The sequence below is a fragment of the Bombina bombina genome, chromosome 2, assembly GCF_027579735.1.
Source record: "Bombina bombina isolate aBomBom1 chromosome 2, aBomBom1.pri, whole genome shotgun sequence".
NCBI lineage: Eukaryota > Metazoa > Chordata > Amphibia > Anura > Bombinatoridae > Bombina > Bombina bombina.
The window spans coordinates 467,229,641-467,301,729 of record NC_069500.1 but is presented as its reverse complement, the minus strand read 5'-3'; positions in this window follow the sequence as shown (position 1 = coordinate 467,301,729).

The window sequence follows — 72,089 nt, the reverse complement described above, 5'->3', positions numbered from 1 at the left end:
CAGTGAGTCTGTATCTGATTATTCCTCTTACTGGTGCTGCAGGCACTCAGTGAGTCTGTATGTGATGATTCCTCTTACTGGAACTGCAGGCACTCAGTGAGTCTGTATCTGATGATTCATCTTACTTGTGCTGCAGGCACTCAGTGAGTCTGTATCTGATGATTCCTCTTACTGGAACTGCAGGCACTCAGTGAGTCTGTATCTGATGATTCATCTTACTTGTGCTGCAGGCACTCAGTGAATCTGTATCTGATGATTCCTCTTACTGGTACTGCAGGTTCTCAGTGAGTCTGTATCTGATTATTCCTCTTACTGGTACTGCAGGCACTTTGTGGGTCTGTATCTGATGATTCATCTTACTGGTGCTGCAGGCACTCAGTGAATCTGTATCTGATTATTTATCTTACTGGTACTGCAGGCACTCAGTGAGTCTGTATCTGATGATTCCTATTACTGGTGGTGCAGGCACTCAGTGAGTCTGTATCTGATGATTCCTATTACTGGTGCTGCAGGCCCTCAGTGAATCTGTATCTGATTATTTATTTTACTGGTACTGCAGGCACTTAGTGAGTCTGTATCTGATGATTCCTCTTACTGGTACTGCAGGCACTTAGTGAGTCTGTATCTGATGGTTCCTCTTACTTGTACTGCAGGCACTCAGTGCATCTGTATCTGATGATTCCTCTTACTGGTGCTGCAGGCACTCATTGAGTCTGTATCTGATGATTCCTCTTACTTGTACTGCAGGCACTTAGTGCGTCTGTATCTTATGATTCCTCTTACTTGTACTGCAGGCACTCATTGAGTCTGTATCTGATGATTCCTCTTACTGGTGCTGCAGGCACTCAGTGAGTCTGTATCTAAAGATTACTCTTACTGGTGCTGCAGGCACTCCGTGAGTTTGTATACGATGACTCCTCTTACTTGTACTGCAGGCACTCATTGAGTCTGTATCTGATGATTCCTCCTACTGGTACTGCAGGCACTCAGTGGGTCTGTATATGATAATTCAGCTTACTGGTGTTGCAGGCACTCAGTGAGTTTGTATCTGATAATTCCTTTTACTGGTAGTGCATGCACTCAGTGAGTCTGTATCTGATGATTAATCTTACTGGTGTTGCAGGCACTCAGTGAGTCTGTATCTGATGATTCATCTTACTGGTACTGCAGGCACTCAGTGAGTCTGTATCTGATGATTCCTCTTACTGTTGCTGGAGGCACTCAGTGAATCTGTATTTGATGATTCATCTTACTGGTACTGCAGGCATTCATTGAGTCTGTATCTGATATTTCCTCTTACTGGTGTGGCAGGCACTCATTGTGTCTGTATCTGATAATTCCTCTTACTGGTGCTGCAGGCACTCAATGAGTCTGTATCTGATGATTCCTCTTACTGGTACTGCAGGTACTCAGTGATTCTGTATCTGATGATTCCTCTTACTGGTGCTGCAGGCACTCATTGAGTCTGTATCTGATGATATCTCTCACTAACACTGCAGGCACTCAGTGAGTCTGTATCTGATGATTCCTCTTACTGGCGCTTCAGCCACTCATTAAATCTGTATCTGGTGATTCCTCTTACTGGTGCTTCAGGCACTCAGTGAGTCTGTATCTGATGATGTCTCTCACTAGCACTGCAGGCACTCAGTGAGTCTGTATTTGGTGAACTCTCTCACTAGCATGACAGACATTCAGCTAGTCTGTATCTGATGATGCCACTTACACTGCAGGCACTAAGTTGGTCTGTATATGATGATTCCTCTTACTGGTACTGCAGGCACTCATTGAGTCTGTATCTGATAATTCCTCTTATTGGTGTCACAGGCCCTCATTGAGCCTGTATCTGATGATTCCTCTTACTGGTACTGCAGGCACTCATTGAGTCTGTATCTGATGATTCATCTTACTGGTGCTGCAGGCACTCAGTGAATCTGTATCTGATTATTTATCTTACTGGTACTGCAGGCACTCAGTGAGTCTGTATCTGATGATTCCTATTACTGGTGGTGCAGGCACTCAGTGAGTCTGTATCGGATGATTCCTATTACTGGTGCTGCAGGCCCTCAGTGAATCTGTATCTGATTATTTATTTTACTGGTACTGCAGGCACTTAGTGAGTCTGTATCTGATGATTCCTCTTACTGGTACTGCAGGCACTTAGTGAGTCTGTATCTGATGGTTCCTCTTACTTGTACTGCAGGCACTCAGTGCATCTGTATCTGATGATTCCTCTTACTGGTGCTGCAGGCACTCATTGAGTCTTTATCTGATGATTCCTCTTACTTGTACTGCAGGCACTTAGTGCGTCTGTATCTTATGATTCCTCTTACTTGTACTGCAGACACTCATTGAGTCTGTATCTGATGATTCCTCTTACTGGTGCTGCAGGCACTCAGTGAGTCTGTATCTAAAGATTACTCTTACTGGTGCTGCAGGCACTCCGTGAGTTTGTATACGATGACTCCTCTTACTTGTACTGCAGGCACTCATTGAGTCTGTATCTGATGATTCCTCCTACTGGTACTGCAGGCACTCAGTGGGTCTGTATCTGATAATTCATCTTACTGGTGTTGCAGGCACTCAGTGAGTTTGTATCTGATAATTCCTTTTACTGGTAGTGCATGCACTCAGTGAGTCTGTATCTGATGATTAATCTTACTGGTGTTGCAGGCACTCAGTGAGTCTGTATCTGATGATTCATCTTACTGGTACTGCAGGCACTCAGTGAGTCTGTATCTGATGATTCCTCTTACTGTTGCTGGAGGCACTCAGTGAATCTGTATTTGATGATTCATCTTACTGGTACTGCAGGCATTCATTGAGTCTGTATCTGATATTTCCTCTTACTGGTGTGGCAGGCACTCATTGAGTCTGTATCTGATAATTCCTCTTACTGGTGCTGCAGGCACTCAATGAGTCTGTATCTGATGATTCCTCTTACTGGTACTGCAGGTACTCAGTGATTCTGTATCTGATGATTCCTCTTACTGGTGCTGCAGGCACTCATTGAGTCTGTATCTGATGATATCTCTCACTAACACTGCAGGCACTCAGTGAGTCTGTATCTGATGATTCCTCTTACTGGCGCTTCAGCCACTCATTAAATCTGTATCTGGTGATTCCTCTTACTGGTGCTTCAGGCACTCAGTGAGTCTGTATCTGATGATGTCTCTCACTAACACTGCAGGCACTCAGTGAGTCTGTATTTGGTGAACTCTCTCACTAGCATGACAGACATTCAGCTAGTCTGTATCTGATGATGCCACTTACACTGCAGGCACTAAGTTGGTCTGTATATGATGATTCCTCTTACTGGTACTGCAGGCACTCATTGAGTCTGTATCTGATAATTCCTCTTATTGGTGTCACAGGCCCTCATTGAGCCTGTATCTGATGATTCCTCTTACTGGTACTGCAGGCACTCATTGAGTCTGTATCTGATGATTCCTCTTACTGGTGCTGCAGGCACTCATTGAGTCTGTATCTGATAATTCCTCTTACTGGTACTGTAGGCACTCAGTGAGTCTGTATCTGACGATTCCTATTACTGGTGCTGCAGGCACTCAGTGAGTTTGTTTCTGATGATTCCTCTTACTGGAACTGCAGGCACTCAGTGAGTCTGTATCTGATGATTCCTCTTACTTGTACTGCAGGCACTCCGTGGGTCTGTATCTGATGATTCATCTTACTTGTGCTGCAGGCACTCATTGAGTCTGTATCTGATAATTCATCTTACTGGTGTCACAGACACTCATTGAGTCTTTATCTGATGATTCCTCTTACTGTTACTGCAGGCACTCATTGAATCTGTACCTGATAATTTCTCTTACTGATGCTTCAGGCACTCATTGAGTCTGTATCTGATGATATCTCTCACTAACACTGCAGGCACTCAGTGAGTCTCTATCTGATGATTCCTCTTACTGGTGCTTCAGGCACTCATCAAATCTGTATCTGATGATTCCTCTTACTGGTGCTTCAGGCACTCATTAAATCTGTATCTGGTGATTCCTCTTACTGGTGCTTCAGACACTCAGTGAGTCTGTATCTGATGATGTCTCTCACTAGCATGTAGGCACTCAGTGAGTCTGTATTTGATGAGCTCTTTCACTAGCATGACAGACATTCAGTGAGTCTGTATCTGATGATGTCACTTACACTGCAGGCACTCAGTGAGTCTGTATCTGATAATTCCTCTTACTGGTGTCACAGGCACTCATTGAGTCTGTATCTGATGATTCCTCTTACCTTACTGGTACTGCAGGCACTCATTGAGTCTGCACCTGATAATTTCTCTTACTGGTGTGGCAGGCACTCATTGAGTCTGTATCTGATAATTCCTCTTACTGGTGCTGCAGGCACTCAGTGAGTCTGTATCTGATGATTCCTCTTACTGGTGCTGCAGGCACTCAGTGAGTCTGTATCTGATGATTCCTCTTACTGGTACTGCAGGCACTCATTGAATCTGTACCTGATAATTTCTCTTACTGATGCTTCAGGCACTCATTGAGTCTGTATCTGATGATATATCCAGGGCCGGCGCTTGCCTATAGGCAAGTTAGGCAATGGCCTTAGGGCGCCACAGTATTGGGGCGCAAACAGGCTCAGCCGGTGACAAGCAGCAGCAACATTTTTTATTTTTTTATTTTTTACATTTGCGGTCCGCCCCCAGTCCAGGCAAGGCAACCTTGAATTTTCTTTGGGGGAATTGGGAAATTGGGGTGCCGTGGCGCTTATGCTACTGCCGTGCTAATATATACATATTGTCTTAAATTCAAATCAAATATTTCCCGCGCGCACAGCACAGGCTGCATCTGTTCAGTGCGCGCGGGCTTCTGTAGGGAAAGGAGGAGGGGGTGGAGCTGCTGGAGCAGCTATGCAGGAGTCGCGCTATCCTGGAACAGATTTGTGTTGTAACTTGCAAGTAGCTCAGCAGTTCTGATTTGGCAGCAGTCACAGCAGGTAAAGCAAAGCCTGTACTAAAGCAGTAAAAAAACAAAGCCTGTCCTGTAAAAGGAAGTGTTTATTTAAGCAAACGGCTCAGAAACTTCACCATGCAAAATATATCAGACAGTTAAGTACAAGTTTACTTTTACTTCACTGTCTGAGCTATTTTCCATGCTGCATGTCCTGAACCATTTGCTTAAATAAACACTTGCTTTAAAAGACAAGCTTGCTTTGTTTTTTTAAATATATATATATTTGTTCTGATTTATGCATGCAGTAATGCAGGGCTGTTGAATAAATGTTAATGTTCTAAAATGGACAATTTTGATTGGGGAGCGCTGTGTTTGTCCTTAGTGCCATGATTTGTGGGAGTATCTGCTTAATGCAGTCCAAGCTCCGTGCAGAGAGATGCCGTTCTGTGTTAAACAACAAGATTAATAAGCCAGGGAGCTGTTCCTGCAGAGGGAGGTCAGTGGTCACAATTTAACTGGGAAATCGGACACAAGCCCCTCACAGTAAGCAGAGGGTAGGCAAACAGGAGAGGGGGATGGGTAGGGAGAGAGTTTTGCTCGGCTGTGTCTGTAGTGTTCACTGAACTGAAGTGTTTGCTAGTTCAGCTCAACTTGGGGATATAATATGTGATTTCAATAAGTGATATGACACTTATGCTGCTCTAAACATGTATGTATGTATGTATGTGTAAATATGTGTGTATGTATGTGTAAATGTGTGTGTATGTATGTATGTGTAAATATGTGTGTGTATGTATGTGTAAATATGTGTGTATGTATGTGTAAATGTGTGTGTATGTATGTGTAAATGTGTGTGTGTATGTATGTGTAAATATGTGTGTATGTATGTGTAAATGTGTGTGTATGTATGTATGTGTAAATATGTGTGTGTATGTATGTGTAAATATGTGTGTATGTATGTGTAAATATGTGTGTATGTATGTGTAAATGTGTGTGTGTATGTATGTGTAAATATGTGTGTATGTATGTGTAAATATGTGTGTATGTATGTGTAAATGTGTGTGTATGTATGTATGTGTAAATATGTGTGTGTATGTATGTGTAAATATGTGTGTATGTATGTGTAAATGTGTGTGTGTATGTATGTGTAAATATGTGTGTATGTATGTGTAAATGTGTGTGTGTATGTATGTGTAAATATGTGTGTGTATGTATGTGTAAATATGTGTGTGTATGTATGTGTAAATATGTGTGTATGTATGTGTAAATGTGTGTGTGTATGTATGTGTAAATGTGTGTGTGTATGTATGTGTAAATATGTGTGTGTATGTATGTGTAAATATGTGTGTGTAAATATGTGTGTGTATGTATGTGTAAATATGTGTGTGTAAATATGTGTGTGTGTGTATGTGTAAATATGTGTGTATGTATGTGTAAATGTGTGTGTATGTATGTATGTGTAAATATGTGTGTGTATGTATGTGTAAATATGTGTGTGTATGTATGTGTAAATATGTGTGTATGTATGTGTAAATATGTGTGTGTATGTATGTGTAAATATGTGTGTATGTATGTGTAAATGTGTGTGTGTAAATATGTGTAAATGTGTGTATGTATGTGTAAATATGTGTGTATGTATGTGTAAATATGTGTGTATGTTTGTATGTGTATGTGTGTATGTATGTGTAAATATGTGTGTATGTATGTGTAAATGTGTATGTATATGTATGTGTGTGTAAATGTGTATGTAAATGTGTGTGTGTGTGTAAATGTGTATATATGTGTAAGAGTGTGTGTGTATGTATGTGTAAATGTATGTGTGTGTATGTGTGTGAAAATATGTATGCATGTGTAAAATTGTGTGTGTGTAGGTAAATGTTGTTACCTGCACATTATACCATGCAGAAATAGCTACTACACATTACAAGAACATTTTATTAAGTAGCAGGGTATATCTTTTTTTTTTTTGGGGGGGGGGGGGGGGGGCGGCAAAATGTGTCTTTGCCTGTGTAGCCAAAAATCCTAGCACCGGCCCTGGATATATCTCACTAACACTGCAGGCACTCAGTGAGTCTCTATCTGATGATTCCTCTTACTGGTGCTTCAGGCACTCATCAAATCTGTATATGATGATTCCTCTTACTGGTGCTTCAGGCACTCATTAAATCTGTATCTGGTGATTCCTCTTACTGGTGCTTCAGGTACTCAGTGAGTCTGTATGTGATGATTCCTCTTACTGGAACTGCAGGCACTCAGTGAGTATGTATCTGATGATTCATCTTACTTGTGCTGCAGGCACTCAGTGAGTCAGTATCTGATGATTCCTCTTACTGGAATTGCAGGCACTCAGTGAGTCTGTATCTGATGATTCATCTTACTTGTGCTGCAGGCACTCAGTGAGTCTGTATCTGATGATTCCTCTTACTAGTATTGCAGGTTCTCAGTGAGTCTGTATCTGATTATTCCTCTTACTGGTGCTGCAGGCACTCAGTGAATCTGTATCTGATTATTTATCTTACTGGTACTGCAGGCACTCAGTGAGTCTGTATCTGATGATTCCTATTACTGGTGGTGCAGGCACTCTGTGAGTCTGTATCTGATGATTCCTATTACTGGTGCTGCAGGCCCTCAGTGAATCTGTATCTGATTATTTATTTTACTGGTACTGCAGGCACTCAGTGAGTCTGTATCTGATGATTCCTATTACTGGTGGTGCAGGCACTCATTGAGTCTGTATCTGATGGTTCCTCTTACTGGTGCGGCAGGCACTTAGTGAGTCTGTATCTGATGATTCCTCTTACTGGTACTGCAGGCACTCAGTGAGTCTGTATCTGATGATTCATCTTACTTGTGCTGCAGGCACTCAGTGAGTCTGTATCTGATGATTCCTCTTACTGGAACTGCAGGCACTCAGTGAGTCTGTATCTGATGATTCATCTTACTTGTGCTGCAGGCACTCAGTGAATCTGTATCTGATGATTCCTCTTACTGGTTCTGCAGGTTCTCAGTGAGTCTGTATTTGATTATGCCTCTTACTGGTACTGCAGGCACTTTGTGGGTCTGTATCTGATGATTCATCTTACTGGTGCTGCAGGCACTCAGTGAATCTGTATCTGATTATTTATCTTACTGGTACTGCAGGCACTCAGTGAGTCTGTATCTGATGATTCCTATTACTGGTGGTGCAGGCACTCAGTGAGTCTGTATCTGATGATTCCTATTACTGGTGCTGCAGGCCCTCAGTCAATCTGTATCTGATTATTTATTTTACTGGTACTGCAGGCACTCAGTGAGTCTGTATCTGATGATTCCTATTACTGGTGGTGCAGGCACTCATTGAGTCTGTATCTGATGATTCCTCTTACTGGTGCGGTAGGCACTTAGTGAGTCTGTATCTGATGATTCCTCTTACTGGTACTGCAGGCACTTAGTGAGTCTGTATCTGATGGTTCCTCTTACTTGTACTGCAGGCACTCAGTGCATCTGTATCTGATGATTCCTCTTACTGGTGCTGCAGGCACTCATTGAGTCTGTATCTGATGATTCCTCTTACTGGTGCGGCAGGCACTTAGTGAGTCTGTATCTGATGATTCCTCTTACTGGTACTGCAGGCACTCAGTGAGTCTGTATCTGATGATTCATCTTACTTGTGCTGCAGGCACTCAGTGAGTCTGTATCTGATGATTCCTCTTACTGGAACTGCAGGCACTCAGTGAGTCTGTATCTGATGATTCATCTTACTTGTGCTGCAGGCACTCAGTGAATCTGTATCTGATGATTCCTCTTACTGGTACTGCAGGTTCTCAGTGAGTCTGTATCTGATTATTCCTCTTACTGGTACTGCAGGCACTTTGTGGGTCTGTATCTGATGATTCATCTTACTCGTGCTGCAGGCACTCAGTGAATCTGTATCTGATTATTTATCTTACTGGTTCTGCAGGCACTCAGTGAGTCTGTATCTGATGATTCCTATTACTGGTGGTGCAGGCACTCAGTGAGTCTGTATCTGATGATTCCTATTACTGGTGCTGCAGGCCCTCAGTGAATCTGTATCTGATTATTTATTTTACTGGTACTGCAGGCACTCAGTGAGTCTGTATCTGATGATTCCTATTACTGGTGGTGCAGGCACTCATTGAGTCTGTATCTGATGATTCCTCTTACTGGTGCGGCAGGCACTTAGGGAGTCTGTATCTGATGATTCCTCTTACTGGTACTGCAGGCACTTAGTGAGTCTGTATCTGATGGTTCCTCTTACTTGTACTGCAGGCACTCAGTGCATCTGTATCTGATGATTCCTCTTACTGGTGCTGCAGGCACTCATTGAGTCTGTATCTGATGATTCCTCTTACTTGTACTGCAGGCACTTAGTGCGTCTGTATCTGATGATTCCTCTTACTTGTACTGCAGGCACTCATTGAGTCTGTATCTGATGCTTCCTCTTACTGGTGCTGCAGGCACTCAGTGAGTCTTTATCTAAAGATTACTCTTACTGGTGCTGCAGGCACTCAGTGAGTTTGTATCCGATGACTCCTTTTACTTGTACTGCAGGCACTCATTGAGTCTGCATCTGATGATTCCTCTTATTGGTGCGGCAGGCACTTAGTGAGTCTGTATCTGATGATTCCTCCTACTGGTACTGCAGGCACTCAGTGGGTCTGTATCTGATAATTCATCTTACTGGTGCTGCAGGCACTCAGTGAGTTTGTATCTGATAATTCCTTTTACTGGTAGTGCATGCACTCAGTGAGTCTGTATCTGATGATTAATCTTACTGGTGTTGCAGGCACTCAGTGAGTCTGTATCTGATGATTCATCTTACTGGTACTGCAGGAACTCAGTGAGTCTGTATCTGATGATTCCTCTTACTGTTGCTGGAGGCACTCAGTGAATCTGTATTTGATGATTCCTCTTACTGGTACTGCAGGCATTCATTGAGTCTGTATCTGATATTTCCTCTTACTGGTGTGGCAGGCACTCATTGAGTCTGTATCTGATAATTCCTCTTACTGGTGCTGCAGGCACTCAATGAGTCTGTATCTGATGATTCCTGTTACTGGTACTGCAGGTACTCAGTGATTCTGTATCTGATGATTCCTCTTACTTGTACTGCAGGCACTCATTGAGTCTGTATCTGATGCTTCCTCTTACTGGTGCTGCAGGCACTCAGTGAGTCTTTATCTAAAGATTACTCTTACTGGTGCTGCAGGCACTCATTGAGTCTGTATCTGATGATTCCTCTTACTTGTACTGCAGGCACTTAGTGCGTCTGTATCTGATGATTCCTCTTACTTGTACTGCAGGCACTCATTGAGTCTGTATCTGATGCTTCCTCTTACTGGTGCTGCAGGCACTCAGCGAGTCTTTATCTAAAGATTACTCTTACTGGTGCTGCAGACACTCAGTGAGTTTGTATCCGATGACTCCTTTTACTTGTACTGCAGGCACTCATTGAGTCTGCATCTGATGATTCCTCTTATTGGTGCAGCAGGCACTTAGTGAGTCTGTATCTGATGATTCCTCTTACTGGTACTGCAGGCACTCAGTGGGTCTGTATCTGATAATTCATCTTACTGGTGCTGCAGGCACTCAGTGAGTTTGTATCTGATAATTCCTTTTACTGGTAGTGCATGCACTCAGTGAGTCTGTATCTGATGATTAATCTTACTGGTGTTGCATGTACTCATTGAGTCTGTATCTGATGATTCATCTTACTGGTACTGCAGGCACTCAGTGAGTCTGTATCTGATGATTCCTCTTACTGTTGCTGGAGGCACTCAGTGAATCTGTATTTGATGATTCCTCTTACTGGTACTGCAGGCATTCATTGAGTCTGTATCTGATATTTCCTCTTACTGGTGTGGCAGGCACTCATTGAGTCTGTATCTGATAATTCCTCTTACTGGTGCTGCAGGCACTCAATGAGTCTGTATCTGATGATTCCTCTTACTGGTACTGCAGGTACTCAGTGATTCTGTATCTGATGATTCCTCTTACTGGTGCTGCAGGCACTCATTGAGTCTGTATCTGATAATTCCTCTTACTGGTACTGTAGGCACTCAGTGAGTCTGTATCTGACGATTCCTATTACTGGTGCTGCAGGCACTCAGTGAGTTTGTTTCTGATGATTCATCTTACTGGTACTGCAGGCACTCAGTGAGTCTGTATCTGATGATTCCTCTTACTGTTGCTGGAGGCACTCAGTGAATCTGTATTTGATGATTCCTCTTACTGGTACTGCAGGCATTCATTGAGTCTGTATCTGATATTTCCTCTTACTGGTGTGGCAGGCACTCATTGAGTCTGTATCTGATAATTCCTCTTACTGGTGCTGCAGGCACTCAATGAGTCTGTATCTGATGATTCCTCTTACTGGTACTGCAGGTACTCAGTGATTCTGTATCTGATGATTCCTCTTACTGGTGCTGCAGGCACTCATTGAGTCTGTATCTGATGATATCTCTCACTAACACTGCAGGCACTCAGTGAGTCTGTATCTGATGATTCCTCTTACTGGCGCTTCAGCCACTCATTAAATCTGTATCTGGTGATTCCTCTTACTGTTGCTTCAGGCACTCAGTGAGTCTATATCTGATGATGTCTCTCACTAACACTGCAGGCACTCAGTGAGTCTGTATTTGGTGAACTCTCTCACTAGCATGACAGACATTCAGCTAGTCTGTATCTGATGATGCCACTTACACTGCAGGCACTAAGTTGGTCTGTATATGATGATTCCTCTTACTGGTACTGCAGGCACTCATTGAGTCTGTATCTGATAATTCCTCTTATTGGTGTCACAGGCCCTCATTGAGCCTGTATCTGATGATTCCTCTTACTGGTACTGCAGGCACTCATTGAGTCTGTATCTGATGATTCCTCTTACTGGTGCTGCAGGCACTCATTGAGTCTGTATCTGATAATTCCTCTTACTGGTATTGTAGGCACTCAGTGAGTCTGTATCTGACGATTCCTATTACTGGTGCTGCAGGCACTCAGTGAGTTTGTTTCTGATGATTCCTCTTACTGGAACTGCAGGCACTCAGTGAGTCTGTATCTGATGATTCCTCTTACTTGTACTGCAGGCACTCCATGGGTCTGTATCTGATTATTCATCTTACTTGTGCTGCAGGCACTCATTGAGTCTGTATCTGATAATTCATCTTACTGGTGTCACAGACACTCATTGAGTCTGTATCTGATGATTCCTCTTACTGGTACTGCAGGCACTCATTGAATCTGTACCTGATAATTTCTCTTACTGATGCTTCAGGCACTCATTGAGTCTGTATCTGATGATATCTCTCACTAACACTGCAGGCACTCAGTGAGTCTCTATCTGATGATTCATCTTACTGGTGCTTCAGGCACTCATTAAATCTGTATCTGGTGATTCCTCTTACTGGTGCTTCAGACACTTAGTGAGTCTGTATCTGATGATGTCTCTCACTAGCATGTAGGCACTCAGTGAGTCTGTATTTGATGAGCTCTTTCACTAGCATGACAGACATTCAGTGAGTCTGTATCTGATGATGTCACTTACACTGCAGGCACTCAGTGAGTCTGTATCTGATAATTCCTCTTACTGGTGTCACAGGCACTCATTGAGTCTGTATCTGATGATTCCTCTTACCTTACTGGTACTGCAGGCACTCATTGAGTCTGCACCTGATAATTTCTCTTACTGGTGTGGCAGGCACTCATTGAGTCTGTATCTGATAATTCCTCTTACTGGTGCTGCAGGCACTCAGTGAGTCTGTATCTGATGATTCCTCTTACTGGTGCTGCAGGCACTCAGTGAGTCTGTATCTGATGATTCCTCTTACTGGTACTGCAGGCACTCATTGAATCTGGACCTGATAATTTCTCTTATTGATGCTTCAGGCACTCATTGAGTCTGTATCTGATGATATCTCTCACTAACACTGCAGGCACTCAGTGAGTCTCTATCTGATGATTCCTCTTACTGGTGCTTCAGGCACTCATCAAATCTGTATTTGATGATTCCTCTTACTGGTGCTTCAGGCACTCATTAAGTCTGTATCTGGTGATTCCTCTTACTGGTGCTTCAGGCACTCAGTGAGTCTGTATCTGATGATGTCTCTCACTAGCATGCAGGCACTCAGTGAGTCTGTATTTAATGAGCTCTTTCACTAGCATTACAGACATTCAGTGAGTCTGTATCTGATGATGTCACTTACACTGCAGGCACTCAGTGAGTCTGTATCTGATAATTCCTCTTACTGGTGTCACAGGCACTCATTGAGTCTGTATCTGATGATTCCTTTACCTTACTGGTACTGCAGGCACTCATTGAGTCTGCACCTGATAATTTCTCTTACTCGTGTGGCAGGCACTCATTGAGTCTGTATCTGATAATTCCTCTTACTGGTGCTGCAGGCACTCAGTGAGTCTGTATCTGATGATTCCTCTTACTGGTGCTGCAGGCACTCAGTGAGTCTGTATGTGATGATTCCTCTTACTGGAACTGCAGGCACTCAGTGAGTATGTATCTGATGATTCATCTTACTTGTGCTGCAGGCACTCAGTGAGTCTGTATCTGATGATTCGTCTTACTGGAACTGCAGGCACTCAGTGAGTCTGTATCTGATGATTCATCTTACTTGTGCTGCAGGCACTCAGTGAGTCTGTATCTGATGATTCCTCTTACTGGTATTGCAGGTTCTCAGTGAGCCTGTATCTGATTATTCCTCTTACTGGTACTGCAGGCACTTTGTGGGTCTGTATCTGATGATTCATCTTACTTGTGCTGCAGGCACTCAGTGAATCTGTATCTGATTATTTATCTTACTGGTACTGCAGGCACTCAGTGAGTCTGTATCTGATGATTCCTATTACTGGTGGTGCAGGCACTCTGTGAGTCTGTATCTGATGATTCCTATTACTGGTGCTGCAGGCCCTCAGTGAATCTGTATCTGATTATTTATTTTACTGGTACTGCAGGCACTCAGTGAGTCTGTATCTGATGATTCCTATTACTGGTGGTGCAGGCACTCATTGAGTCTGTATCTGATGATTCCTCTTACTGGTGCGGCAGGCACTTAGTGAGTCCTGTATCTGATGATTCCTTTTACTGGTACTGCAGGCACTCAGTGAGTCTGTATCTGATGATTCCTCTTACTTGTACTGCAGGCACTCAGTGCATCTGTATCTGATGATTCCTCTTACTGGTGCTGCAGGCACTCATTGAGTCTGTATCTGATGATTCCTCTTACTTGTACTGCAGGCACTCAGTGCATCTGTATCTGATCATTCCTCTTACTGGTGCTGCAGGCACTCATTGAGTCGCTATCTGATGATTCCTCTTACTGGTTCTGCAGGCACTCATTAAGTCTGTATCTGATGATTCCTCTTACTGGTGATGCAGGCATTCAGTGAGTCTGTATCTATCTAAAGATTACTCTTACTGGTACTGCAGGCACTCAGTGAGTTTGTATCCAATGACTCCTCTTACTTGTACTGCAGGCACTCATTGAGTCTGCATCTGATGATTCCTCTTATTGGTACGGCAGGCACTTAGTGAGTCTGTATCTGATGATTCCTCCTACTGGTACTGCAGGCACTCAGTGGGTCTTTATCTGATAATTCATCTTACTGGTACTGCAGGCACTCAGTGAGTTTGCATCTGATAATTCCTCTTACTGGTACTGCATGCACTCAGTTAGTCTGTATCTGATGATTAATCTTACTGGTGTTGCAGGCACTCAGGGAGTCTGTATCTGATGATTCATTTTACTGGTACTGCAGGTACTCAGTGAGTATGTATCTGATGATTCCTCTTACTGGTGCTGGAGGCACTCATTGAGTCTGTATCTGATAATTCCTCTTACTGGTGCTGCAGGCACTCAATGAATCTGTATCCGATGATTCCTCTTACTGGTGCTGCAGGCACTCATTGAGTCTGTATCTGATGATATCTCTCACTAACACTGCAGGCACTCAGTGAGTCTGTATCTGATGATTCCTCTTACTGGCGCTTCAGGCACTCAATAAATCTGTATCTGGTGATTCCTCTTACTGGTGCTTCAGGCACTCAGTGAGTCTGTATCTGATGATGTCTCTCACTAACACTGCAGGCACTCAGTGAGTCTGTATTTGATGAACTCTCTCACTAGCATGACAGACATTCAGCTAGTCTGTATCTGATGATGTCACTTACACTGCAGGCACTCAGTTGGTCTGTATATGATGATTCCTCTTACTGGTACTGCAGGCACTCATTGAGTCTGTATCTGATGATTCCTCTTACTGGTGCTGCAGGCACTCATTGAGTCTGTATCTGATAATTCCTCTTACTGGTATGGTAGGCACTCAGTGAGTCTGTATCTGATGATTCCTATTACTGGTGCTGCAGGCACTCAGTGAGTTTGTTTCTGATGATTCCTCTTACTGGAACTGCAGGCACTCAGTGAGTCTGTATCTGATGATTCCTCTTACTTGTACTATAGGCACTCCGTGTGTCTGTATCTGATGATTCATCTTACTTGTGCTGCAGGCACTCATTGAGTCTGTATCTGATAATTCATCTTACTGGTGTCACAGACACTCATTGAGTCTGTATCTGATGATTCCTCTTACTGGTACTGCAGGTACTCATTGAGTCTGTACCTGATAATTTCTCTTACTGGTGTGGCAGGCACTCATTGAGTTTGTATCTAATAATTTCTCTTACTGGTGCTGCATGGACTCAGTGAGTCTGTATCTGATGATTCCTCTTACTGGTGCTGCATGCACTCATTGAGTCTGTATCTGATAATTCCTCTTACTGGTGCTGCATGGACTCAGTGAGTCTGTATCTGATGATTCCTCTTACTGGTGCTGCAGGCATTCATTGAGTCTGTATCATAGATCAATAGATGCAATATACATTTGATAGATACGAATTACATAGATCAAAAGATGCAATATACATTTGATAGATACGAATTACATAGATCAATATATGCAATATAGATTTGATAGATACAAATTACATAGATCAAAAGATGCAGTATACATTTGATAGATACGAATTACATCGATCAATAGATGCAATATACATTTGATAGATACGAATAACATAGATCAATAGATGCAATATACATTTGATAGATAAGATTTACATAGATCAAAAGATGCAATATACATTTGATAGATACCAATTACATAGATCAATAGATGCAATATACATTTGATATATACAAATTACATAGATCAAAAGATGCAATATACATTTGATAGATACGAATTACATAGATCAAAAGATGCAATTTACATTTTATAGATACGATTGATAGTTATATAGATTCGATAGATAAATAGATGGATTTGATAGGTATATAATTTCCCTGACAGAGTATTACAATAAGACATGCGGTCTGGGACCCGTGGTGTGTTAAGTAGTACTATTTTTAGCAGTTTAATACCTGTTACTCCCCCTATTGGGGGAGGTCTATATAGCCTGGATTTTAGGAACTGGGAGATGGAAGAAGATGCTTGGTCTGTCCTCCTACTTCAAATTTGGCCGAAACACAAGTGGCTGTCACAAAACAGTCCGGCCACGAGATTGATAGATTTGATAGATAGATACATAGATTACATAGATCAATAGATGCAATATGCATTTGATAGATACGAATTACATAGATCAAAAGATGCAATATACATTTGATAGATACGAATTACATCGATCAATAGATGCAATATACATTTGATAGATACGAATAACATAGATCAATAGATGCAATAAACATTTGATAGATAAGATTTACATAGATCAAAAGATGCAATATACATTTGATAGATACGAATTACATAGATCAAAAGATGCAATATACATTTGATAGATACGAATTACATAGATCAATATATGCAATATAGATTTGATAGATACGATTTACATAGATCAAAAGATGCAATATACATTTGATAGATACAAATTACATAGATCAAAAGATGCAATTTACATTTGATAGATACGAATTACATAGATCAAAAAATGCAATATACATTTGATAGATACAAGTTACATAGATCAAAAGATACAATATACATTTGATAGATACAAATTACATGGATCAAAAGATGCAATATACATTTGATAGATACGAATAACATAGATCAAAAGATGCAATATACATTTGATAGATACAAATTACATGGATCAAAAGATGCAATATACATTTGATAGATACGAATAACATAGTTCAATCGATGCAATATATATTTGATAGATACGATTGATAGTTAGATAGATTCGATAGATAAATAGATAGATTTGATAGATATATAATTTTCCTGACAGAGTATTACAATAAGACATGCGGTCTGGGACCCGTGGTGTGTTAAGTAGTACTATATAGCCTGGATTTTAGGAACAGGGAGATGGAAGAAGATGCTTGGTCTGTCCTCCTACTTAAAATTTGGCCGAAACACAAGTTGCTGTCACAAAACAGTCCGGCCACGAGATCGATAGATTTGATAGATAGATACATAGATTACATAGATCAATAGATGCAATATACATTTGATAGATACGAATTACATAGATCAAAAGATGCAATTTACATTTGATAGATACGAATAACATAGATCAAAAGATGCAATATACATTTGATAGATACGAATTACCTAGATCAAAAGATGCAATATACATTTGATAGATACGAATTACATAGATCAATAGATGCAATATACATTTGATAGATACGAATTACATAGATCAAAAGATGCAATATACATTTGATAGATACGAATTACATGGATCAAAAGATGCAATATACATTTGATAGATACGAATAACAGATCAAAAGATGCAATATACATTTGATAGATACGAATTACATAGATCAATAGATGCAATATACATTTGATAGATACGAATTCCATAGATCAATAGATGCAATATACATTTGATAGATACGAATTGCATAGATCAATAGATGCAATATACATTTGATAGATACGATTGATAGTTAGATAGATTCGATAGATAAATAAATAATTTGATAGATATATAATTTCCCAGACAGAGAATTACAAAGTAGTGTGGGCTGGGACCCAAGGTAAGGTTACTTCCTTTTGCACAATCGAGTACAGGTTGGGGTCCGGGATTGCCTTTTGTGGAAAGAAATTGTGGCCGGGTACGAATTACATAGATCAAAAGATGCAATATATATTTGATAGATACGAATTACATAGATCAATAGATGCAATATACATTTGATAGATACACATTACATAGATCAAAAGATGCAATATACATTTGATAGATATGAATTACATAGATCAATAGATCCAATATACATTTGATAGATACAAATTACATAGATCAAAAGATGCAATATACATTTGATAGATACGAATTACATAGATCAATAGATGCAATATACATTTGATAGATACAAATTACATAGATCAATAGATGCAATATAATTTTTTTTAGATACGAATTACATAGATCAATAGATGCAATATACATTTGATAGATACGATTTTTTTGTTGTTTTTTTTGTTTTTGTTTGTAAATAACTTTTATTAGATGGTGTTATCATGAGTGTAAGGGTACTTTGTAACATATTTTTTTTATTATTATAATTTTTATTGAGGTGAAATTTGGCATACAACAAGATATTAAAACATTCCATAAGTGTTATCACAGGTAATATAATATAAGGTTCATCAAACAATAGATATGAAGTGAATATAGACGTTATTAGTAATGTCAGCCAATAAGATAACAAGCAAAATATCGTTAGCACTGTTTTATAGTAACACAATACGGCCATGCCAACGATAAGTTAAGCTCCTCTTCTCCTTGAAAGGGCCGCTCTTGGACCCACAACCAAGTTAGACTATTGCTACAATAGGAGACTACCTGGAATAAAGAAGACCACTCATGGATCTAATTCTATTTACCTCAGATTTTTAAAAATTTTTAGATTAACAAACTACAGGGGATTATAACAGGAGAAAAACATGCAAACATAACCAGATTCAATCCCTTTTAGCTGCCATTAAAGACAGTTTGGCTATGAAAAAAAGAGAGTAATTAAGGTGCGGTACAAGCTAGAAAAAACGCTTAGTGAGCCCCTTTAGAAGAGGTACATTATATAATATAATATGGGGGGGAGGAGGTGGGAATTTAAATAAAATTAGATGAGCAAACAAACTACGATAGAGAAAAGTATTATATCTATGCGGGGGACTAGGTGTGCATGGGCTAAAGCTGAATTCTGCTCACTGAGACCCAAGAGTCTAAGCTGACGCAGGTTACAAGGGTTATGCAGCACCAGTATTAAATATAAGGGCAAGAAAATATGTAGCTAGATGCTAGCGTAGGACCAGCCTACGTCGGTAAACAGGATGTCTTGGTATAATAGTAATCTGCGCATAATACAGGTATTTATGTATATTATGGTTCCAGCACTCCTGTATATATGGTCAAATAAAATTTATATTGAGATCACATATGTTTGCCGTGGTTATACAACAGTTGTAAATGGAATATTGGAAACATGGCTAGAGCTCTACCATAAAGCGTAGTATAAACATTACTCAAGTGCAGTAATTTGCATTTTGGTGGAAAACTATGTCCAAAATTATGCTATAGAGCTATAAATTTATAAGATATAGGCGTCCCGCCGCCTCGGCCGCAGGCAGCGGGACGTCACATACATAGACTGCAAACATAGAATTATTATGTGATGAGGTGTTTAAAATATATTTATAACATGGTAGGTGCAAATAAACAATAAGGGGCTTATATATGTAGTGTAATAAGCATGAAGAGGCAGAAGTTTGTGTATAGTATAGGAGTCAAATTATCAATATAGCACCCCGACATGATAGTATCTGATTGCAAGCAACATAGTACTTGTACTTCATATGCAAACTATTATGATCTATATATCACATTTAAAGCAGCATGTGTATAAAATCACAAAAATCGTAGAGATACATAGAACTCAGCCAAACAAGCCTATAGCCCTTAAGGGTACAACCAAATAATGTAATAACATCCTCAGTGTATGCAATGTGAGTCTGTCCATGCTCTATCAACACATAGGCAACTTTTATATATATATGGAACTATATAACTATAGATGATTAAACATATTAATACAGCTTGTACCTGAAGATAGAAGAACTTTAGGTTTTACTGAGGGGAAAACCCCTGTGCCCGGTAAAAATATATTCTGCAACACATGCTGCATTACTCATACATCAATTAATCTAGTACATGCGACACCCTTATGTATACAAGTTGTAATAGTAAAGCCCCAAACAAAAAATAATAAACTTATATTTGCTTTATAGGACAAATTAAAAAAAAGAGTCAAGGATAGAGAATGAAGTGGAAGCCTAACACAAGCTCAAATCATATAGGCAGAAGCGTTCTGTCACCCATGGGACTCAGAAATGTCTATCCCACTCCGGTGACACATTGCTGCAGGGGATCAGCCCGGTCTTCACTGCACTGATCTGATGTCGGGAAAGGTATGGGAGAAGTACCGGGGTTATTGCCTACATCTTTATAACTCCCGGAGAGGCATAGTGGGAAACGGGCTGTGAGTAAGTCTACAGTGATATTTAGTCCAGCTGCAAGGCTGGAAGACCTGTGCGCCCGGCTTGCTTTTTTGCGTGGCCTCACCATCCTCTTTTCAATTAAAGACGACTTTGACTTTAGCTGGGGGCAACTCAGTTTATTAGGTGACTGGCCCGCTGCAGGATTATTGAAGGCCCTCTCTGTAGTTCCATTTGCGCTAGTCAAGAGAATAGCGCTCACCGCCTCATGCTGGGTTAATCTGGTAGTCATGCGGTGACGAGCCTCTGTTACCGGTGTCCCCTCTAAACCGCTACAGAGCGCATCCAGCAGCGGATCTTGTAATACGGAGATAGAGTTCAGCCCTCTATCAGCTTTTCGCCTCTCAAGCTCATTTTTAGTGTAGGGCAATGAGGGAGATCCCTGTGCAAGCAGTAAAGATGGCGTCTGCTGCGTGGTAATCAGACCTGCTGCGTACTTCTCCTCGCAGACAGTTAAAACAGCCGAAACACTAGTATAGATAACTAAAGGTCTAAAAGCCTCAGCCACTGCTTCCAAAAGAGAGTCATTATACCGGTCCAATAAATCCTGTAGTTGAGATAGAAGGAGCACGGCCATGATTTCATATACTCTGCGTTTCCCTGGGAGGTAAAGAGCTAGGGTTGAAAAAGTTTAGATGTATAATGCTGCAGGGTTCCTCCAACTGTACCCGGAAGGTAGTCTTCAATATAAGTCTCCAGTATAAAGACATAGGAGGGTGTTATCAATAGTAAAATTTAGTAAGATCATGGTAGATATTAGGAGCTCTCAAGATATGCGTCCTGCTTCTGTGGTAGTTGGCTCCGCCCCCCGATAGATACGATTTTAAGGAGTGTGTGTCACCATAAGCTTACTGGTGTGTTTGTAAAAGCTAGTCCTGAGTGAAATAAAGCAATAGTAGTAGTTCCTTCTGGAACAGGTAGTCCTGTCTGATTCTTTCAGGTATACCAGTTGCAGAGGTTCTGACCCTGCATTCTGGCTGCACCTCTCCCTGCAAGAGAGATCTGTTACAGAGTCTGTGGGCCTGTATGCAAAGAGCTGGCCTGCCTGAAAGGAGCAGCAAGGCAGAGGGATCTATTCCTGCCTATAAGAAACCAGAGGGCACGCTACCTGCTGGAAGTGTGCAGTGAGGCAGAGGGATCTATTCCTGCCTAGAAGCAGACAGGTAGAGGGGACGCTACCTGCCTGGGAGCCCACTGAGACCAGCCCAGCTGGGGGAGATACAGCCACTGGCTTGACCCCGGTCTCAGCCACGATAGCCCTGGTCCCACTGTTTGGAGGCAGAGGGATCTATTCCTGCCAAGAAGCAGCCTGGCAGCGGGATTTATTCCTGCCTAGAAGCAGACAGGCAGAGGGGACGATACCTGCCAAGAAAGAGCTGCAGGGCAGAGAGGACACTACCTGACTGGGAGTCCACTGAGACCAGCCCAGCTGGGGGAGATACAGCTGCTGGCTTGACCCCAGTCTCAGCAACTATATCTCTGGTCCCACTATCCGGTGGCCACCCCTGGGTTTCGACAGAGGAAGGGAGACCCCCTAGTGGAGTACCGCTACATCCGGGAGATGGAAAAAGATGCTTGGACACCCAGTACAGGTCGTTCTCCTTCAGCCTTTTTATACGAGGGTCCCCGACCCTCAACAGGCACGACAGCATGAAAGACCCCATATGCCATGACTTCGTTTTGCACAATCAAGTACAGGTATGGCATCGTTTTTAGGAACCCAGAGATAATTTTTAGGAACCGGGAGATGGAAAAAGATGCTTGGACACCCAGTACAGGTCGTTCTCCTTCAGCCTTTTTATACGAGGGTCCCCGACCCTCAACAGGCATGACAGCATGAAAGACCCCATATGCCATGACTTCCTTTTGCACAATCGAGTACAGGTATGGCATTGTTTTTAGGAACCCGGAGATAATTTTTAGGAACCAAGAGATGGAAAAAGATGCTTGGACACCCAGAACAGGTTGATCTCCTTCAGCCTTTTTATACGAGGGTCCCCGACCCTCAACAGGCACGACAGCATGAAAGACCCCATATGCCATGACTTCCTTTTGCACAATTGAGTACAGGTATGGCATCGTTTTTAGGAACCCGGAGATAATTTTTAGGAACCGGGAGATGGAAAAAGATGCTTGGTCGGTCCTCCTACTCCAAATTTGGGGCACTGCGCGTGCAATTTACTGTGCCACCAGATATGAGTGGTGTGTTAAGTAGTACTATTCTTAACAGTTTAATCCCTGTTATGTGCCTTTTTTTTGGTTTGGGTTTTGTAGCCACAGTGCAGCACCAGAGGCCAGAAAAATTAGGCATGTACAAATGCCTGAAAAATTAGCTATTGTTGCAGACGCTACTGTAGCAGCGGCCATAAAAATTGATATTTGTTTGACAGTTAGAAAGTGCCCTAAAACATTGCGGCTTGAACCCTAGTTGTTGGCGTATAAGTCACGCAAGTCATCCGGCATTCGAAGATAAAATACAGCAGCGTGTGTACCATTTGTAGCCCAAGGCAGCTCATCTCATCAGGCCTTTTTTACTCTAATGTATCGCACAATGTCAGTCCCTTCATGATCCATCCCTCATTCATTTTAATAAAGGTGAGATAATCAAGACTTTTTTGACCTAGGTGACTTCTGTTCTCAGTGACAATACCTCCTGCTGCACTGAAGGTCCTTTCTGACAGGACACTTGAAGCGGGGCAGGCCAGAAGTTCGATTGCAAATTGGGATAGCTTAGGCCACAGGTCAAGCCTGCACACCCAGTAGTCAAGGGGTCCATCGCTCCTCAGAGTGTCGAGATCCGCAGTTAATGCGAGGTAGTCTTCTACCTGTCGGTTGAGTCTTTCTCTGAGGCTGGATCCTGAAGGGCTGTGATGATGCATAGGAGTTAAAAAGGTCCGCATGTCCTCCATCAACAACACGTCTCGAAAGTGTCCTGTCCTTTCCGGCGTGGTCGTGGGAGGAGGAGGATTACTTTCATCTCTTCCCCTGTTAGATTCCCGTTGTGCTGTGACATCACCCTTATACGCTGTGTAAAGAATACTTTTTAATTTATTTTGGAACTACCCATCCTTTCCGACTTGCGGGAATTTGGTAACATTTCAGTCACTTTATGCTTATACCGGGGGTCTAGTAGCGTGGACACCCAGTACAGGTCATTCTCCTTCAGCTTTTTTATACGAGGGTCCCTCAACAGGCACGACAGCATGAAAGACCCCATTTGCACAAGGTTGGATGCCGAGCTAATCATGTCCCGTTCCTCGGCCTCACTGATCTCACTGAAGGTATCTTCTTCCCCCCAGCCACGTACAACACCACGGGTACCAGATAGGTGACAACAACGACCACCCTGGGATGCCTGTTGTGCTTGGTCTTCCTCCTCCTCCTCAAAGTCACATTCCTCCTCTGACTCCTCTTCCTCACAATCCTCTTCCTGCGTTGCCGCTGGTCCAGCAAGCGATGCTAATAAGGCTGTTTCTGGTGGTGATGGAGACCACAACACTTCCTCTTCCTCTTCACGCTCATCTACGGCCTGATCCAGCACTCTTCGCAGGGCATGCTCCAGGAAGAAAAAAAATGGTATGATGTCGCTGATGTGCCTTCGGTGCGACTGACTAGGTTTGTCACCTCCTCAAAAGGACGCATGAGCCTACAGGCAAAAAAATCCCCAGCTCCCCAGAGGCTGTCCTAGCACCCCAGTCATACAAATACTCGTTAACAGCTTTTTCTTGTTGGAGCAGGCGGTTGAACATTAGGAGTGTTGAATTCCAACGTGTCGGGCTGTCGCAAATCAAGCGCCTCACTGGCAGGTTGTTTCGCCGCTGGATATCTGACAAGTGCACCATGGCCATGTAGGAACACCTGAAATGGCCACACACCTTCCTGGACTGCTTCATGACGTCCTGTAAGCCTGGGTACTTATGCACAAAGTGTTGTACAATCAGATTACACACATGTGCCATGCAAGGCACATGTGTCAACTTGCCCAATTTCAATGCCGCCACCAAATTACTTCCATTGTCAGAAACAACTTTGCCAATTTCCAGTTGGTGCGGAGTCAGCCACTGATCCACCTGTGTGTTCAGGGCGGACAGGAGTGCTGGTGCGGTGTGACTCTCTGCTTTCAGGCAAGTCAACCCCAAGACGGCGTGACACTGCTGTATCCGGGATGTTGAATAGTACCTGGGGAGCTGGGGGGGTGCCGTTGATGTGGAGCAAGATGCAGCAGCAGAAGAGGACTCAGCCGAGGAAGAGGTTATGGAAGAGGATGGAGTAGGAGGAGTAGAGGAGGTAGCAGCAGGCCTGCCTGCAAGTCGTGGCGGTGTCACCAACTCCTCTGCAGAGCCACGCATTCCATGCTTGTCAGCCATCAGCAGGTTTACCCAATGCGCAGTGTAGGTGATATACCTGCCCTGACCATGCTTTGCAGATCAGCTATCAGTGGTCAGATGGACCCTTGCCCCAACGCTGTGTGCCAGACATGCCATTACTTCCTTTTGCACAATCGAGTACAGGCTGGGGATTGCCTTTTGTGAAAATAAATTTCGGCCGGGTACCTTCCACTGCGGTGTCCCAATAGATACAAATTTTTTGAACGCCTCAGACTCCACCAGCTTGTATGGTACAAGCTGGCGGGCTAAGAGTTCAGACAAGCCAGCTGTCAGACGCCGGGCAAGGGGATGACTTTGGGAAATTGGCTTCTTACACTCAAACATGTCCTTGACAGACACCTGACTGTGGGCAGATGACCAGGAACTGCTAAGTAAGAGAGACTGAGTGGCGGATGGTTGAGAGGGGGCAAGGAGTACAGCAGTGGTTGACATGGCTGAAGACGCTGGAGCAGGAGGATGGCTGCTTTGAGTTTGTGTGCTGCTTCTACTCATGTGTTCATCCCATCGGCGTTTGTGATGTGAGACCATGTGCCTTCGCAAAGCAGTTGTACTTAGGTGGGTGTTGGACTACCCACGACTCAGTTTCTTTTGGCACAGGTTGCAAATGGCATCACTGTTTTCAGAGGCAGACACACAAAAAAAATGCCACACTGCTGAGCTCTGCGATGACGGCATTCTGGTGGTGGCAACAGCATGTGTTGATTGGCGTGCTGTCTGGCTGACCCCGGGTGCCGATGCATGCTGCCTGACTGTGCCACTATCTCCTTGTGATGACCTCCCCCTGCTTCCAACTCATCTCCTCCTCCTCCTCCTCCTCTCTGTCTCCCCATCTGAACTTTCCCCCTCTTCTTCTTCTCTTCTAGCGGGCACCCACGTGACATCCACGGACGCATCATCATCAACCACTTCACTTGTATCTGACAAATCAACAAAGGAAGCAGCAGCGGGTACAACATCACCATCATCATCACACCGTACATCCATGTCTGTAATACTGCCTGACTGAGACATATCACTGTTATCTATATCCACTGTCAATGATGGTTGCGCATCACTCATTTCTTCCAACTGATGTGTCAATAATAACTCCTCTGACAGATCAAGTGAAGCGACTGTGGCGCTAGTGTTGGTGGTGGTGGCAGGCGGGCGAGTGGCACTGGTCACTTCAGAGGTGCCCGAAGCTAAGCTGGAGGTGGATGGTGCGTCAAGGTTATGAGCAGAAGCTGTAGAAGATTGGGTGTCCTGTGTTATAAAGTAAACTATTTCATCAAAACTTTTCGAGTTCATGGTACGTGGCCTCTGAACACTGGGCATTATTCTATGGGCAAAGGGAATCACAGCACCACGACCACGACGGCACCTGCGGGGTGGCCTGCCTCTGCCTGTCATTTTTTTGTTAAATGTAGACTTACACTACTATTAAACAAAATATGAGTGGTGCCACTGGGCAAGTGGGCACAGTATACGCTGTGAGCCTGACACAAAAAAGCAGACTGATGTTTCACAATCCAAAAAGTTTATTTTTTTTAAATGTACACTTACACTACTATTAAACAAGATATGAGTGGTGGCACTGGGCAAGTGGGCACAGTATACGCTGTGAGCCAGACACAAAAAAACAGACTGATGTTTCACAATCCAAAAAGTTTATTTTTTTTAAATGTACACTTACACTACTATTAAACAAGATATGAGTGGTGGCACTGGGCAAGTGGGCACAGTATACACTGTGAGTCTGACACAAAAAAGCAGACTGATGTTTCACAGTCAAAAATGTTTATTTTTTAAAATATTTAAACTACTGTTACAACAAATATGAGTGGTGCCACTAACTTGGCAAGTGGGCCTGGCACACACACTGGCAGACAGGCAAATGCAATAAGATTACAATAGCAGACTGATGTTTCACAGTCCAAAAAGTTTTTTAAAAAAATATTTACACTGCTAAGTGGCCCTGGTTCCAGAGGAGGAGCTAACTGCAACACCTGTGTGTGGTTACCTTCCACTCCTACAGCTGATGGCGGAGTTTGCCTCTCGTGCCTAACCCAGAGATCTGGGTAGCTACCTGGATAGCTTACACCAACGCTACTGGAACCAAACGATGGACAATCATCCCACCGTGTAGGCATTCTTAGTCTGCTGCAAAACCTGTCTTTTGTTGCCTCCTTCATATCAATGAGGCCATCGATTCAAACATAAGGAACATCTTGTTTAGAGGAATTGATTCCCTCCCCCACCGGTGCTGCGCGGGAGGTCGAGGCTATTTTCATATAAACTTTTTTACTGCCTTACTGACAAAGTACCGGTAACCTTACCTGAGGAACTATAGGCTGCTGGCAGATTCCCCACATATCTCCCTCTCCCCCACCGAGGCTGCGTGGGAGATCGAGACTACCCAGCATTACTCTGGAAGCCTGCCGCAGAGATACACTTCTCCGATGCTCTTGGCGCCCTTGGACCCGCTGACATAGAACACGGAGGTGGAGCTGCTGTGATAGACCGGGAGTCGCCGCTGAGGTGCTGCTGCGAATCTCACTTGGTGTGTCCTAACCGACTGGCCGTAGTGCAGTGAAGGGGATGGTGAGTTGAGAGGCAGAATCGCTTGGAACTGGTCTTCTCTCCCCTGTCTCAGCCGAGACTATCAGCTGGAGCTGGACACTCGTCTGGAGAGGTACCCCTGTAGATACAGATTGAGGATTGCACAAAACGGCTACTTCTTAGGATCCTTTGACACTCAGTCAGCATTTCTTTTTTTTTCATGACTTCTGCTCACCTACCTATTAGTTGAACACCGCTATATGGTAATTCAGGTAAGGTGGCGAGAAGCAAATATAAGGGAACTGACTGAACCCTATTAAGCATATACTGCATCCTGAGACTCAGTTCTGCCAAGTCAATTGTACTGTCTTATACAGGGACAATAATCTTGGACACCTTTTTGGTCCTCATATAAACCTCTCTGGCTCACAATGTACTTGAGATACTGAACTAAAATGCTGATATATATATATTTTTTGCAAAAATGTCCGCTATAACATTCCAAGGAAGCTAATGTTTAAGAAAATATAAGACATACTCATAACTCTAAGAGGAGTCAGTATTGTTAAGTTAATTGTAATGACATCAATCTCAGATGTCTCACTGGCCCTCATTTAAATTTTTTGAGTTTATGACCTAGCCGAAATATTAGACCAGAATATCTGCTATTAAAACCTGTGTCATATAAAAATATCTCACATATTATTATAGAAAGGCCAACATTCAAGAAAATATAAGCTTGTTTACTGTATAATAAGACATTGTACACTCTCTTTAAAAATTGACCTTTTCTCTTTATAGGAAACTAGATAGAGAGAAGGGGACTTTGCTTTTCTCCCCTTGGTTTAACTTTTCTAAAGTCATAAATTATTAACCGAGTCAAAGAGAGAAAATTAAGGTTATATATTTTGCTAAGACAAGTATGAGATAATCTTGCACAAAAGACAAGGCTACCATAATTGTACCATTCGCTGTTCTTATATAGGAGATGATTTGATCTAAAAATTGTAATAGAATGCTGTTTTTTTCTTCTTTTTTTTTTTTTTTTTTTTTTTTTTTACTGTCTATACTTGCTAAATATATAGGTATATTTGAAAACATATCTTTACAGGGCCATTTGCTTCAGCATACATCTACATACTCCTTGGAGTTAACTAAAAAACAACTTGTTAGAAAATAAGTAATAACTAGCTGCGCTATACTTTAACAATTTATATCTAAACTGAACTATAGAAATAACACCTTACACTGTTCTCTGAAAGATAGGCTTTCCACCTACTTTACACTCTAGGGAGAGGCTCGAAGTACCAACTTATCTTAGCCTATAGAGTGATATTGCAGTCCACATAGTTTGAACCTTGCATATATATATATCTCCCTGTAGACTTAAAAAACTGCTGTCCTAAAAACTAGGTCAAACTTTCCGAATAAAGTCTATTAATCTAACATTCCCTTATACTTACTTGCATGGCTGGACCTCCCACATAACTAATCTATCTATTTCTATATAGACACCCCACTTCCCCCCCTTTTTTTTTTTTTTTTTTTTCTCTCTCTCTCTCTCTCTCGCCCTCACTTGTCTCTCACCCCCCACCTGGTCCCCACTATCCCCCCTGAGGTTTAAGTACCTCCTTAACTTCACACTTGTTTGGTCTCTTTTTGTCCACCGAGCACCCCAATCACTCTTTTTCTTACATCACAATATAAATTCCCACTCTTTTAATTTTCATTTTTTTATTTTTCGGCACATGGATAAATTCTTACACACCCCACACAAGACCCCTTCTCCAGCCATGACAGCCAGACAGAGGGATAGAAAAATGAAGAATACACAGGAAAGTACCACTGACATACAACCAATATTGGCTAACGTACCAACGATACAAGAAGTAACTAACATCCACAACCTGGTTACTAGTATTTCAGAGGCCCTCACCCCCAAATTCGATGTCCTTAAAAATGAACTAAAACAGGATATCCTTTTGTTAACACAAGAAATTCGGCAGTTCTCCGCTAGACTACAAGAAGTGGAACAAAGGGTGTCTGATCTGGAAGACCTTACAAATTCACATAGCTCAAAACTTGAAACAACAGAAACCAATATACAAAAAATTCAAAATAAATTAGAAGACTTAGAGAATCGTTCCAGAAGGAACAACATAAGAATTATCGGTCTTCCAGAAGAACATCAAAATGAGAACCTTGTCTCTTTTATCTCAGAATCATTACCTAAAATTCTTAAAATACCAACCACACATCAACCTATATTGGTTGAGAGAGCACACAGATTAGGCTCCCCTTATACAGATAATAAAGGTAGAAATAGACCTAGGCCAATTTTAGCAAAATTGTTAAACTATCAGGACAAAATTGTATTACTTCAGTACTATCGCAAACAGCAGCCGATTACATTCAAAGGGGCCACAATCTTATTATTTCAAGACTTCTCTGCTGCTACAGCAGCAAAAAGAAGGGAGCTTGCTCCTGTTTGTTCTAAATTTATTCAAAAAGGCTACCAAGCAATGATAATCTATCCCCATAAACTCAAGGTCATAGTACATGAAGAATCACACTGGTTTGAAGAAACCACTTCGGCTATAAACTTTTACAAAACACTTGATTGCTTAAATCAACAACAGAATGTAGGAATGTAACAAATTCTAAAAGTTAACAAAAGAGTGTTTAGAAATGCAGACTTTCATTAGGGTAGACCCTTGTCATTTGATAGACAAGAGTTGTGGGATTTCTTCCCCTCACGTGTGTGATAATTTTAAAAGAAAAGACCTCCCTTCAAGGTGTGGGTTTTTCCTTTTTTTTTTTTTTTTTCTTTCCTCTCCCTCAATCCCCCTCTCTCTATCTTGATACATCTATCTCCTAAATGGAAAAAATAGAAAAATGTAAGATTGTATCATGGAATGTAGGAGGTATCTCTACACCTATTAAACGCAAGGCAATTCTCACACAATTACGTAAGTCCCATACAGATATTGGCTTCATCCAGGAAACACACCTGTCCGCAGAGGAAACCTTAAAATTAAAAACCTCCTGGGTTAAAGAAGTATACTTTGCTGCTGGTGTTAAGAGAAAGAGGGGGGTAGCAATATTAATAGGTAAAAATATTAAGCCAGATGTTGTCCACTGCATGGCCGACCCGGGGGGGAGATATGTCCTTTTAAAAATAAAGATTGCCAAGAAAATGAACACATTGTGTAATACATATGGCCCAAATGTGTTTGATACAGAGTATTGGAATAATCTCCAGTCAAAGCTCTTATCCTACACAGAAGGTTCCTTAATTATCGCTGGTGACTTCAATATGGCACCACAATGCCCATTAGACAGGCTAAGACAAGACACTAAACATCGGAAACAAAAAAGAGATAATTTAGAAACTAAATTGTATAAAAAAATTATGCACAATCTAGCTATATACGACATTTGGAGAAATCAAAACCCAATTGCTCAGAGCTTTACTTGTCTCTCAAAAGCCCATAAAACCATGTCCAGAATAGACATCTTTCTGATTGATGAGCGTATTCCAACAACAAGTGTTAAAGCGACAATAATGCCGATACTAATTTCAGACCACGCACCTATTTCTCTTGAACTACTAGTAGCACCCGCGCATCGCACTTCATCACGCTTCTTCTTTCCCTATTATTTAACATCTGATTTAAAATTTAAAAATTGCCTATTAAATAAATATAAAGAGTATGTATATTTTAATAGAGAACATCTTAAAAATCCTGAAATATTCTGGGAGACAGCGAAAGCTGTAATGAGGGGGGAAATTATTGCATATGGTGCCACTCTGCTAAAAAAAATTAGGCTAAGGGAAAAAGAATCTCATAAATTCTTGCTTAACTCTTACAACCAATATCTATTGGATAGAACTCCTTTCAATTGGGCAAAATACCTGCGCGCAAAAAATGAGAGAGACGCTCTTGTACTGTCTCAAGAAACACAAAAAGAATTAAGAATCCAAGCCAGAATGTACAGATACGGCAATAAGTCAGGTAGAATATTGGCTAAACTAATCAAAAATGAAAAAAAGCAACTAAATATAGATAAACTGCAGCATAAAGGGGAACATGTCACTAAACCTGATGATATTTTGACAATATTCTATGAATATTTTAAAGAATTGTATGCGCCTAAAGCCAATGAGGTAAATAAATCGGATGAGTTCTGGAGCAAAATTGAATATCCTACACTGGCTCCAGAAGTCACTAATAATTTGAATGCCCCTGTCTCAGTGGAAGAGATTGAGAAAGTAATATCCAAACTATCTTTAAACAAAGCACCTGGCCCTGATGGCCTGCCTAGCGAATTTTATAAAAGTATGCTCAGCGAAGTCACTCCACATATTTGTACTTTGTTTAACAGCTTCTTTATTGATGGCAAACTCACTCCCCCATCCTTCTCTCAATCATACACAACACTAATACTTAAAGGAGGTAAAGACCCCGCTAGCAAGGAATCATACAGGCCTATAGCCCTCCTCAATGTTGATTATAAAATTTTAACAGCAGTACTGGCGGCTAGATTACAAGGGGCTCTTGCAAAAATTATCCACTCAGACCAAGCAGGGTTTCTAAATAATAGAAACTCTGCCGCAAAAATCAGGGAAGTGCTAGTGGTGACAGAATATCATAAGGCTATGTCTGACATAAGTAGTGGGGGAGAAGGCATACAGGATCTTGCTGTCATTTCCATTGACGCAGAGAAGGCATTCGACTCAATTATCCACGAGCATATATATTCTTCATTAAAGTACTTTGGTATCAAAGGTAAATTTACTGACTTTATAGGAAACCTCTACGCCTTCTCTGCCACAAAATTGATAGTAAATAACAATTTCTCTCCCTCTATCCCTATAGGTAGAGGGACGCGTCAGGGCTGCCCTCTCTCCCCGCTTCTCTTCAATATTGCCATTGAACCTCTGGCAATCAAAATAAGACAAACTCTTGATGGCATCAAAACTCATAATCATGAAATCAAAATCGGACTTTATGCTGATGATCTACTTGTCTATATGGCAAACACTAAATTAAACATGCCGAAACTCTTTTGTATAATGGATAACTTTGGTGCCTTCTCGGGATATAAAGTAAACTACACGAAATCTGAGATATTTTGGCTTAGGAATACTAAGAACTCGGTAACAAATATACCACTTCGACAGGTTACAGACTCTTTTAAATACCTAGGGATTCATATCCCGATCAAAATTGAAGATCTTTACAAACTCAATATCCCTCCAGTGTTAAAAGTAATTAAAGAAAAACTTAAGCACTGGCATAATTTGCCAATATCATTATCAGGCCGAATCGCCCTATTTAAAATGGCCCTCCTCCCGAAATTACTTTATATTCTCCAGAACACACCCATATTACTATTAGGGAAAGATATTCGATCAATTAATAGCTCACTTATAGAATTCCTATGGCAGGGGAAGAGAGCAAAAATATCTTTGAGGAAACTTTCAGCACCAAGAGAATCTGGGGGACTGGCCCTGCCTGATATAATGTTATATAATCTTTCTTTCCTTGCGCGCATAGTTACAGATTGGATCTCCTGTAATAACTACATTCTAAATAATGAATTAGAATCTAATGTCTGTTACCCATACGGCCTAACCGCACTGCTCCATCTCGACTCAAAAGAAATCCCGATAGAAATCAAAAAGCTTAAAACAATCTATAATCCGATTAAAAATAGCAAAGCTCCTTTCAATAAATAGCAAAGCCTCTCCATATCTGCCGATATTAGGAAATCCCAAATTCCAGGCATGTATTCTCTCTGATGTTTTTAAAAGATGGCACTACACTGGCCTAACTAAGGTTTATCAAATAATAGATAAAGAAAGACATTGTATCAAATCATTTCAAGAATTAAACACAAACTTCGGTTTGCCAAATAAAGACTTCTTTGCATATTTACAACTTAGGCATTATGCGTTGGAATTAGTTAAAAAAAAAGGTTGGAATTGGAACATAGGTAAACTTGAAGACTGGCTGATACTAACCAGAAATGGCCATATGTCTGTTACACCGTGCTACTACTTTCTAGGTATCAACAAAGGTGCTTCTGTTTTAACACAATTGACTGCAAATTGGAATATACCAAATGTTTTGAACAACATAGAAATAAAAACTCTCCAACTCTCAATTAAAAGGATTACTCAAAAAACACTCTCGGCTACATGGAGAGAGGCTCATATTAAATTTCTTCACAGGGCATATTTCACTCCGGAGAAAGGCTACAAATGTGCCAACTCAGGATTCTATAAATGTCCCAAATGTTCATATCTGGCAGCCAATTTCTTACACATGATATGGTACTGTCCGAAAGTTAGGAATCTATGGCTTAAAGTAGAATACTGGTTAAAGAACGTACTAAAAATAACCCCTCTTTCTCTAACACTATTTCAGATAGTATTTGGCTTAAGGGAAGAACTTGGTAAACAAAGTAGTGAAAAGGTTGTAATCTCCACTATATTAGCCACAAGATACTTAGGCCTAGATTTGGAGTTCGGCGGTAGCCGTCAAAACCAGCGTTAGAGGCTCCTAACGCTGGTTTTGGCCGCCCGCTGGTATTTGGAGTCAGTGATTAAAGGGTCTAACGCTCACTTTTCAGCCGCGACTTTTCCATACCGCAGATCCCCCTACGCCATTTGCGTAGCCTATGTTTTCAATGGGATCTTTCTAACGCTGGTATTTAGAGTTGTTTCTGAAGTGAGCGTTAGAGCTCTAACGACAAGATTCCAGCCGCCTGAAAATAGCAGGAGTTAAGAGCTTTCTGGCTAACGCCGGTTCATAAAGCTCTTAACTACTGTACCCTAAAGTACACTAACACCCATAAACTACCTATGTACCCCTAAACCGAGGCCCCCCCACATCGCCGACACTCGATTAAAATTTTTAACCCCTAACCTGCCCCCCACAACATCGCCGCCAGCTACTTAAAATAATTAACCCCTAATCTTCCGACCGCAAAGCGCCGCCACCTACGTTATCCCTATGTACCCCTAATCTGCTACCCCTAACACCGCTGACCCCTATATTATATTTATTAACCCCTAATCTGCCCCCCACAACGTCGCCGACACCTGCCTACACTTATTAACTCCTAATCTGCCGAGCGGACCTGAGCGCTACTATAATAAAGTTATTAACCCCTAATCCGCCTCACTAACCCTATCATAAATAGTATTAACCCCTAATCTGCCCTCCCTAACATCGCCGACACCTACCTTCAATTATTAACCCCTAATCTTCCGATCGGAGCTCACCGCTATTCTAATAAATGGATTAACCCCTAAAGCTAAGTCTAACCCTAACACTAACACCCCCCTAAGTTAAATATAATTTACATCTAACGAAATAAATTAACTCTTATTAAATAAATGATTCCTATTTAAAGCTAAATACTTACCTGTAAAATAAATCCTAATATAGCTACAATATAAATTATAATTATATTATAGCTATTTTAGGATTAATATTTATTTTACAGGCAACTTTGTAATTATTTTAACCAGGTACAATAGCTATTAAATAGTTAAGAACTATTTAATAGTTACCTAGTTAAAATAATAACAAATTTACCTGTAAAATAAATCCTAACCTAAGTTATAATTAAACCTAACACTACCCTATCAATAAAATAATTAAATAAACTACCTACAATTACCTACAATTAACCTAACACTACACTATCAATAAATTAATTAAACACAATTCCTACAAATAAATACAATTAAATAAACTAGCTAAAGTACAAAAAATAAAAAAGAACTAAGTTACAGAAAATAAAAAAATATTTACAAACATAAGAAAAAGATTACAACAATTTTAAACTAATTACACCTACTCTAAGCCCCCTAATAAAATAACAAAGCCCCCCAAAATAAAAAATTCCCTACCCTATTCTAAATTAAAAAAGTTACAAGCTCTTTTACCTTACCAGCCCTGAACAGGGCCCTTTGCGGGGCATGCCCCAAGAATTTCAGCTCTTTTGCCTGTAAAAAAAAACATACAATACCCCCCCCCAACATTACAACCCACCACCCACATACCCCTAATCTAACCCAAACCCCCCTTAAATAAACCTAACACTAATCCCCTGAAGATCTTCCTACCTTGTCTTCACCATCCAGGTATCACCGATCCGTCCTGGCTCCAAGATCTTCATCCAACCCAAGCGGGGGTTGGCGATCCATAATCCGGTGCTGAAGAGGTCCAGAAGAGGCTCCAAAGTCTTCCTCCTATCCGGCAAGAAGAGGACATCCGGACCGGCAAACATCTTCTCCAAGCGGCATCTTCGATCTTCTTCCATCCGGAGCGAAGCGGCAGGATCCTGAAGACCTCCAGCGCGGAACATCCATCCGGACCGACGACTGAACGACGAATGACTGTTCCTTTAAGGGACGTCATCCAAGATGGCGTCCCTCGAATTCCGATTGGCTGATAGGATTCTATCAGCCAATCGGAATTAAGGTAGGAATTTTCTGATTGGCTGATGGAATCAGCCAATCAGAATCTAGTTCAATCCGATTGGCCGATCCAATCAGCCAATCAGATTGAGCTCGCATTCTATTGGCTGATCGGAACAGCCAATAGAATGCGAGCTCAATCTGATTGGCTGATTGGATCAGCCAATCGGATTGAACTTGATTCTGATTGGCTGATTCCATCAGCCAATCAGAAAATTCCTACCTTAATTCCGATTGGCTGATAGAATCCTATCAGCCAATCGGAATTCGAGGGACGCCATCTTGGATGACGTCCCTTAAAGGAACAGTCATTCATCGTTCAGTCGTCGGTCCGGATGGATGTTCCGCGCTGGAGGTCTTCAGGATCCTGCCGCTTCGCTCCGGATGGAAGAAGATCGAAGATGCCGCTTGGAGAAGATGTTTGCCGGTCCGGATGTCCTCTTCTTGCAGGATAGGAGGAAGACTTTGGAGCCTCTTCTGGACCTCTTCAGCACCGGATTATGGATCGCCAACCCCCGCTTGGGTTGGATGAAGATCTTGGAGCCAGGACGGATCGGTGATACCTGGATGGTGAAGAAAAGGTAGGAAGATCTTCAGGGGATTAGTGTTAGGTTTATTTAAGGGGGGTTTGGGTTAGATTAGGGGTATGTGGGTGGTGGGTTGTAATGTTGGGGGGGGGGGGTACTGTATGTTTTTTTTTACAGGCAAAAGAGCTGAAATTCTTGGGGCATGCCCCGCAAAGGGCCCTGTTCAGGGCTGGTAAGGTAAAAGAGCTTGTAACTTTTTTAATTTAGAATAGGGTAGGGAATTTTTTATTTTGGGGGGCTTTGTTATTTTATTAGGGGGCTTAGAGTAGGTGTAATTAGTTTAAAATTGTTGTAATCTTTTTCTTATGTTTGTAAATATTTTTTTATTTTCTGTAACTTAGTTCTTTTTTATTTTTTGTACTTTAGCTAGTTTATTTAATTGTATTTATTTGTAGGAATTGTGTTTAATTAATTTATTGATAGTGTAGTGTTAGGTTAATTGTAGGTAATTGTAGGTAGTTTATTTAATTATTTTATTGATAGGGTAGTGTTAGGTTTAATTATATCTTAGGTTAGGATTTATTTTACAGGTAAATTTGTTATTATTTTAACTAGGTAACTATTAAATAGTTCTTAACTATTTAATAGCTATTGTACCTGGTTAAAATAATTACAAAGTTGCCTGTAAAATAAATATTAATCCTAAAATAGCTATAATATAATTATAATTTATATTGTAGCTATATTAGGGTTTATTTTACAGGTAAGTATTTAGCTTTAAATAGGAATAAGTTATTTAATAAGAGTTAATTTATTTCGTTAGATAAAAATTATATTTAACTTAGGGGGGTGTTAGTGTTAGGGTTAGACTTAGCTTTAGGGGTTAATCCATTTATTAGAATAGCGGTGAGCTCCGATCGGAAGATTAGGGGTTAATAATTGAAGGTAGGTGTCGGCGATGTTAGGGAGGGCAGATTAGGGGTTAATACTATTTATGATAGGGTTAGTGAGGCGGATTAGGGGTTAATAACTTTATTATAGTAGCGCTCAGGTCCGCTCGGCAGATTAGGGGTTAATAAGTGTAGGCAGGTGTCGGCGACGTTGAGGGGGGCAGATTAGGGGTTAATAAATATAATATAGGGGTTGGCGATGTTAGGGCAGCAGATTAGGGGTACATAGGGATAACGTAGGTTGCGGCGGTTTACGGAGCGGCAGATTAGGGGTTAAAAAAAATATGCAGGGGTCAGCGATAGCGGGGGCGGCAGATTAGGGGTTAATAAGTGTAAGGTTAGGGGTGTTTAGACTCGGGGTACATGTTAGAGTGCTAGGTGCAGACGTAGGAAGTGTTTCCCCATAGGAAACAATGGGGCTGCGTTAGGAGCTGAACGCTGCTTTTTTGCAGGTGTTAGGTTTTTTTTCAGCTCAAACAGCCACATTGTTTCCTATGGGAGAATCGTGCACGAGCACGTTTTTGAGGCCGGCCGCGTCCGTAAGCAACTCTGGTATCGAGAGTTGCATTTGCGGTAAAAATGCTCTACGCTCCTTTTTTGGAGCCTAACGCAGCATTTGTTTGAACTCTCGATACCAGAGTTAATTTTATGGTGCGGCCAGAAAAAAGCCCGCGGAGCGTTAACAGCCCTTTTACCGCCGAACTCCAAATCTAGGCCTTAATTTGTAAAAAATGGAAGACCCAGTCAATTCCATCTCTATCTGAAGTAAAAAAACTGCTTAAAAAACAGTGTATATTAGAACAAAGGGATACAAACATAGAGAGTGAACAGGATGTCAAAAGATTTTTTGACAACTGGGCAATCTTTCTAAGAATATTTTCTTCCATAGAAATAAATCACATAATTTTTCCTTTCCAGAATACAGAAATAGTTCTGCTTGGGAACTGGTAGATAATAGAGAGAGGAAAATCTTACTACAGGAATGGAGGGAGGGGGAGAGAGGGAGAGAGGAGGGAAATAATTTTTCTTCCCTCCTTTTTTTTTTTTTTTTTCCCTACACACGTGAGGGGGAGCAATGGGGCGGGATTGGGAAAGTAAATAAAATCCCAAGACATTTCTATAGATAACCACATAGGACGTAACAACATTAATTAATATAATTTCAAATACCGAGGCTATCTAGATTGAACACAGAATTATTTAAATTAAACAAAGATATCGGCTCATGTTACGGCTTCACAATTTTTTCTACTTTTGTTTCTATTTGTTTACCTTGGATGAATAACAATTGTATTATCTTTGATTTGTACTTACTACAGTTTGGATATAGATACTTCCAAAGATAAATGTATAAAAAGTATAAAATATAGTTAATGTAGTTCCAAATTTTTATTTCTATGTTGTGTAAAAATCATCCTAATTTTGTTTAAAATTAGCAAGCTCATCTTGATATATTGTGCTTTGATGGCTTCGTAACTTGGTTTCTATATTTGCTTTCTGTACAATATAGTAAATGTATGACATTGGATTTTTTGGAATATGTTTTGGTTCATAAATAAAAATATAAAAAAAATATATATATTTACACTACTGTTACAACAAATATGATTGGTGGCACTAGTTGGCAAGTGGGCCTGGCACACATGCTGGCAGGCAGGCAACTTCAATTAGATTACACTAGCAGACTGATGTTTCACAGTCAAAAAAGATTTTTTTAAAATATTTACACTGCTGTTATAACAAATATGATTGGTGGCACTAGTTGGCAAGTGGGCCTAGCACACACGCTGGCAGGTAGGCAACTGCATTTCGATTGCTCTTGCAGACTGATGTTTTACAGTCAAAAAAGTTTTTTTTTTAAATATTTACACTACTGTTACAACAAATATCAGTGGTGCCACTAACTTGGCAAGTGGGCCTGGCACACACGCTGGCAGGCAAATGCAATAAGATTACAATAGCAGACTGATGTTTCACAGTCCAAAAAGTTTTTATTTTAAAATATTTACACTACTGTTACAACAAATATGATTGGAGGCACTAGTTGGCAAGTGGGCCTGGCACACACGCTGGCAGGCAGGCAACTTCAATTAGATTACACTAGCAGACTGATGTTTCACAGTCAAATTTTTTTTTTTTTAAATATTTACACTACTGTTATAACAAATATCATTGGTGGCACTAGTTGGCAAGTGGGCCTGGCACACACGCTGGCAGGCAGGCAACTGCAATTCGATTGCACTAGCAGACTGATGTTTCACAGTCAAATTTTTTTTAAAATATTTACACTACTGTTACAACAAATATGAGTGGTGCCACTAACTTGGCAAGTGGGCCTGGCACACACGCTGGCAGGCAGGCAACTTCAATTAGATTACACTAGCAGACTGATGTTTCACAGTCAATTTTTTTTTTTTAAATATTTACACTACTGTTATAACAAATATGATTGATGGCACTAGTTGGCAAGTGGGTCTGGCACACACGCTGGCAGGCAGGCAACTGCAATTAGATTACACTAGCAGACTGATGTTTCACATTCAAAAAAGTTTTTTTTTAAAATATTTACAATACTTTTATAACAAATATGATTGGTGGCACTAGTTGGCAAGTGGGCCTGGCACACACACGCTGGCAGGCAGGCAGGCAACTGCAATTAGATTGCACTAGCAGACTGATGTTTCACAGTCAAAAAAGTTTTTTTTTAAAATATTTACACTACTGTTACAACAAATATGAGTGGTGCCACTAACTTGGCAAGTGGGCCTGGCACACACGCTGGCAGGCAACTTCAATTAGATTACACTAACAGACTGATGTTTCACAGTCAAAAAAGTTTTTTTTTTTAAATATTTAGACTACTGTTATAACAAATATGATTGGTGGCACTAGTTGGAAAGTGGGCCTGGCACACACACTGGCAGGTAGGCAACTGCAATTAAATAACACTAGCAGGCTGATGTAAAAGTTTTTTTAAAAAAAATTTACACTAATGTTACACCAGATATGAGTGGTGGCACTGAGGCTGGCAGTGGCAGGCTGGCCTGGCAACTGAAATTAGATTACACTAGCAGACTGATGTAAAAGTCTTTTTTTTTTTAAATTTACACTAATGTTACACCAGATATGAGTGGTGGAAAACAGAGCAATTAGGCACAGTATATGCTGTGGGCCTGACACACAGGCCTGATGGAAAATGAAATTAGATTACACTAGCAAACTGATGTAAAAGTCTTTTTTTAAATTTACACTAATGTTACACCAGATAGGAGTGGTGGCACAGAGCAATTAATCACAGTATATGCTGTGGGCCTGACACACATTCCTGATGGAAAATGAAATTAGATTACACTAGCAAACTAATGTAAAAGTTTTTTTTTTTTAATTTACACTAATGTTACACCAGATATGAGTGGTGGCACAGAGCAATTAATCACAGTATATGCTGTGGGCCTGACACACAGGCCTGATGGAAAATGAAATTAGATTACATACACTAGCAAACTGATGTAAAAGTTTTTTTTTTTTTAAATTTACACTAATGTTGCACCAGATATGAGTGGTGGCCAGTGTTCCCTCTAAGGCCAGTTTTGTGTGCGGCCCAGCAGTGAAACAGTTAATTAGGTAACCACACCCTGCAATTAGCAAACATTACACAATGCAGATGGTAAGGTATGGCTCTCTTGTTAACTGTTTCACTGCTGGGCTGCACACAAAACTGTCCTTAGAGGGAACACTGGTGGTGGCACAGAGCAATTAATCACAGTATATGCTGTGAGCCTGACACACAGGCCTGATGGAAAATGAAATTAGATTACACTAGCAAACTAATGTAAAAGTTTTTTTTTTTTTTTTTTTTTTAAATTTACACTAATGTTACACCAGATATGAGTGGTGGCACAGAGCAATTAATCACAGTATATGCTGTGGGCCTGACACACAGGCCTGATGGAAAATGAAATTAGATTACACTGGCAAACTGATGTAAAAGTTTTTTTTTTGTTTTTTTTAATTTACTCTAATGTTACACCAGATATGAGTGGTGGCACAGAGCAATTAATCACAGTATATGCTGTGGGCCTGACACACAGGCCTGATGGAAAATGAAATTAGATTACACTAGCAAACTGATGTAAAATTATTTTTTTTTTTTAAATTTACACTAATGTTACACCAGATATGAGTGGTGGCACAGAGCAATTAATTACAGTATATGCTGTGGGCCTGACACACAGGCCTGATGGAAAATGAAATTAGATTACACTAGCAAACTAATGTAAAAGTTTTTTTTTTTAAATTTACACTAATGTTACACCAGATATGAGTGGTGGCACAGAGCAATTAATCACAGTATATGCTGTGGGCCTGACACACAGGCCTGATGGAAAATGAAATTAGATTACACTAGCAAACTGATGTAAAAGTTTTTTTTTTTTTAATTTACACTAATGTTACACCAGATATGATTGGTGGCACAGAGCAATTAATCACAGTATATGCTGTGAGCCTGACACACAGGCCTGATGGAAAATGAAATTAGATTACACTAGCAAACTAATGTAAAAGTTTTTTTTTTTTAAATTTACACTAATGTTACACCAGATATGAGTGGTGGCACAGAGCAATTAATCACAGTATATGCTGTGGGCCTGACACACAGGCCTGATGGAAAATGAAATTAGATTACACTAGCAAACTGATGTAAAAGTTTTTTGTTTTTTTTTAATTTACACTAATGTTACACCAGATATGAGTGGTGGCACAGAGCAATTAATCACAGTATATGCTGTGGGCCTGACACACAGGCCTGATGGAAAATGAAATTAGATTATACTAGCAAACTGATGTAAAAGTTTTTTTTTTTTAAATTTACACTAATGTTACACCAGATATGATTGGTGGCACAGAGCAATTAATCACAGTATATGCTGTGAACCGGACACACAGGCCTGATGGAAAATGAAATTAGATTACACTAGCAAACTAATGTAAAAGTTTTTTTTTTTTTAAATTTACACTAATGTTACACCAGATATGAGTGGTGGAAAACAGAGCAATTAGGCACAGTATATGCTGTGGGCCTGACACACAGGCCTGATGGAAAATGAAATTAGATTACACTAGCAAACTGATGTAAAAGTTTTTTTAAAAAATTTACACTAATGTTACACCAGATAGGAGTGGTGGCACAGAGCAATTAATCACAGTATATGCTGTGGGCCTGACACACATTCCTGATGGAAAATGAAATTAGATTACACTAGCAAACTAATGTAAACATTTTTTTTTTTAATTTACACTAATGTTACACCAGATATGAGTGGTGGCACAGAGCAATTAATCCCAGTATATGCTGTGGGCCTGACACACAGGCCTGATGGAAAATGAAATTAGATTACACTAGCAAACTGATGTAAAAGTTTTTTTTTTTAAATTTACACTAATGTTGCACCAGATATGAGTGGTGGCACAGAGTAATTAATCACAGTATATGCTGTGAGCCTGACACACAGGCCTGATGGAAAATGAAATTAGATTACACTAGCAAACTAATGTAAACGTTTTTTTTTTTTAAATTTACACTAATGTTACACCAGATATGAGTGGTGGCACAGAGCAATTAATCACAGTATATGCTGTGGGCCTGACACAAAGGCCTGATGGAAAATGAAATTAGATTACACTAGCAGAATGATGTAAAAGTCTTTTTTTTTAAAATTTACACTAATGTTACACCAGATATGAGTGGTGGAAAACAGAGCAATTAGGCACAGTATATGCTGTGGGCCTGACACACAGGCCTGATGGAAAATGAAATTAGATTACACTAGCAAACTGATGTAAAAGTTTTTTTTAAAAAATTTACACTAATGTTACACCAGATAGGAGTGGTTGCACAGAGCAATTAATCACAGTATATGCTGTGGGCCTGACACACATTCCTGATGGAAAATGAAATTAGATTACACTAGCAAACTAATGTAAACATTTTTTTTTTCATTTACACTAATGTTACACCAGATATGAGTGGTGGCACAGAGCAATTAATCACAGTATATGCTGTGGGCCTGACACACAGGCCTGATGGAAAATGAAATTAGATTACACTAGCAAACTAATGTAAACATTTTTTTTTTTTAATTTACACTAATGTTACACCAGATATGAGTGGTGGCACAGAGCAATTAATCACAGTATATGCTGTGGGCCTGACACACAGGCCTGATGGAAAATGAAATTAGATTACACTAGCAAACTGATGTAAAAGTTTGTTTTTTTTAAATTTACACTAATGTTGCACCAGATATGAGTGGTGGCACAGAGCAATTAGGCACAGTATATGCTGTGGGCCTGACACACAGGCCTGATGGAAAATGAAATTAGATTACACTAGCAAACTGATGTAAAAGTTTTTTTTTAAAATTTACACTAATGTTACACCAGATAGGAGTGGTGGCACAGAGCAATTAATCACAGTATATGCTGTGGGCCTGACACACATTCCTGATGGAAAATGAAATTAGATTACACTAGCAAACTAATGTAAACATTTTTTTTTTTTAATTTACACTAATGTTACACCAGATATGAGTGGTGGCACAGAGCAATTAATCACAGTATATGCTGTGGGCCTGACACACAGGCCTGATGGAAAATGAAATTAGATTACACTAGCAAACTGATGTAAAAGTTTGTTTTTTTTAAATTTACACTAATGTTGCACCAGATATGAGTGGTGGCACAGAGCAATTAATCACAGTATATGCTGTGAGCCTGACACACAGGCCTGATGGAAAATGAAATTAGATTACACTAGCAAACTAATGTAAAAAATTTTTTTTTAAATTTACACTAATGTTACACCAGATATGAGTGGTGGCACAGAGCAATTAATCACAGTATATGCTGTGGGCCTGACACACAGGCCTGATGGAAAATGAAATTAGATTACACTAGCAGACTGATGTAAAAGTCTTTTTTTTTAAATTTACACTAATGTTACACCAGATATGAGTGGTGGAAAACAGAGCAATTAGGCACAGTATATGCTGTGGGCCTGACACACAGGCCTGATGGAAAATGAAATTAGATTACACTAGCAAACTGATGTAAAAGTTTTTTTAAAAAAATTTACACTAATGTTACACCAGATAGGAGTGGTGGCACAGAGCAATTAATCACAGTATATGCTGTGGGCCTGACACACATTCCTGATGGAAAATGAAATTAGATTACACTAGCAAACTAATGTAAACATTTTTTTTTTTAATTTACACTAATGTTACACCAGATATGAGTGGTGGCACAGAGCAATTAATCACAGTATATGCTGTGGGCCTGACACACAGGCCTGATGGAAAATGAAATTAGATTACACTAGCAAACTAATGTAAACATTTTTTTTTTAATTTACACTAATGTTACACCAGATATGAGTGGTGGAACAGAGCAATTAATCACAGTATATGCTGTGGGCCTGACACACAGGCCTGATGGAAAATTAAATTAGATTACACTAGCAAACTGATGTAAAAGTTTTTTTTTTTTAAATTTACACTAATGTTGCACCAGATATGAGTGGTGGCACAGAGCAATTAATCACAGTATATGCTGTGAGCCTGACACACAGGCCTGATGGAAAATGAAATTAGATTACACTAGCAAACTAATGTAAAAGTTTTTTTTTTTAAATTTACACTAATGTTACACCAGATATGAGTGGTGGCACAGAGCAATTAATCACAGTATATGCTGTGGGCCTGACACACAGGCCTGATGGAAAATGAAATTAGATTACACTAGCAGACTGATGTAAAAGTCTTTTTTTTTTAAATTTACACTAATGTTACACCAGATATGAGTGGTGGAAAACAGAGCAATTAGGCACAGTATATGCTGTGGGCCTGACACACAGGCCTGATGGAAAATGAAATTAGATTACACTAGCAAACTGATGTAAAAGTTTTTTAAAAAAAATTTACACTAATGTTACACCAGATAGGAGTGGTGGCACAGAGCAATTAATCACAGTATATGCTGTGGGCCTGACACACATTCCTGATGGAAAATGAAATTAGATTACACTAGCAAACTAATGTAAACATTTTTTTTTTTTAATTTACACTAATGTTACACCAGATATGAGTGGTGGCACAGAGCAATTAATCACAGTATATGCTGTGGGCCTGACACACAGGCCTGATGGAAAATGAAATTAGATTACACTAGCAAACTAATGTAAACATTTTTTTTTTCATTTACACTAATGTTACACCAGATATGAGTGGTGGCACAGAGCAATTAATCACAGTATATGCTGTGGGCCTGACACACAGGCCTGATGGAAAATTAAATTAGATTACACTAGCAAACTGATGTAAAAGTTTTTTTTTTTTTAAATTTACACTAATGTTGCACCAGATATGAGTGGTGGCACAGAGAAATTAATCACAGTATATGCTGTGAGCCTGACACACAGGCCTGATGGAAAATGAAATTAGATTACACTAGCAAACTAATGTAAAAGTTTTTTTTTTTAAATTTACACTAATGTTACACCAGATATGAGTGGTGGCACAGAGCAAATAATCACAGTATATGCTGTGGGCCTGACACACAGGCCTGATGGAAAATGAAATTAGATTACACTAGCAGACTGATGTAAAAGTCTTTTTTTTTTTAAATTTACACTAATGTTACACCAGATATGAGTGGTGGAAAACAGAGCAATTAGGCACAGTATATGCTGTGGGCCTGACACACAGGCCTGATGGAAAATGAAATTAGATTACACTAGCAAACTGATGTAAAAGTTTTTTTTTAAAATTTACACTAATGTTACACCAGATAGGAGTGGTGGCACAGAGCAATTAATCACAGTATATGCTGTGGGCCTGACACACATTCCTGATGGAAAATGAAATTAGATTACACTAGCAAACTAATGTAAACATTTTTTTTTTTAATTTACACTAATGTTGCACCAGATACAAGTGGTGGCACAGAGCAATTAATCACAGTATATGCTGTGAGCCTGACACACAGGCCTGATGGAAAATGAAATTAGATTACACTAGCAAACTAATGTAAAAGTTTTTTTTTTTAAATTTACACTAATGTTACACCAGATATGAGTGGTGGCACAGAGCAATTAATCACAGTATATGCTGTGGGCCTGACACACAGGCCTGATGGAAAATGAAATTAGATTACACTAGCAGACTGATGTAAAAGTCTTTTTTTTTTAAATTTACACTAATGTTACACCAGATATGAGTGGTGGAAAACAGAGCAATTAGGCACAGTATATGCTGTGGGCCTGACACACAGGCCTGATGGAAAATGAAATTAGATTACACTAGCAAACTGATGTAAAAGTTTTTTTTAAAAAATTTACACTAATTTTACACCAGATAGGAGTGGTGGCACAGAGCAATTAATCACAGTATATGCTGTGGGCCTGACACACATTCCTGATGGAAAATGAAATTAGATTACACTAGCAAACTAATGTAAACATTTTTTTTTTAATTTACACTAATGTTACACCAGATATGAGTGGTGGCACAGAGCAATTAATCACAGTATATATGCTGTGGGCCTGACACACAGGCCTGATGGAAAATGAAATTAGATTACACTAGCAAACTAATGTAAACATTTTTTTTTTTAATTTACACTAATGTTACACCAGATATGAGTGGTGGCACAGAGCAATTAATCACAGTATATGCTGTGGGCCTGACACACAGGCCTGATGGAAAATGAAATTAGATTACACTAGCAAACTGATGTAAAAGTTTGTTTTTTTTAAATTTACACTAATGTTGCACCAGATATGAGTGGTGGCACAGAGAAATTAATCACAGTATATGCTGTGAGCCTGACACACAGGCCTGATGGAAAATGAAATTAGATTACACTAGCAAACTAATGTAAAAGTTTTTTTTTTAAATTTACACTAATGTTACACCAGATATGAGTGGTGGCACAGAGCAATTAATCACAGTATATGCTGTGGGCCTGACACACAGGCTTGATGGAAAATGAAATTAGATTACACTAGCAAACTAATGTAAACATTTTTTTTTTTTAATTTACACTAATGTTACACCAGATATGAGTGGTGGCACAGAGCAATTAATCACAGTATATGCTGTGGGCCTGACACACAGGCCTGATGGAAAATGAAATTAGATTACACTAGCAAACTGATGTAAAAGTTTTTTTTAAAAAAATTTACACTAATGTTGCACCAGATATGAGTGGTGGCACAGAGCAATTAATCACAGTATATGCTGTGAGCCTGACACACAGGCCTGATGGAAAATTAAATTAGATTACACTAGCAAACTAATGTAAAAGTTTTTTTTTTTAAATTTACACTAATGTTACACCAGATATGAGTGGTGGCACAGAGCAATTAATCACAGTATATGCTGTGGGCCTGACACACAGGCCTGATGGAAAATGAAATTAGATTACACTAGCAAACTGATGTAAACGGTTTTTTTTTTTTTTTAAATTACTCTAATGTTACACCAGATATGAGTGGTGGCACAGAGCAATTAATCACAGTATATGCTGTGGGCCTGACACACAGGCCTGATGGAAAATGAAATTAGATTACACTAGCAAACTGATGTAAAAGTTTTTTTTTTTTTTTTAAATTACTCTAATGTTACACCAGATATGAGTGGTGGCACAGAGCAATTAATCACAGTATATGCTGTGGGCCTGACACACAGGCCTGATGGAAAATGAAATTAGATTACACTAGCAAACTAATGTAAAAGTTTTTTTTTAAAATTTACACTAATGTTACACCAGATATGAGTGGTGGCACAGAGCAATTAATCACAGTATATGCTGTGGGCCTGACACACAGGCCTGATGGAAAATGAAATTAGATTACACTAGCAAACTAATGTAAAAGTTTTTTTTTTTTTAATTTACACTAATGTTACACCAGATATGAGTGGTGGCACAGAACAATTAATCACAGTATATGCTGTGGGCCTGACACACAGGCCTGATGGAAAATGAAATTAGATTACACTGGCAAACTGATGTAAAAGTTTTTTTTTTTTTTTTTTTTAAATACTCTAATGTTACTCCAGATATGAGTGGTGGCACAGAGCAATTAATCACAGTATATGCTGTGGGCCTGACACACAGGCCTGATGGAAAATGAAATTAGATTACACTAGCAAACTGATGTAAAAGTTTAAAAAAAAAAAAAAATTACTCTAATGTTACACCAGATATGAGTGGTGGCACAGAGCAATTAATCACAGTATATGCTGTGGGCCTGACACACAGGCCTGATGGAAAATGAAATTAGATTACACTGGCAAACTAATGTAAAAGTTTTTTTTTTTAAATTTACACTAATGTTACACCAGATATGAGTGGTGGCACAGAGCAATTAATCACAGTATATGCTGTGGGCCTGACACACAGGCCTGATGGAAAATGAAATTAGATTACACTAGCAAACTGATGTAAAAAATTTTTTTATTTTTAATTTACACTAATGTTACACCAGATATGAGTGGTGGGACAGAGCAAATAATCACAGTATATGCTATGGGCCTGACACACAGGCCTGATGGAAAATGAAATTAGATTACACTAGCAAACTGATGTAAAAGTCTTTTTTTTTTAAAATTTACACTAATGTTACACCAGATATGAGTGGTGGAAAACAGAGCAATTAGGCACAGTATATGCTGTGGGCCTGACACACAGGCCTGATGGAAAATGAAATTAGATTACACTAGCAAACTGATGTAAAAGTTTTTTTTTAAAATTTACACTAATGTTACACCAGATAGGAGTGGTGGCACAGAGCAATTAATCACAGTATATGTTGTGGGCCTGACACACATTCCTGATGGAAAATGAAATTAGATTACACTAGCAAACTAATGTAAACATTTTTTTTTTTAATTTACACTAATGTTACACCAGATATGAGTGGTGGCACAGAGCAATTAATCACAGTATATGCTGTGGGCCTGACACACAGGCCTGATGGAAAATGAAATTAGATTACACTAGCAAACTAAAGTAAACATTTTTTTTTTAAATTTACACTAATGTTACACCAGATATAAGTGGTGGCACAGAGCAATTAATCACAGTATATGCTGTGGGCCTGACACACAGGCCTGATGGAAAATGAAATTAGATTACACTAGCAAACTGATGTAAAAGTTTTTTTTTTTTTAAATTTACACTAATGTTGCACCAGATATGAGTGGTGGCACAGAGCAATTAATCACAGTATATGCTGTGAGCCTGACACACAGGCCTGATGGAAAATGAAATTAGATTACACTAGCAAACTGATGTAAAAGTCTTTTTTTTTTTAAATTTACACTAATGTTACACCAGATATGAGTGGTGGAAAACAGAGCAATTAGGCACAGTATATGCTGTGGGCCTGACACACAGGCCTGATGGAAAATGAAATTAGATTACACTAGCAAACTGATGTAAAAGTTTTTTTTTAAAATTTACACTAATGTTACACCAGATAGGAGTGGTGGCACAGAGCAATTAATCACAGTATATGTTGTGGGCCTGACACACATTCCTGATGGAAAATGAAATTAGATTACACTAGCAAACTAATGTAAACATTTTTTTTTTTAATTTACACTAATGTTACACCAGATATGAGTGGTGGCACAGAGCAATTAATCACAGTATATGCTGTGGGCCTGACACACAGGCCTGATGGAAAATGAAATTAGATTACACTAGCAAACTGATGTAAAAGTTTTTTTTTTTTAAATTTACACTAATGTTGCACCAGATATGAGTGGTGGCACAGAGCAATTAATCACAGTATATGCTGTGAGCCTGACACACAGGCCTGATGGAAAATTAAATTAGATTACACTAGCAAACTAATGTAAAAGTTTTTTTTTTTAAATTTACACTAATGTTACACCAGATATGAGTGGTGGCACAGAGCAATTAATCACAGTATATATTGTGGGCCTGACACACAGGCCTGATGGAAAATGAAATTAGATTACACTAGCAGACTGATGTAAAAGTCTTTTTTTTTTTTAAATTTACACTAATGTTACACCAGATATGAGTGGTGGAAAACAGAGCAATTAGGCACAGTATATGCTGTGGGCCTGACACACAGGCCTGATGGAAAATGAAATTAGATTACACTAGCAAACTGATGTAAAAGTTTTTTTTTTAAATTTACACTAATGTTACACCAGATAGGAGTGGTGGCACAGAGCAATTAATCACAGTATATGCTGTGGGCCTGACACACATTCCTGATGGAAAATGAAATTAGATTACACTAGCAAACTAATGTAAACATTTTTTTTTTTTAATTTACACTAATGTTACACCAGATATGAGTGGTGGCACAGAGCAATTAATCACAGTATATGCTGTGGGCCTGACACACAGGCCTGATGGAAAATGAAATTAGATTACACTAGCAAACTGATGTAAAAGTTTTTTTTAAAAAAATTTACACTAATGTTGCACCAGATATGAATGGTGGCACAGAGCAATTAATCACAGTATATGCTGTGAGCCTGACACACAGGCCTGATGGAAAATGAAATTAGATTACACTAGCAAACTAATGTAAAAGTTTTTTTTGTAATTTACACTAATGTTACACCAGATTTGAGTGGTGGCACAGAGCAATTAATCACAGTATATGCTGTGGGCCTGACACACAGGCCTGATGGAAAATGAAATTAGATTACACTGGCAAACTGATGTAAAAGTTTTTTTTTTTTTTTTTTTAAATTACTCTAATGTTACACCAGATATGAGTGGTGGCACAGAGCAATTAATCACAGTATATGCTGTGGGCCTGACACACAGGCCTGATGGAAAATGAAATTAGATTACACTAGGAAACTAATGTAAATGTTTTTTTTTTTAAATTTACACTAATGTTACACCAGATATGAGTGGTGGCACAGAGCAATTAATCACATTATATGCTGTGGGCCTGACACACAGGCCTGATGGAAAATGAAATTAGATTACACTAGCAAACTAATGTAAAATATTTTTTTTTTTTAATTTACACTAATGTTACACCAGATATGAGTGGTGGCACAGAGCAATTAATCACAGTATATGCTGTGGGCCTGACACACAGGCCTGATGGAAAATGAAATTAGATTACACTGGCAAACTGATGTAAAAGTTTTTTTAAAAAAATTTACACTATTGTTACACCAGATATGAGTGTTGGCACAGAGCAATTAATCACAGTATATGCTGTGAGCCTGACACACAGGCCTGATGGAAAATGAAATTAGATTACACTAGCAAACTAATGTAAAAGTTTTTTTTTTTTAAATTTACACTAATGTTACACCAGATATGAGTGGTGGCTCAGAGCAATTAATCACAGTATATGCTGTGGGCCTGACACACAGGCCTGATGGAAAATGAAATTAGATTACACTAGCAAACTAATGTAAAAGTTTTTTTTTTTAAATTTACACTAATGTTACACCAGATATGAGTGGTGGCACAGAGCAATTAATCACAGTATATGCTGTGGGCCTGACACACAGGCCTGATGGAAAATGAAATTAGATTACACTAGCAGACTGATGTAAAAGTCTTTTTTTTTTTTAAATTTACACTAATGTTACACCAGATATGAGTGGTGGAAAACAGAGCAATTAGGCACAGTATATGCTGTGGGCCTGACACACAGGCCTGATGGAAAATGAAATTAGATTACACTAGCAAACTGATGTAAAAGTTTTTTTTTTAAATTTACACTAATGTTACACCAGATAGGAGTGGTGGCACAGAGCAATTAATCACAGTATATGCTGTGGGCCTGACACACATTCCTGATGGAAAATGAAATTAGATTACACTAGCAAACTAATGTAAACATTTTTTTTTTTAATTTACACTAATGTTACACCAGATATGAGTGGTGGCACAGAGCAAATAATCACAGTATATGCTGTGGGCCTGACACACAGGCCTGATGGAAAATGAAATTAGATTACACTAGCAAACTAATGTAAAAGTTTTTTTTGTAATTTACACTAATGTTACACCAGATTTGAGTGGTGGCACAGAGCAATTAATCACAGTATATGCTGTGGGCCTGACACACAGGCCTGATGGAAAATGAAATTAGATTACACTGGCAAACTGATGTAAAAGTTTTTTTTTTTTTTTTTTTAAATTACTCTAATGTTACACCAGATATGAGTGGTGGCACAGAGCAATTAATCACAGTATATGCTGTGGGCCTGACACACAGGCCTGATGGAAAATGAAATTAGATTACACTGGCAAACTGATGTAAAAGTTTTTTTTTTTTTTTTTTAAAATTACTCTAATGTTACACCAGATATGAGTGGTGGCACAGAGCAATTAATCACAGTATATGCTGTGGGCCTGACACACAGGCCTGATGGAAAATGAAATTAGATTACACTGGCAAACTGATGTAAAAGTTTTTTTTAAAAAATTTACACTATTGTTACACCAGATATGAGTGTTGGCACAGAGCAATTAATCACAGTATATGCTGTGAGCCTGACACACAGGCCTGATGGAAAATGAAATTAGATTACACTAGCAAACTAATGTAAAAGTTTTTTTTTTTTTAAATTTACACTAATGTTACACCAGATATGAGTGGTGGCTCAGAGCAATTAATAACAGTATATGCTGTGGGCCTGACACACAGGCCTGATGGAAAATGAAATTAGATTACACTAGCAAACTAATGTAAAAGTTTTTTTTTTTTAAATTTACATCACTAATGTTACACCAGATATGAGTGGTGGCACAGAGCAATTAATCACAGTATATGCTGTGGGCCTGACACACAGGCCTGATGGAAAATGAAATTAGATTACACTAGCAAACTAATGTAAAAGTTTTTTTTTTTTTAAATTTACACTAATGTTACACCAGATATGAGTAGTGGCACAGAGCAATAAATCACAGTATATGCTGTGGGCCTGACACACAGGCCTGATGGAAAATGAAATTAGATTACACTAGCAAACTGATGTAAAAGTTTTTTTTTTTTAAATTTACACTAATGTTACACCAGATATAAGTGGTGGCACAGAGCAATTAATCACAGTACATGCTGTGGGCCTGACACACAGGCCTGATGGAAAATGAAATTAGATTACACTAGCAAACTGATGTAAAAGTTTTTTTTTTTTAATTTACACTAATGTTACACCAGATATGAGTGGTGGCACAGAGCAATTAATCACAGTATATGCTGTGGGCCTGACACACAGGCCTGATGGAAAAAGAAATTAGATTACACTAGCAAACTAATGTAAAAGTTTTTTTTTAAAATTTACACTAATGTTACACCGATATGAGTGGTTGCACAGAGCAATTAATCACAGTATATGCTGTGGGCCTGACACACAGGCCTGATGGAAAAAGAAATTAGATTACACTAGCAAACTAATGTAAAAGTTTTTTTTTTTAAATTTACACTAATGTTACACCAGATATGAGTGGTGGCAGTCAGCAAGTAGGCACAGTATATGCTGTGAGCCTCACACAAAGGCTGACAGGCAGGCAAATGCAATTAGATTACAAAAAAGCCCGAAAACCCCCCACTGAAGTTCTAGCCCTAAAAAGGTTTTTTTTGGGGTGCTGTCCTTACAGCAGAGATCAAATGAGTCCTTCAGGACTATAGTGGACACTGAATACAGTAGCCTAGCTATCAATTTCCCTATAAAATCACCAGCAGCAGCACTATCCCTCCTCTCACTAAGAATGCAGGATCATAATGAATCTAAAATGGCTGCTGCCCAGGAGCTGGAAGGGTCTGGGAGGGAGTGTCTGCTGCTGATTGGCTGAAATGTGTCTGCAGACTTTGAGATACAGGGTCAAAGTTTACTCAATGATGACGAATAGGGGGCGGATCGAGCATCGCATATGTTCGCCCGCCGCGGCGAACGCAAACAAGCTATGATCGCCGGGAACTGTTCTCCGGCGAATTGTTCGCGACATCACTAATTATAGGCTAGTGTAGGTTAAACTACAAATTTATTTTCTTATTTGAAATAGGATGGGTGTCCAGAATTTTCAGATATGGGGCCCAATCCGATATGCAGCGTCGGCCGCAAAAGCCGGCGACGCCAAATTTTGAGCTGGTTTGGTATCACATATACGGCGTAGCATACAACTTACGCGCGTATATTTCTGCCTTCGCCCGTATTATTTTTACCCATAGACTGACATACAAAACACGCTCAGTTTGGTATCCAATATACAGCGTAAGGACTTACACGCGCAGAATTCAGAAAATCTACTCCATTCTCATCTCGCCACAAATTGCAGGTGCAGGAACCCTTGCACCAATGTAACTCTCTGAAGGCCTAACAAATGCATGCTCAACAACATACATATCAGCAGCAAACCTCAAACAGTTAAACCTCTTCTAAGCATTCTTAATTCCTGCCCCTGCAAGTGTGTCAAACCAATCACAAACAGCACAACCTCTCACCTGCAGCCTTAAAACACCTGGCAATGCACACCCTCATTAGCCACCATGTTTCCCCTGCATTTTCTGCAACAAATACACAGACAGCATCATGGGGCACAAGGGGTCTTGTAAGCCCTACAAGCCCCTGTTGTGGAGGATGTACCTGCTTCTGAGGTCCCTGGTCATGGTGCTGTAGCCGTCCCTGCTCCTGCTGCTGCTGCTGTACCTGCTCCTCCTGCTGTTGTCCCTGTTCCTGGTGCTGCCCCTGCTGCTGTTGTTGCTGCAGCTGGCATAGGCCATCAGGTAGTCCCATTGATGAGCAGTGTGTGACCACTCAGCCTGTCCAGTTTGCACTTCTTGGGACATATCTTGTGTATATAATCCATGACTGCCCTGATATTGTGTTGGGGGGGGGGGGGGGGTAAAGACATGTACCCTTTGTGGCTGACTTGGCTCCCCCTCAAAGCCAAAAGAAAAGTATTCCTCTGGCCAGGGGTCATATGCCAATGGTGGTGGCATCACTTTCGGGTCCTCTACTGACGCCATCCATGCTCATGCCTGGGAGCATAATGTTCAAGTTGTTGCCTGAAGACTGGTGGTGGTGGCTGCATGCCTGTGACTGGTGATGGTGGCTGCATGCCTGTGACTGGTGGTGGTGGTGGTGGCTGCATGCCTGTGACTGGTAGTGGTGGTGGCGGCATGCCTGTTTGCAGCCTGGTGACAGGAGGTTCTGTGGAGGAGTCAAATAATGAGAGGGATTAGTACAGTCATAATTGTGGGCATACAATGTACATTGATACATGCTAGGGCCTATACTCATTCTCATGTCAAACTCTATAACATGCATGTGCACAATGTGATTTGTGATATGAGGGATTTTAATCTGCACAGTATACAGGTATGTGTTTCATATAATAGTTATGTGTACATGTCAATGATGGAGAAAATGTGTTCTTTAAGTGTCACTATGCTCACACAATTTACTTTAGCCTGATGTAGGCACAGAACCTGCTTTCTGAGCTTAAAGGGCCATAATACCCAAATGTTTAAACACTTGAAAGTGATGCAGCATAGCTGTAAAAAGCTGATTAGAAAATATCACCTGAACATCTCTATGTAAAAAAGAAAGATATTTTACCTCAAAAGTTCCTCAGTAGCCACCTCCCATTGTAAAGGATTTCTAAGCAGCATTTTAGTGTGTTTGTCCTGGGACATCTGAAGGGACTAGCATCGTGCACTCTCATATTATTTCACCAATCAGGTAAAGGAAGCTTACTATGAAATCTCATGAGAGTTAAGTCAAATCTCATGAGATCACAGTAAGAGTTCATGACCTCAGCACTGCTGATGCTGATTGGCTGCTGTTCATTTCTTCATTTTTTTTTATTTTTTTACCTGCAGCTGGGAGCAGTTGAGTATAACTTTTTACACAGAACTTACTCTGCTGAGCTGAGGAGATTGTGAGGTAAAATATCTTCCTTTTTTACATAGAGATGCTCAGGTGATATTTTCCTGTCAGCTTTTTACAGTTATACTGCATCAGTTTCAAGTGATTTAGCATATGAGTATTATGTCCCTTTAAAGTATTGTGATGGCTATAGTGTCCATTTACTGAAAACTCTACATGTGGCTTGTGGCCTGTGTTACTCTGAGACATGTTAGTATTGCACTATTCCACCTCATATCATGAATTGCATTGTGTTAAGTAGCATTAATGTCAAATATAATTGTAGATGTTTTTGTTAGTAGGCCAAATACCATGCTCCTGATTGTGTACATGAATGTGTTACATTAAAGGATGTTATATCTCAAATACATATGATACTGGTGTGTGGGATGTTACTCACCAGCATGAGGTGCTGTGGTTGCAACCCCTAAGTCACGAGCCCCTGGAAGTCCACGGACTGCTGTGATACTCAGGGACCTGCGTATCATCTCCTGCCAGGTGTTGTATTCTGCTTCCAAGGGTGGACCACCGCCTGTTCCCCTCTGGTGCATGGCTTCCTGCCCCATCTTCTCTTTCACCCGCCTTTACAGTCATTCCATATTTGTTTCAGGCCCTCCACAGTCCTCCTCTGTGGGGCCACACTGTTGACGGCATCCTTTACCGCCAACCATGTTGTTTTCCGCCTTCTGGCAACACCTTTGCCCTTCTCCTGGCCAAAGAGGGCACTGTGATTGTCCATGATGGTCTGGACTAGGGCAACATTCGCAGAGAATGAGAAATTAGGACATCTCATCCACTAATCCTATGTGGACACCTGGCTTCCTCCCTGTGATGTCCCTGGTGTGGGTTCCTCCCTATCCTCTCCCTCCTCCCCCCTTCTGTCCCCATGTGCACCCTCTGTCCCTCTCCTTGATGTGCCTGGTCTCTGGGGCTCTTAGGCATCTCCCCTCCCATCATCCCTTCTAGCTCTTCCTCTCCCCACTCCACTTACTCCCTGACGGGGACCCCACTGCTCCTCCTGTCCGCTAAAATACTCCTCTCCCTGCCACTCCTCTCTCCTCCTCTCCTCCGCCCTACCTCTCCCTACCATCCTCACAGTACACACACTCACACACTCACACACTCACACTCACTCCCAGTTCAATCACACACAATCACAACCAAACACTCAGCCTATCACACTGTAAAATTGAAAAAAAATGTGTGAGGTGTTAGAAAAAAAGTGTTGTGTATTTTGTATATGTATGTATGCAAAATGTGTGCAATATGTAAAAAGATATGTAAGTGTACAAGCTTACCCAACCAACAATGCGATCTAACTAACTCCTCTGTTTGCGCCTCTCTCTCTACTCTAACTAATTCTCAACTCTACTGTAGTGTGCTGTAGCTCAACGAACCATCCAAACACACTGAAGAAAATGGCGGCTGTGCATGGGTTTATATATGAATTTTGAATAGCGTAATTACGTTGCGCATTTTTATATGAAGTCGCGGGTCATTTTTACGAGTGTTAGCCTAATTTGCATAAAACTACACTTTAATGAGACTTTACGTGGACAAAATACTGGCGTAAGTACTTGCGACGACTAAAATGTGTATTTGCGCACTTTTCAGAACAACGCCAGTTTGTCCTACTTACGCCACTTTAGCATCTGACGGCGCCGTATATTGGATACCCCGATGTGCGAGGTGAAATTACGGGCGGCACGGGTTCCCTCGCTTGTGCCGAAAACTACGCCGTATATCGGATCGCGCCCATGGTTCTTTTTCTTAATCTCTCGAAGGAATGTGCAAATGTTAAAAATATTAATAACCTAAAAAAAATATATAATGTTTTAAACAAACTGTAAATGAGAAAATATTTTATTTGAATTACGCTAGTGTTCATATTTGTCTGATAATGCAAACATTTATGTATCTGAAATAGTTTTTGCTCTGGTGAAAATTTGTATTTACATTTAAAGAGAGCCTTAATTACTATGCAGCAAAGTAACATTTAAAGGGGGATGCTGCTGGTAAGAAAATGAAAGGAAATCATATACATTGAACTTTTTTTTAACTTTTTCACATTTTATCTTATCAACAATGTCAAGAACTAATTCATTCAAAATACATGAGAATAAGATGTAAGATGTTTAAAAAAATCAAAATGCTTATTGAAGCATCCTTAAAAATATATATCATAGTAACAAAGAGTAATTAGTGCTTATTTATCTGGGTGACAGCAGTAGATACTGTGGTTCCAGGCAGGCACGGGTGAGTGAATATAGCATTATATCTGGTTCCTACCTGCACTGAGTGGCAGTTACTCTCGTCAGGGTCAAGATATTGTGCCGCCTAGGTCAGAGAATGAAATGACGTTCCCCCAGTAGTAAACTTATAGATTAGCATATCAACCTACTAGCTTGGCTATTGACCTTAATGCTTAATGTCATGCAACCAATGCTTATGCACATTTGTGCAATAAGTGGCAAGGTAGTTAAGGAAGGGAAGAACTTGTCCCACGTTGAATGTCACCTCTGACCGGTTCTGTGTCTTTTTTGCATGGGATGAGGCTATGCTGCTGGGAGCCTGCTATTTTTTCCCACAGAGACAAAGGGCATGAGTTGTCTGGGTCTGACAGTGACTGACTCAATTACTGAAGTGCTGCCGATTGTCAAGTGCTGAATGGGTCCATTGGACCCACTTGTTCCCATGGTTAAGCCGGCCCTGACTGTGGTCCCAGTTAGGTTCTGTGGGGAGAGCACAAACTATCTAACTGGATTTATATTTGTGCACATTAATGGAGTGAATGCAGTTAAAGGCAGCCATTGATAGACATTTGCTGTATTTAAAGGGACAAAAACCCACAATTGTTCTTTCATGATTCAGATAGAACATACAATTTTAAACAACTTTCCAATTTACTTTTATTATCGTTTTCTGGTTATCCTTTGTTGAAACGCATGAAGGTAAGTTCAGAAGTGTGCACGTGTCTGCAGCACTATATGGCAGCAGTTTTGCAACAATGTTGTAGTAATACATTACCAAGAGCATTAGATGGCAGCACTATTTCCTGTCATGTAGTGCTTCAGGCATGTGCACACTACCTATCTAGGTATCTCTTCAACAAAGAAAAACATGAGAATGAAGGAAATTTTTTAATAGAAGTAAATTGGAAACTTTTTAAAATTGTATTCTCTATTTGAATCATGAAAGAAAATATTTGGGCTTCATGTCCCTTTAATTGTAGAATTATTTAGTTGTCAAAAACCACTTACAATTTTTGTTTCTGAAATTATAATTATGACGACTGCGAAAGATCTGTAGTTGTATAGGTAGCTTCCACTCTCAAATTATCTACACTACCGCAGATGTTTCAGAACTACATTTCCCATGATGCTTAGGCATCATGGGAAATGTAGTTCTGAAACATCTGCGGTGCCAAGGTTCGCCATCACTGACTTAGTAGCAGAACATGAAGTTTGGCCTTTTAACTGTACAGTTTTTAAAACTGTTTTTTTTAAGACTTTTTTAAGATCTTGAGCAAATGTAGAGCATGCACATATTTTGCTAGAATCCAAGACGACTCTGCCACATAGTATCATTACCAATGTACAAGGTATTACAACTGGAATTTCTTTTACGAAAGTCCAAAAAAGCTGATTTCCTATCCTGTAACTAATTTTACTACAGACTTTAAAGGCATAGATGTAACATTGGAATTAGTGTTAGAGAAGATGGAGGGCTAATTTGTAACTAACAAGATACACCTGGTAGATTATATGATAGGGCCTAAAGCAAGGTGCACAATTTGAAAGTATGCTTTTTAAACTTGATATGTTGAGTATCAATATCTCTTGTATTTTCTTTTTCTGCAGCTCCACATATCTGCAGCTGCAGCCTATTTAAAGCCAATCACTTCCCGCAGGCCTTGTCTGGCCTTGTACTCTGGGTGTGCTGATACTGTTTGCTGCTTGTTATTTTCTGACCTTCCTTTGGTTTTGACCACTCTTTTTGGATTGGCCATATTTTTGCCTGAACTCTGTTTTTTTTTTTACCTTTTTGCCTGTTTACTGACTTTGCTTACTGCCTCCTGATTTTGTGCCACTATTGCCTGGTTTGATCTGACTACATTTATGGTTTACTGCTTTTGTACCTTATACCCTGATCTGGAACCTGACACTGGCTACATATAACTATTCCTTTGATGTTTTCCTTGTGGTGTTTTTCCTAGTTGAATCTAAAGGAACTCTTTACTGGATATCCGTGGTCATATTCTGATTAGTGCTCTAAGTATTTCTGTAACCTGCAAAAGCCTTCCCCTGACGCAGACTAGCGACCAGGGCGATTAGCAAGGAATATGCTTGTTACAGGGACTTAGTTGTCTGACAACAACTGTTGGAGCCTGGAAGAAATGAAAAAAAGTCCATTAAAAGATTAGTTATTTTGTTACAGTCTTGTATGTATTCTATTAGGTTAATAGCTATGCCTGCCTACCAGTTTAACCCCTTAATGACCGAGGACGTGCAGGGTACGTCCTCTAAAAAAAGGCAGTTAACGCCTGAGGACGTACCCTGCACGTCCTCAGTCTGGAAAGCAGCTGGAAGCGATCCTGCTCGCTTCCAGCTGCTTTCCGGTTATTGCAGTGATGCCTCGACATCGAGGCATCCTGCAATAACACTTTCTGGCCATCCGATGCAGAGAGAGCCACTCTGTGGCCCTCTCTGCACCGGACATCGATGGCCGGTATCGTTGGTGGGTGGGAGCCGACTTGGGAGGCGGGTGGGCGGCCATCGGTGTGATCTGGAAGGTGGAGGGGGGCGGGATCGGGGGCGGAGCCTTCGGGGGCGCGCACGGGCGCGCGCGCGTGCACGGTGGGTGGCGGGCGGGCGCGTGCACGGGGCGGGAGCGGGTGGGAACCGCTACACTACAGAAAAAAAGTAAAGAGTAAAGGGTATTAAAAAATGAAATAAACATTTAAAAAAAAAGCATTTAAGCGATCTGGAAGGGGTGGGGGGTTGGTATTGGGGGGGGGGGGGAAGCTACACTACAGAAAAAGGATTTTTTTTTTAATAAAAACACATATTTTCACTAAAATGGGTACTGGCAGACAGCTGCCAGTACCCAAGATGGCGCACATTAAGTCAGAGGGGGAGGGTTAGAGAGCTGTTGGGTGGGGGATCAGTGAGGTTGGGGGCTAAGGGGGATCCTACACAGAAGCATATGTAAATATGCTAAAACAAAATGCACAAAAATGCACAAATTTTCCTTTTATTTTAGTACTGGCAGAGTTTCTGCCAGTACTTAAGATGGCGGGGACATTTGTGGGGTAGGGGAGGGAAGAGAGATGTTTGGGAGGGATCAGGGGGTCTGATGTTTCAGGTGGGAGGCTGATCTCTACACTAAAGCTAAAATTAACCCTGCAAGCTCCCTACAAGCTACCTAATTAACCCCTTCACTGCTAGCCATAATACACGTGTGATGCGCAGCGCCATTTAGCAGCATTCTAATTACCAAAAAGCAACGCCAAAGTCATATATGTCTGCTATTTCTGAACAAAGGGGATCCCAGAGAAGCATTTACAACCATTTGTGCCATAATTGCACAAGCTGTTTGTAAATGATTTCAGTGACAAACCTAAAATTGTGAAAAATGTAATGTTTTTTTTAATTTGATCGCATTTGGCGGTGAAATGGTGGCATGAAATATACCAAAATGGGCCTAGATCAATACTTGGGGTTGTCTACTACACTACACTAAAGCTAAAAATACCCCAAAAAGCTCCTTACATGCTCCCTAATTAACCCCTTCACTGCTGGGCATAATACACGTGTGGTGCGCAGTGGCATTTAGCGGCCTTCTAATTACCAAAAAGCAATGCCAAAGCCATATATGTCTGCTATTTCTGAACAAAGGGGATCCCAGAGAAGAATTTACAACCATTTATGCCATAATTGCACAAGCAGTTTGTAAATAATTTCAGTGAGAAACTGAAAGTTTGTGAAAAAATTTGTGAAAAAGTGAACAATTTTTTGTATTTGATCGCATTTGGCGGTGAAATGGTGGCATGAAATATACCAAAATGGGCCTAGATCAATACTTTGGGATGTCTTCTAAAAAAAAATATATATATGTCAATGGATATTCAGGGATTCCTGAAAGATATCAGTGTCCCAATGTAACTAGCGCTAATTTTGAAAAAAATATGTTTTGAAAATAGCAAAGTGCTACTTGTATTTATGGCCCTATAAGTTACAAAAAAAGCAAAGAAGATGTAAACATTGGGTATTTCTAAACTCAGGACAAAATTTAGAAACTATTTAGCATGGGTGTTTTTTGGTGGTTGTAGATATGTAACAGATTTTGGGGTTCAAAGTTAGAAAAAGTGTGTTTTTTTCCATTTTTCCTCATATTTTATAATTTTTTTTATAGTAAATGATAAGATATGATGAAAATAATGGTATTTTTAGAAAGTCCATTTAATGGCGAGAAAAACGGTATATAATATGTGTGGGTACAGTAAATGAGTAAGAGGAAAATTTCAGCTAAACACAAACACTGCAGAAATGTAAAAATAGCCTTGGTCCCAAACGGACAGAAAATGGAAAAGTGCTCTGGTCACTAAGGGGTTAATATATATATATATATATATATATATATATATATATATATATATATATATATACATATATATACACACACATACAGTATATACTGGTGTTTAATCATGAATAACAGTGTTTAAATTACCATATATTTATTGGGAAATAAATTAAAATAAATGTTTTACCCCCAATAAACACCCCCAATTCATGAAACACAAAATATTACTATATTCCTTTAAATTTTAAAACTGTGCTATCCCCTCAGTTCGTCTTGTGTTGGATCTGCTATAGAGGGTCTTTTTTGTAATCAAATTTCTTAAAAGCTTCATTAGATGTTTCTAATTGTACCAATATTTTTGACTTATGGTCTTCTAAAAATAATTATATATATATATATATATATATATATATATATATATATATATGATCAAAAACCATTTTCTTCATTGTCAGATATATGGTTCAATGTCAATCACATTCGGCTAGATTACGAGTTTTATGTTAAGCTGAAAAAGCAGCGTTAACAGGTACTAACGCTGCTTTTTCACTACCGCTGCTATTACGAGTCTTGCAAGTTTAGGGGCACCGCACACTTTTTTGGCCTTACCGCAAACCGACCTTTTTTTCTATGGGACTTCCATAGCGCCGGTATTACGAGTCTGTCCTGGTAGGCCAAAAAGTGAGTGGTAAACCCTCTACCTCCAAGATTCCTAACGCATTCTAAAGTCAGTAGTTATGAGTTTTACACTACAACGCTGTAGCATAAAACTCATAACTAAAGTGCTAAAAAGTACACAAACACCCATAAACTACCTATTAATCCCTAAACCGAGGCCCTCCCACATCACAAACACTAAAATAAAATTATTAACCCCTAATCTGCCACTCCGGACATCACTGCCACTAGAATAAACATATTAACCCCTAAACTGCCGCACTCCCGCCTCGCAAACACTAGTTAAATATTATTAACCCTGCCACCCCTAACATTGCAGCCAACTACATTATACTTATTAACCCTTAATCTTCCACTCCGGACATCACCGCAACCTACATTATATTTATTAACCCCTAATCTGCTGCCCCCAACATCGCAGCCACCTACCTACATTTATTAACCCCTAATATGCCATCCCCAACGTCGTTGCCACTATATTAAATGTATTAACCCCTAAATCCAAATCTAACCCTAACCCCCCATAACTTAAATATAATTTAAATAGATCTAAATAAAAATGAATATCATTAACTAAATAATTCCTATTTAAAACTAAATACTTACCTATAAAATAAACCCTAGGCTAGCTACAATATAACTAATAGTTACATTGTAGCTATCTTAGGGTTTATTTTTATTTTACAGGCAAGTTTGTATTTATTTTAACTAGGTAGAATAGTTACTAAATAGTTATTAACTATTTAATAACTACCTAGCTAAAATAAATACAAATTGACCTGTAAAATAAAACCTAACCTAAGTTACAATAACACCTAACACTACACTACAATTAAATAAATTAACAAAATTAAATACAATTAAATAAATTAAATTAAATTAGCTAAATCACAAAAACAAACACTAAATTACAGAAAATAAAAAACAAATTACAGATCTTTAAACTAATTACACCTAATCTAATAGCTCTATCAAAATAAAAAAAGCCCCCCCCCCCCAATAAAAAAAAACCCTAGCCTAAACTAAACTATCAATAGTGTCTTATTATCTTAATATACTAGATAGGGGGCACCCTTAGCACAATTAAAAAAAAATATATACTATTGATAACCACTTGATAGCAATATAACAAGTATAGACCCAAATGATTGGAAATTAAAAATATCAATTGGTATAACACATTAGATGTGAAAAAAGTGTATATAACAACAACAGAAATATAATGTCAAACAAAATAATTAGTTTATACAATATATAAAAAGAGCAATTAATCTCTTGATAACTTGATGTTATTGATACTGGCAGCAATCTGTGGAGGACCCGGCCTGGAATTAAGGACAGCAGTCTACAAATAGAAAGAAAGACAGATGTGCCACATGGCCCAATATTGTTTGTTCCAAAGATTCCATATATTGAAGCACTCCAAATAGTGCAGTGGGAGCTGTCTGGGATCTATGACAGTCACCCAGCAGACCGACCTCTTGGAAGGGATAGATAATCTGTAATATAGGATACAAAAGACACAAAAGTGCCTATATGGCCTAGTACAGTTTAAACCATATATGATGAAATCTGTAGGTGGTATGATATATACTCACATTGGTTGTAGCATCTCCAATGATGCTAGTATAGCAGGAAGGGATCAATACGGTCACCCAACAGACTTAGACAAGGCAGGCAGCATACACAGGATATGAAGGCTGGATGTGGTTAAAGAGATAACCACAGAAAGGAGTACACTTATAGCACTCGAGAGCTTGTAATGATATGCTTTTATTAATCACAAGGCTCAGAGTGGTGCAATGTTAGTAAAGACAACACTTGTTCCCAAATATGCTAAATCTAACTAAATTTAAAACTTAACGTTTATTAATTCACAGTGCTAAAATTTGCGGAAAACAAAAAATGAATTAAAAACACTTAACCAAAATGTGTGCTAAGTAAGATTATGTAAAGTAATAGAGTAGGCTAATAATACCAGGGTAAGAGTCTCTATTTATATTATTCTCTGTAGGGGGGGTCGTGTAGTATTGGTACAACCAACAGGGGGTTAAATATACTTATAAACGGAGTCCAGATCAGTATTTAGTGTTTAATACGTATATTGCGTAAGTATATTTAACCCCCTGTTGGTTGTACCTATACTACACGACCCCCCCTACAGAGAATAATATAAATAGAGACTCTTACCCTGGTATTATTAGCCTACTCTATTACTTTACATAATCTTACTTAGCACACATTTTGGTTAAGTGTTTTTAATTCATTTTTTGTTTTCCGCAAATTTTAGCACTGTGAATTAATAAACGTTAAGTTTTAAATTTAGTTAGATTTAGCATATTTGGGAACAAGTGTTGTCTTTACTAACATTGCACCACTCTGAGCCTTGTGATTAATAAAAGCATATCATTACAAGCTCTTGAGTGCTATAAGTGTACTCCTTTCTGTGGTTATCTCTTTAACCACATACAGCCTTCATAGTCTATATACAGTACACAGCACCACAGACTCTTATACTACAGCACTGATCTGGGATATACTTCCCAGTCTGTCATATATAGAGATCTAGAGCTTCTTAGCATAATAATCCTTTCACTAAAAAAGTAGTGCCATTGGTTTTCTCTTTCTGTTACTAAGCATACACAGGATCTCCAGGAGGTCCAAAGGGCCAAATTAGATTGATGCAAAAAAAGACAGCGCCTCATTGTGCAAGTAGGTTTCGTATGAGAGAATCACAGTGAAAGTGAAGACAAATAGAAATATACTCACAAGAGTATTGGCACCCTTATTGAAAGTGGTGCGAATAGGCAGGCTGACGTTTTTACAGCAGTCAGTACGCTGTGCCGGATGACATCCGAAATCCTGAGCGGACGGCTGTGGGCTCTCCTCAATAGATCGAGTCCAAATCCTCTGCAGTCCTCGGCAGAGCTACACTCGATAAAAAAACTCTGCTGGTAGTGAAAAAAACTTGGCAAGCAAAGATAAAAAAGCCAAATGATACAAGGCTTAGTGTAAAAAAGTAAAAACACTTTATTTGCTTGCCAAGTTTTTTTCACTACCAGCAGAGTTTTTTATCGAGTGTAGCTCTGCCGAGGACTGTTTTCTCATTACCAGCTTGCAGCGTTGATTACACACAGAGAGCAGCTGCACGCTGTCTCTTCCCACAGCACAGCTACAGAGGATTTGGACTCGATCTATTGAGGAGAGCCCACAGCCGTCCGCTCAGGATTTCGGATGTCATCCGGCACAGCGTACTGACTGCTGTAAAAACGTCAGCCTGCCTATTCGCACCACTTTCAATAAGGGTGCCAATACTCTTGTGAGTATATTTCTATTTGTCTTCACTTTCACTGTGATTCTCTCATACAAAACCTACTTGCACAATGAGGCGCTGTCTTTTTTTGCATCATTTCTAGATATTTGGTCCTGATCAGACACCGCCAAGACCAGCTGCCGATTGCACTTTGAACATTTCCTTTTGAACACTTCCACTGGGATGATAAAGATTTCTAGCATTTTATTTCAGAAACACTGACGATTCCAGCTACCAACTTTCATCACCACTTTTGGGATTCATATCACGATAAGCTTTTTTCTTTATTTATTTTTGGGTTATTATTACAGTTTATATCATATATGTTATATTTTGTATTATTTTAGCCGCTTGATTATTGTTGCTGATCCAGTAACCGTATTTGGGCCGCCTTGCACAAAGGTTCACATATATATATTTCTAACAATCCAATATTGGATTTATATTTAGGGTTATTTCACACACATTATAAAATTTACACCTTTCACATTGGTTACTTCACTCAGTGGCACACCTCAACTATTATTATTGTTTTCTTTGTAACTGCACCATCTAACACCGTATGAGGATTAATTAATCATTTCGAGTTCATTATCTGCCAGTTTTAGAATTTGATTTTTTTTTTTTTTTTTTTTTTTAAATATTTTTATTGAGGGTAAAAGAAATATAAACATACAGGTACCTTCAGAAAAAGAATAATGTAGTCATTACACTCCATGACCATAAAGCAACATACAGAATAACAATTGGAGCTAATACAAGAGAATATGGAATGCAATAATACAGCCTATTATCTAAGTAGTACCTTTAGTATAAAACAGAAGTTATCAAACTCAAACCCTCATTTTTTTTTTTATTTTTTTTTTTTTCAGCCTCCTTGAAGTAGACGAGGCCCCTTTTGGACCTCCAACCTTGTAAATAGGATGAATAGTAGGAGGATTATAACTGTTTAAGCCCACTTATGGACCTTCAGGATATGACAACTATAGATATAATATATTGACATGAATTAAACGTGTACAGTACCTATGAACACAACTTTGTACCTTATAATTAGTATATAGAAAGAAAATCTTTGCACCTTTACAGATAAAGAAAAGTTAAAGAGCTGTTAAAGTAGTAAATGTATATGCTCCCTATATAGGGGCTACTGAGCAAATCAAGAAGGCTCTTATGTGGAATGAGGTTTCTGTTAGCATATATAGATTTTCAGAGGTATAGAAGAAAATTAACAGTAGCACTTATTATGCCATAACAAATCATATTGCACAATTATTACTATGTGAAACATATTTACTTAAGCCCTATGAGTATATAAGTATATATGGAGCTAAACTGTCTGGGTTTAGAATAACAACATAGGTGCAAAGATGTGTGAGTTAAGGAGATAACCAAAAATGATCTAATAGGGAGCTGAATTGGCTGAAAACATATTAACGTATGCACAGAAAACTGCAGTGTAGTGTACCAAATAAAGGACAAGCAACTAGATAATGCTCTACTACTCTATATGTAATAGCAGTAATGGTTGTATAGGCTCCTAGGGGAGATATTCAGGGAAGCAACTAAAATGCTAGACAGGAGCTAGAAGATTTAATGCAACTATAATTTATGAACTGGCTATTAGGTAGGAAAAGGTATATTTAATTGTCCTGGCTAGCAGCAAAATTATTAAAGATCATTATTATACTGTCTCAATATGGGCACAAGGGGGATTAACTTAATCAGGTGGCTAGGAGTATTAAAGTTAAATAAGAATAGCTAAGGACTTAAAGTCTTATAACAAGAAAATAAACACTGGTCTCCCAAGAACCCCTCCTCAGCTGTAACCTACCCTGCAAAAAATGTGCGCATCTATAAGGTAGGAGTCAGCTTGCTACAGCTTGTAAATATAAGTAATAGAAGGAGGAAAAAGTACGGCACCAACCACACATTCAATAAATAACCATCCTTGTCATAGATCGAAAGATAAGGGGGATATGAACAAAAGTATAGGAGGATAATCCTCTTACTGGGAGCATGAAAATAAGCAACGTTTGTAAAGTCAGTGTCTCTATGGGAAGCGCGACCTTAACTCAGTGAGCAGGCTGTCCACTTTAAGGGTTACATATTAATCTCCCCTTTTTACAGAGATAAAATGTTTAGCCCACTCCAGACCAGCCTCCCATGCCAAAGAGTCTCCGGTATTGTAAAAAGTTCAACAGACCCAGACCTCCAGGATCCCAGTTAGGTTGCATTGAAGTCAGCAGCAGTTCGTACTTCAATATGGGCAAAAACATTACTCCCATATCTTTTAGATCCCTGAGGAAGAATCCATCCATGATTGCCTCAAAACTGACCTGACATGGGAGTCCTCCAGGAGCTGCCACCAAACGGTGATGCACTGCTGTCGCCATTGTTTCTGCACAGTAGAACTGCTCCGTGAATACAGGAGCTCTGCACATCGTCCCCGGCACCACAAACCCAGCCGATCTCCTCCAGGGCAGACTCCCCACTGCATACAGATCCTGGTGCGCTGCCAATGAACCGCTCCTTTCTTTCCCAGTCTGGCTAGCCGGGTATGTTGGCGCACCAGAGACCAGGGTACGCAGGGAGCAAACAGAATCTATAAGACCCATTACAATGATGGGTGTTCTCCGGGAGGCTGTGCGATTGGTCTTGATCAGCTGAGGCAATCCGGGTTCCCCTGCTATGTTGAGTGGGGTCAGGGAAAGCTGAGGTATGCATCGTTGTAGCTCAGATATCTTTAGAGCCGGTTCCTCTACCCTTTCCACATTGTCTGGGGGTGCAGGGAATGTCGGTATGGGACACTGTTCCCGGCATAGGTCCTCCAGGCGGGTATAGAGGGTCGGAAGTTGCTCATTAGTGGACTCCTTCTCACTAGTGTCAAAGGAAGGCACAGCATAGGATGTGGACAATGCGGGTCTCCAAGGATCTAGTCTGCCGACATCAAGCTGCGAGGGCCTCCACAGCATCGCAAATTTCCTGCAGGTATTCCCCTTGTTAAGCACACTCCCCGACAGAGCGATCTGAACTGTCTCAGCTTTGCACTGGGTGGTAACACCACTCTCCGCTGCAGCCTTGCTCCCAAAATCTTGTACGTTAACATTGTTAGTATCGGGTGAGACAGTTTCTTCTTGACCGAGTGCTGTCATAGACCCCTTATCCAGTACATGGGGGCCACGTGGGGAAAGGCAACTTGCAAAACTCTGTGCTATTAAGAGTCTCAGACTAGCGTAATGTTTATTTAGTAGCTCAGAAATAGTTTCTTCATGTCCTTGTAAATAGGTATCCATCTCCAACAGTGTGTGTAGTCAAATAGGACTACTCGTAACCCAGATGCCTGGGGGGGGGAATGTGCGGCAGCTTAAAACCTTGCGGCCTGTCAGATAGGGTCGCTTGGCTTGGTTGAACAGCAAAGGCTAAGGATACAATCCGGAAAGTCTCTTTCATACTCCACAGAGGTCTTTTAGAGATATAACTACTAAGGTATCAAAAATATCCTTTAGGAACCTAAAAAGGCTCATATAATCTAGATGTATATCAGGAGCTTCCCCAAGATGCGTCCTGCCGGATCAGCTCGTCGCTCCGCCCCCCCTTGATTTTTATTTTTTGCCCCAGGCGCACGCTATTACCATTTTTTATATTTGGTATTTTATCTCCAAATTAGATTGGTCTACAATAATAATAATGCAGCAAGTGTTTTTATAAAAAGTAATAGACTTACTTTATTAAAATAAAGTTAAAAACAAGAAACACGTTTCTCAGCTATAGGCTGTTTCATCAGGCTTATCAGCCAATAGGATTGAACTTCAATCCTATTGGCTGATCCAATCAGCCAATAGGATTGAGCTCGCATTCTATTGGCTGATTGGCCAATAGAATGCCAGCTCAATCCTATTGACTGATTGCATCAGCCAATAGGATTTTTTCTACCTTAATTCCGATTGGCTGATAGAATTCTATCAGTCAATTGGAATCTAAGGGATGCCATCTTGGATGGCGTCACTTAAAGTGACATTCATTCCGAAGAAGACGTCGTTTGAAGAGGATGCTCGCGTCGGATGTCTTGATGATGGAGCCTCTCCGCGTCGGAAGGATGAAGATAGAAGATGCCGTCTGGATGAAGACTTCTGCCCGTCTGGAGGACCACTTCTGCCCGTCTGGAGGACCACTTCTGCCGGCTTCCTTGAGGACATCTTGCCGCTTGGATGAAGACTTCTCCTGGTAAGTGAGTCTTCAGGGATTAGTGTTAGGATTTTTTTAAGGGTGTATTGGGTGGGTTTATTTTTTAGGTTAGGGCTTTGGGCCTGCAATAAAGCTAAATGCCCTTTTAAGGGCAATGCCCATTCAAATGCCCTTTTCATGGCAATGGGGAGCTTAGGTTTTTTTAGTTAGGCTTTTATTTGGGGGGTTGGTTGTGTGGGTGATGGGTTTTACTGTTGGGGGGTTGTTTGTATTTTTTTTAACAGTTAAAAGAGCTGATTTCTTTGGGGCAATGCCCCACAAAAGGCCCTTTTAAGGGCTATTGATAGTTTAGTTTAGGCTAGGGTTTTTTTTATTTTTGGGGGGCTTTTCTTATTTTGATAGGGCTATTAGAATAGGTGTAATTAGTTTAAAGATCTGTAATTTGTTTTTTATTTTCTGTAAGTTAGTGTTTTTTTGTGATTTAGCTAATTTAATTTAATTTATTTAATTGTATTTAATTTAGTTAATTTATTTAATTGTAGTGTAGTGTTAGGTGTTATTGTAACTTAGGTTACGTTTTATTTTACAGGTCAATTTGTATTTATTTTATCTAGGTAGTTATTAAATAGTTAATAACTATTTAGGGCTCTATTTATCATCATAATTCTCCTACTTTTGCGCCTATAATTACTCTGTCGGATTTATTCTCCTATTTATCAACACATTTTACGCCCAAAATAAGCTGTAATACGACCTAAAAATACAACCAGTTTTTCGCTCTCGCCAAGGCGCACAGGTGCGCCAAATACAGCCAAAAAACAATGGATTTCAGTCGTATTTTTAGAAATACTCCCAACAAATCGCCGAAAATCATATTTATCATTATTTTGCGCCAAAGGAGAACCTATAATTCTCCTATAAATCCGACCGTGAAAATACTCCATTACCAAGTAGGAGAACTTACAATT